Source organism: Lolium perenne, chromosome 5 (genome assembly GCF_019359855.2).
Source record: "Lolium perenne isolate Kyuss_39 chromosome 5, Kyuss_2.0, whole genome shotgun sequence".
NCBI lineage: Eukaryota > Viridiplantae > Streptophyta > Magnoliopsida > Poales > Poaceae > Lolium > Lolium perenne.
In genome coordinates this window covers 29,070,870-29,142,958 of record NC_067248.2, presented here as the reverse complement: position 1 = coordinate 29,142,958, position 72,089 = coordinate 29,070,870, and the positions used below count along the sequence as shown (strand labels likewise).

At 43.6% G+C, this 72,089-nt stretch overlaps 1 protein-coding gene and 1 long non-coding RNA gene across 2 annotated transcripts; both read right to left on the bottom strand.

Annotated features, from left to right (window-relative positions):
- Positions 1-35,419: 35,419 nt before the first annotated feature.
- LOC139831442 (uncharacterized) lies at positions 35,420-36,454 on the bottom strand. Its single transcript, XM_071820721.1, has one exon. It carries the CDS (start codon positions 36,452-36,454, stop codon positions 35,420-35,422), a length of 1,035 nt encoding a protein of 344 aa, XP_071676822.1.
- Positions 36,455-43,991: 7,537 nt separating this feature from the next.
- On the bottom strand, positions 43,992-45,419 carry LOC127304507 (uncharacterized). The gene is made up of 3 exons (XR_007853418.2): positions 45,320-45,419; positions 44,246-44,357; positions 43,992-44,123 (listed from the first exon to the last, which is right to left on the bottom strand). It is a non-coding gene; the product is annotated as an uncharacterized lncRNA (long non-coding RNA).
- Positions 45,420-72,089: the final 26,670 nt, after the last annotated feature.

Sequence of the window (72,089 nt, the reverse complement as noted above, 5' to 3'; positions counted from 1 at the left end):
CACATATGAGAAAGAGTTATTTATTATGCGATCAATGTTGAGAGTGTTCACTAGTGAAAGTGTAATCCCTAGGCCTTGTTCCTAAATACTGCTATCGCTGCTTGTTTACTGTTTTACTGCGTTACTACTGCTGCGTTACTACTGCTCATACTTATTCATACCACCTGTATTTCACTATCTCTTCGCCGAACTAGTGCACCTATTAGGTGTGTTGGGGACACAAGAGACTTCTTGCTTTGTGGTTGCAGGGTTGCATGAGAGGGATATCTTTGACCTCTTCCTCCCTGAGTTCGATAAACCTTGGGTGATCCACTTAAGGGAAAACTTGCTGCTGTTCTACAAACCTCTGCTCTTGGAGGCCCAACACTGTCTATAGGAAAAGGAGGGGGCGTAGACATCAGGGGTTCGGATGATAACCTGAAGGTGGACTTTTTAGGCATAGATGCATGCTGGATAGCGGTCTATGTACTTTGTCGTAATGCCCAATTAAATCTCACAATACTCATCATAACATGTATGTGCATGGTCATGCCCTCTTTATTTGTCAATTTCCCAACTGTAATTTGTTCACCCAACATGCGTATTCTTATCGGAGAGACACCACTAGTGAACTGTGGACCCCGGTCCATTCTTTTACATCAATACATTTAACTGCAATACTCGTTCTACTGTTTTCTGCAAACATCATCATCCACACTATACATCTAATCCTTTGTTACAGCAAGCCGGTGAGATTGACAACCTCACTGTTACGTTGGGACAAATTACTTTGGTTGTGTTGTGCAGGTTCCACGTTGGCGCCGGAATCCCTGGTGTTGCGCCGCACTACACTCCGCCGCCATCAACCTTCAACGTGCTTCTTGGCTCCTACTGGTTCGATAAACCTTGGTTTCTTGCGAGGAAAACTTGCCGCTGTACGCATCACACCTTCCTCTTGGGGTTCCCAACGGACGCGTGCTGTACGCGTATCAAGACCGTTTTCTGGCGCCGTTGCCGGGGAGATCAAGACACGCTGCAAGGGGAGTCTCCACCTCCAACCTCTTTACTTTGTTTTTGTCTTGCTTTACTTTTATTTTGTACTTTGTTTGCTGCACTAAAACAAAACACACAAAAATTAGTTGCTAGCTTTACTTTATTTACTGTCTTGTTTGCAATCTCCATATTAAAAACACAAAAAATATAGTTACTTGCATTTACTTTATCTAGTTTGCTTTATTTACTGTTGCTAAAATGGGTACTCCTGAAAATACTAAGTTGTGTGACTTCACAACCACAAATAATAATGATTTCTTATGCACACCTATTGCTCCACCTGCTACTTGATGACCCACAAGTATAGGGGATCGCAACAGTCTTCGAGGGAAGTAAAACCCAATTTATTGATTCGACACAAGGGGAGACAAAGAACACTTGGAAGCCTTAACAACGGAGTTGTCAATTCAGTTGCACCTGGAAACAGACTTGCTCGCAAGGGTTTATCAGTAGTAACATGTTTATAGCGATAGTGATAGTGAAATAACAGCAGCAGAGTAACAGAGACAGCAGTAGTGATTTTAGTAAACAGCAGGATTAAAATACTGTAGGCACGGGGACGGATGACGGGCGTTGCATGGATGAGAGAAACTCATGTAACAATCATAGCAGGGCATTTGCAGATAATAATAAAACGGTGTCCAAGTACAAAGCAATCAATAGGCATGTGTTCCATATATAGTCGTGCGTGCTCGCAATGAGAAACTTGCACAACATCTTTTGTCCTACCAGCCGGTGGCAGCCGGGCCTCAAGGGAAACTACTGGATATTAAGGTACTCCTTTTAATAGAGTACCGGAGCAAAGCATTAACACTCCGTGAACACATGTGATCCTCACATCGCTACCATTCCCTCCGGTTGTCCCGATTTCTGTCACTTCGGGGCCATCGGTTCCGGACAGCGACATGTGTATACAACTTATAGGTAAGACCATAAACAATGATTATCTTGATGAAACAATAACATGTTTAGATCTGAGATCATGGCACTCGGGCCCTAGTGACAAGCATTAAGCATAACAAGTTGCAACAATATCATCAAAGTACCAACTACGGACACTAGGCACTATGCCCTAACAATCTTATGCTATTACATGACCAATCTCATCCAATCCCTACCATCCCCTTCGGCCTACAGCGGGGGAATTACTCACACATGGATGGGGGAAACATGGCTGGTTGATGTAGAGGCGTTGGCGGTGATGGCGGTGATGATCTCCTCCAATTCCCCGTCCCGGCGGAGTGCCAGAACGGAGACTTCTGGCTCCCGCGACGGAGTTTCGCGATGTGGCGGCGTTCTGGAGGGTTTCTGGTGACTTCGACTTCTCCCCTGGCGTTTTTAGGTCGAGGCCGATAAATAGTCCGAAGGAGGGCGTCGGAGGCCGGCCGAGGGGGCCACACCACAGGGCCACGCGGGCCCCCCCCTGGGCCGCGCCGCCCTATGGTGTGGGGCCCTCGGGCCTCCACCTCAATTGTCCTTCTGGCTCCGTTAGTTTCCTGGGAAAATAGGGCCTTCTGCATAAATTCCGAGGATTTTCCCGAAAGTTGGATTTCTGCACAAAAACGAGACACCAGAGCAGTTCTGCTGAAAACAGCGTTAGTCCGTGTTAGTTGTATCCAAAATACACAAATTAGAGGCAAAACAATAGCAAAAGTGTTCAGGAAAGTAGATACGTTTTGGACGTATCAACTCCCCCCAAGCTTAGCTTATTGCTTGTCCTCAAGCAATTCAGTTAACAACTGAGCGATAAAAGAACTTCCACGAACACATTTGCTCATATGATGTATATATTCTCATGCTATGGCTAATACTCGAGCAGTTCATAATGAGATATATGCAAATAAGATCATCTAACAGCTATGTCAATCATGGAGAGGTACCAACAATTAATAAGAAGCATCATGAATCATGTATATAAGCAGAATTGTAATGTTCATAAGAGAGCATGATAAAGTGGTATCTCGCTTGCCTGTATTTGGTTGGCAAAACATAAATGCCCGGGCACCTCTGGAGTTCATAGAAAGACTAGAAGTAGTGATTGTCAAAAGATAAATGCATCAAAGTTATACCACAATCAATCATATTTTGAGACAAGCATATTGTACTAAGAATGACAGTTGTGCTCTCAAGATAGTGCTCAAAGAAATAATGGAGACACAACATAAAAGTAAAAGATTGACCCTTCGCAGAGGGAAGCAGGGATTAACATGCGCTAGAGCTTTTTATTTTTATAAAGACAGGAGTAAAATTATTTTGACAGGTGTTTGTTGTTGTCAACGAATGGTAATGGGTACACTAACTACCTCGCCAACCGGACTTTCAAGAGCGGCTCCCATGAATTATTGCATATTTATTTGGCACTCCTTCCAACCTTTCTTTCACAAACCATGGCTAACCGAATCCTCGGGTGCCTGCCGACAATCTCATACCATGAAGGAGTGCCTTTTTATTTAGTTTTATTATGATGATGACACTCCCCCCAACCTTTGCTTACACAAGCCATGGCTAACCGAGTCCTTCGGGTGCCGTCCAACAATCACAAACCATGGAGGAGTGTCTATTTAAGTTAATTAATTCGGGACTGGGAATCCCATTGCCAGCTCTTTTTGCAAAATTATTGGATAAGCGGATGTGCCACTAGTCCATATGAGAGTCCGTCAAAAGTAAATGACAAGGTTGAAAGTTAAACACCACATACTTCCTCATGAGCTATGAAACATAAACACAAATTGAGAAGCATTTTGAAGGGTTTAAAGGTAGCGCATGAGAATTTACTTGGAATGGTTTGAAATGCCATGCATAGGTATTTATGGTGGACACTCTGGAATAACTTGGTTTTCATGTGTTTGGAAGTACGAGCAGCGTTCCCGCTCAGTACAAGTGAAGGCTAGCAATAGACTAGGGAGCGACAAATCAAGAGAGCGATGCTTGTCATAATCATGCTTGCGGCAAAATAAATTAACGGAGGCATAAAAGTGATACAAGAACTCTGAAGCAATATAAATCATCGAGGCTTAATTGACTTTTTGTTCAGTCATATGCATGCGTGAGCATGTGCCAAGTCGATATAAATGAATTATTCAGAGGAGGATACCACAATGCCATACTTACTTATGAATAAAACAATGCAAACAAACATACATGACATGCTACTCATATTAATAAATTGGAGCTAAACATGAGAGGTCATGAACTACTAGACTTTCCCAAATAACATATACCTCACATGAACCAACTAAGCATGCTCACATGGATGAGTATATGTACAAAAATGAAAACAAATAGAGTTCATACCAGCCTCTCACCACAATCAGATTGTCGTAGATCGTCATTATTGCCTTTTCACTTGTGCAGCTTGGATAATATGAAATGAAAACCACGCTCCAGCCACCGAAGACCATTGAACTCATAAAGAACTTTACAAACCAGAGAAGAACAGCAAATATTTTTGGTGTTTTCAAATTGCAAATAAGAACAAGAGGAAACAAACAAACAAAGCAAAATCTTTTTGGGTTTTCTTATAGCAAACTAGCAATAGCAAATAAAGTGAAACAAATGCAAGAAACTAAAGCAAACAAATGGTGAAGAGAAATAACAGAAATATTTTTGGTCTTTTTGTGTTTTGGGAAGGAAACAAAGCGAAATCAAGAAATAGCAAACTAAAAGAAACACAGAAAAGCGAAATGGCAGAAATCTGCCAAAACCTGACAGCAGTACAGAAATCGATTTTAACAAAAATCTTACGTTGCTCAGATCGAAAAGTGTTCAACTAATGAAAGTTAGATAACAACCTGGGGAACCTACACAAAAATTTGCAGCTCAAAATGACGCTCTGGCTATTTTTGACGATTTTTACAGTAACGTTCCAGAATCTGTTTTCAGGCAGCATTTCCCCAAATATCATCTTCCTCTCATTAGAAAACCACTCAAACGAACAAAACAAGTATGTGCGAGTATCCAGCAACCATAATATGCAAAGAATGAGTGATGCCGGTATACCTCCCCCCAAGCTTAGGCTTTTGGCCTAAGTGGAGTTCAACCCCAACGAGGGTCGTTGTTCCTCGCCGGTGGGTAGTCCATGGAGTAGTCATAGTAAAGCTCCTGTGCAGAAGAAAAGCGTGGAGGCTCCGCATATCCACCATGTTGATGTGAGGAACTTGCTGCATCGGATGATGAGTCGAGGTGCTCCTCGACCTCTATGTCGTCTCTTGCATGATGGCCTCCTCTCTCTATGTGTGCATCCAGTGCACCTTCTGTGACCGACCAATCTCCCCTGGAATCAAGGTTAGACAGAACAGGCGCATGAGCAATCTTACTAGTTTCTCAGTTTTCTTAGTTATTCTCCAAACTTTCTTATAAAATATTATCTTATAATACAGGTTACCCAAGTTGGAGGAATCTGAAATAAATTCATGTTTAATCATAGAGGCTATGTCAAGTTTTTCTATGGGGAACGGAATATCAAAATGATGAGGTTCTACATTATGAAAAGCTAGTAAACGAGAGGCGATGAGACCTCCACAAATTCCACCTTTCTCACGGTTAGTAGCAAGTCTATAAGCTATTAATGCCCCCAAATTATAAGACCTACTATTTTGCAGTGCTGCAGCTAGAAAAGCCAAATCCGGGATAGAAAGTTTACCACCAATCCTTTTAGCGAGAACGCACTTGGTAATAAAATAGGCAAAGTAGCGGATAGCCGGGAGTTGAATACTAGTGATTTTACCACTTTCACCTGAGAAACTCCTTCCATCGCAAATCATCTTGTAGAGATCCGAGAGTTCTTGCGGCGATCCCTTTATCTTCTCACATGATCCCCATTGCGGTACTCTAATTGCTGCACAGAAAGCACTAAATGGCAAGTTGACAGCTTTATTGTAAATTTTATACTGGACCGTGGGGTTAGATCGCGACCAATTGAACTTGAAGTCCTGCACAAAAGACATAGTTAATTTCACATATTGTCTTGGCTCTCCTTCAACAAAGTCACTCAGCCCTGCACGAGAAATTAGAGTTTGAACATCTTCAAATATCCCCGCGCTTCTCATGAAATCCGCGCACGGGTAGTAAGAGGGGTAAACTCCCTCTTCACGATTGACTATCATAACTTGTTGGACTTCCAATTCTTGCTGGTTCAAGTGATATCTATTCCACTCCATTTTCTGAAATTTCAACAACCAATATAGAAATTTGATTTGGTGACATATAATTGAGGGAAACTACCATAGGAACTTGCTAGAGTACTAATCATGCATCAAAACTAGTTTCTACCACTTAGAACAAGCATGCAAGCTCACTAAACATGTTACCTACAGCAGCAAAATATTCAAGATATACTCAACCAAACGAAATTCTACTTGGATGGGTGGAGGAGTCACATACCGAAGAGCAAATGTGCCAAATTTCAGACAGAAATCTGGGCTGAGCAAAGAGATCGAAAAATGTGGAGTTCTGAAGCAAAAACGCGAGAGAGAGGAACTTGGTACGAGTTTTTTCGGGAGAGAGACTGTTCTGGGCGAAAGAGATGACAAAGTGGGGCAGAGGGGGACCCACACCACATGGTGGCGCGGCCACCTCCTTGGCCGCGCCGGCCTGTGGTCTGGCCCCCTCTGGTGCCCCACAGGTCATCCTCTGGTGCTCCCAGGTGCCTCGTCGAAAAATAGGACCAACGGTATAATTTTTGTGAATTTTTGAAAACTTTGAAAAACGCACATTTCTGGGTATTTAGTTTATTATTACTGGCCAGGAAATTTTTTGAAATCTTCAAATAACTAAAGAACTTTGCAAATTAAAAGTGCTACAGCAACTAGAGCAAGTGGAGGAAGAAAGAGATGTTGTTTACCCTCTCTATGCATACAAAAAGTATTTGTTAACAAGGTTGATCAAGTCTTGCCACCAAATAAATTTTACATAGCATAAGAAGAAATAAACCTCAAATCAATCATGTTACCTTGAATTGTATTGATATGGATCCAATCACGAGAGTTTGATATTCTTCCTTAGGCTCATATATAGGACAATCAATAGTTCCCACTTTGATAGTTCTCACATTAGAAATAGTATTGACTCCACATACTTTATCAATCTTCTTGGGGAAATAAACGGTATGCTCCCTATCATCAACATTGAAAGTAACCTTTCCTTTATTGCAATCAATAACAGCCCCTGCGGTGTTAAGAAAAGGTCTCCCAAGAATAATAGACATATTATCATCTTCAGGCATTTCCAACACAACAAAATCAGTTAATATCAAGCAGTTAGTAGTAACTTGAACAGGAACATTCTCACATATACCAACAGGAATAGCAGTAGATTTATCAGCCATTTGCAAAGATATATCGGTAGGTATCAGCTTATATAAGTAAAGTCTCTTATAAAGAGAAAAAGGCATAACACTAACACCAGCTCCCAAATCACATAGAGCAGTTTTAACATAATTATTCTTAATAGAACAAGGAATAGTAGGTATACCTGGGTCGCCCAACTTCTTAGGAACTTTGCCATTGAAAGAGTAATTAGCAAGCATAGTGGAAATTTCCTCATTGGGGATTTTCCTTTTGTTAGTAACAATATCTTTCATATACTTTGAATAAGGTGGCAATTTAATAGCATCGATCAAAGGGATTTGCAAGAATAAAGGTTTCATCCAATCGCAAAATTTATTATAGTGTTCTTCTTCCTTTGATTTTAATTTCTTAGCAGGAAAAGGCATTTGCTTTTGCACCCAAGGTTCTCTTTCATTACCATGTTTCTCAGCAATAAAATCTTCTTTAGTGTACTTTTTATTTTTAGCATGCTTTTCAGGTTCTTCTTCAACCTCTTCTTTTTCGGGAGTATCATTCTTATCATTATCATTATCATTATCATGTTCATTACCACTTTCGGTTTCAGCATCGAAATAGAAATACTATTAGGATCATTAACAGGTTCGAGAGGATTCTACAACATTTTTATGTTTCTTCTTCTTTTTCTTCCTAGAATGAGCACTAGGTTCAATGCGTTGAGAATCTTGTTCAACTCTTTTGGGATGCCCTTCAGGATATAGAGGATCCTGGGTAGAGACACCACCTCTAGTTGTTAATTCATAAGCATGTTTCTCTTTAGAATTATTCCCTAACAAGTCATTTTGCACTTTAGTGAGTTGATCAATTTGAGTTTGAATCATTTGAAAATGTTTAACAAGCATCTTAACATCATTGGAGGTTCTCTCCACAATATCATGCAATTCACTAATAGCTTGAGAATTTTCCATTAAATGATTCTCTACTCTCATATTAAAATTTTCTTGCTTAACAATATAATTATCAAACTCATCTAAGCATTGTGCAGGAGGTTTCGAATACGGAATATCTTCCCTAGTAAAGCGTTGAAGGGAGTTTACCTCAATCATGGATGAAGGGGGAATTATCTCACATATATCTTCAATAGGAGGTAGATTCTTCACATCTTCAGATTTAATACCTTTCTCCTTGAGAGACTTCTTGGCTTCCCTCATATCTTCATCATTCAATTTAATTAAACCCGCTTCTTCAATATTGGAGTTGGAGTCGGTTCGGGCGTAGTCCAATCATCATGATTCCGGCTTATTTTAGCCAATAATTCTTCGGCGTCGTGCGAGTTCTTTTCTGAAAACACAACCAGCACAACTATCCAAGTATGCCCTAGACTCAATGGTTAGTCCACTATAAAATATATCAAGTAAATCATGCTTTTCCAAATCATGCTCGGGTCGAGCTCTAATAAGAGAGCAGAATCTCGACCAAGCCTCAGGCAATTTCTCTTCATCTCCACGATTAAAATTATAAATTCTCTGCAAAGCAATATGTTGAGCACTAGCAGGAAAGTATTTGCGGAAGAAAACATCAAGCAATTCTTTCGGACTTTTAATAGAATTAGGTGGCAAATTATTATACCAAGTTTTAGCGTCATCCTTTAATGAGAATGGAAATATTTTAGCAACAAAGTAAGTACGCATCTTAACATCATCGAGAAAACAAGCTACTAAGAGTAGATAGCTCAGTCATGTGTTCAACAGCACTTTCTTTTTCAGTACCACAAAAGGGTGTTTTCTCAACAATAGCTATATGAGATAGATCAAGAGAAAAATCATAATCTTTATCCCTAATGTTTATAGGAGATGTGGCAAACTTAGGATCAGGAGACAGTTTATATCTAACGGCATGTTACGCAAGCAACTTTTTAATTTTTCTTGCATCAGTAGTAGCATTGCATTTTTCAATAAAATCATCATTAAGCTCCACATAATCTTCCTCAGGATCATCACTAAAATAACCAAGTTCAGGTGAACTAACAGTGTAGTAGCATTAGGAGTTTCAGTATTTTCAATTTGTCTAGACCTAGCAATTGTAGCATCTAGAAAAGATCCCAATGAACCACTATCATCAAGCACAGCAGAAACATTATCAATATTATGAGAGTGTTCAGATTCAGCAGATGTACCCGCATGCAAAGCATGTGGCGGTGAAACAAGTTTATCAATCACAGATGGTGAATCAAGAGCAAGCAGAGGTATTGAGAATTGTACCTTTTCTTGTAGTGGATGGTAATATGGCGATCTTAGTATCGCGAGGTTTACCCATGATGGAGAATTTGCAGCGAACAATATTAATCCAAGTGAACTTCCAAATAAAGCTATGCTCCCCGGCAACGGCGCCAGAAAATAGTCTTGATGACCCACAAGTATAGGGGATCGCAACAGTCTTCGAGAGAAGTAAAACCCAATTTATTGATTCGACACAAGGGGAGACAAAGAACACTTGGAAGCCTTAACAACGGAGTTGTCAATTCAGTTGCACTGGAAACAGACTTGCTCGCAAGGGTTTATCGATAGTAACAGGTTTATAGCGATAGCGATAGTGAAATAACAAAGCAGAGTAACGAGAGACGGCAGTAGTGATTTTAGTAAACAGCAGGATTAAAATACTGTAGGCACAGGGACGGATGACGGGCGTTGCATGGATGAGAGAAACTCATGTAACAATCATAGCAGGGCATTTGCAGATAATAATAAAACGGTGTCCAAGTACAAAGCAATCAATAGGCATGTGTTCCATATATAGTCGTGCGTGCTCGCAATGAGAAACTTGCACAACATCTTTTGTCCTACCAGCCGGTGGCAGCCGGGCCTCAAGGGAAACTACTGGATATTAAGGTACTCCTTTTAATAGAGTACCGGAGCAAAGCATTAACACTCCGTGAACACATGTGATCCTCACATCGCTACCATTCCCTCCGGTTGTCCCGATTTCTGTCACTTCGGGGCCATCGGTTCCGGACAGCGACATGTGTATACAACTTATAGGTAAGACCATAAACAATGATTATCTTGATGAAACAATAACATGTTCAGATCTGAGATCATGGCACTCGGGCCCTAGTGACAAGCATTAAGCATAACAAGTTGCAACAATATCATCAAAGTACCAACTACGGACACTAGGCACTATGCCCTAACAATCTTATGCTATTACATGACCAATCTCATCCAATCCCTACCATCCCCTTCGGCCTACAGCGGGGGAATTACTCACACATGGATGGGGGAAACATGGCTGGGTGATGTAGAGGCGTTGGCGGTGATGGCGGTGATGATCTCCTCCAATTCCCCGTCCCGGCGGAGTGCCAGAACGGAGACTTCTGGCTCCCGCGACGGAGTTTCGCGATGTGGCGGCGTTCTGGAGGGTTTCTGGCGACTTCGACTTCTCCCCTGGCGTTTTTAGGTCGAGGCCGATAAATAGTCCGAAGGAGGGCGTCGGAGGCCGGCCGAGGGGCCACACCACGGGGCCGCGCGGGCCCCCCACAGGCCGCGCCGCCCTATGGTGTGGGGCCCTCGGGCCTCCACCTCAATTGTCCTTCTGGCTCCGTTAGTTTCCTGGGAAAATAGGGCCTTCTGCATAAATTCCGAGGATTTTCCCGAAAGTTGGATTTCTGCACAAAAACGAGACACCAGAGCAGTTCTGCTGAAAACAGCGTTAGTCCGTGTTAGTTGTATCCAAAATACACAAATTAGAGGCAAAACAATAGCAAAAGTGTTCAGGAAAGTAGATACGTTTTGAACGTATCACTACTACAGCAGAATTCTTTGAAATTAAACCTGCTTTACTGAATCTTGTTATGCGAGAGCAATTTTCTGGTGTTAGTTCTGATGATGCTGCTGCCCATCTCAATAATTTTGTTGAACTATGTGAAATGCAAAAGTATAAGGATGTAGATGGTGACATTATAAAATTAAAATTGTTTCCTTTCTCATTAAGAGGAAGAGCTAAAGATTGGTTGCTATCTCTGCCTAAGAATAGTATTGATTCATGGACTAAATGCAAGGATGCTTTTATTGGTAGATATTATCCTCCTGCTAAAATTATATCTTTGAGAAGTAGCATAATGAATTTTAAACAATTGGATAATGAGCATGTTGCCCAAACTTGGGAAAGAATGAAATCTTTGGTTAAAAATTTCCCAACCCATGGACTGACTACTTGGATGATCATCCAAACCTTTTATGCAGGACTGAATTTTTCTTCGCGGAACTTATTGGATTCAGCTGCTGGAGGTACCTTTATGTCCATCACTCTAGGCGACGCAACAAATCTTCTTGATAATATGATGATTAATTACTCTGAATGGCACACGGAAAGAGCTCCACAAGGTAAGAAGGTAAATTCTGTTGAAGAAACCTCTTCCTTGAGTGATAAGATTGATGCTATTATGTCTATGCTTGTGAATGGTAGGAAAAATGTTGATCCTAATAATGTTCCGTTAGCTTCATTGGTTGCCCAAGAAGAACATGTTGATGTAAACTTCATTAAAAATAATAATTTCAACAACAATGCTTACCGGAACAATTCTAGTAACAACTATAGGCCATATCCTTATAATAATGGTAACGGTTATGGTAATTCTTATGGGAATTCTTACAACAATAATAGGAATTCACCCCCTGGACTTGAAGCCATGCTTAAAGAATTTATTAGTACACAAACTGCTTTTAACAAATCTGTTGAAGAAAAGCTTGGGAAAATTGATATACTTGCTTCTAAAGACGATAGTCTTGCTGCTGATGTTGATCTTTTGAAATCGAAAGTTATGCCTAATGAAAACAATGATATTAATTCATTTGCTACAGCAAACGCCATCCAAGTTAGAATTAATGAGAATATAAGATTGATGGCCGAATTGGGTGCTAGGTGGGAAAAAGAAGAAAATGCTAAAGAAGATAATATAGCTAAAGTTTGGACTATTACCACCACTAGTAATGCTAATGCTCCACATGTTGCTGCACCTCCTACTATCAATGGTAAAATAATTGGTGTTGGCAATGTTTCCACTTCTAATGCAAAGCGTGAAAAACTGCCTGAAACTGCTAAAACTGCGGAAACTACCTGTGATAAAACTGCTGAATTTTTTTCTAATGTTGGGGATAATGATCCCATTGCTTTAGATTATAATGGTTTAGATTTTGATGATTGTCACATCTCTGAAGTTATAAAGTTCTTACAAAAACTTGCTAAGAGTCCTAATGCTAGTGCTATAAATTTGGCTTTCACAAAACATATTACAAATGCTCTCATAAAAGCTAGAGAAGAGAAATTAAATCGTGAAGCTTCTATTCCTAGGAAGTTAGAGGATGGTTGGGAGCCCATCATTAAGATGAAGGTCAATGACTTTGATTGTAATGCTTTATGTGATCTTGGTGCAAGTATTTCCGTTATGCCTAGAAAAATCTATAATATGCTTGACTTGCCACCATTGAAAAATTGTTATTTGGATGTTAATCTTGCTGATAATTCGACAAAGAAACCTTTGGGGAGAGTTGATAATGTTCGCATTACGGTTAACAATAACCTTGTCCCCGTTGATTTTGTTGTCTTGGATATTGAATGCAATGCATCTTGTCCCATTATATTGGGAAGATCTTTTCTTCGAACTGTTGGTGCTATTATTGATATGAAGGAAGGTAATATTAAATATCAATTTCCTCTCAAGAAAGGTATGGAACACTTCCCTAGAAAGAGAATGAAGTTACCTTTTGATTCCATCATTAGAACAAATTATGATGTTGATGCTTCGTCTCTTGATAACACTTGATACACACTTTCTGCGCCTAGCTGAAAGGCGTTAAAGAAAAGCGCTTATGGGAGACAACCCATGATTTTACTACTGTACCTTTGTTTTATACTTGAGTCTTGGAAGTTGTTACTACTGTAGCAACCTCTCCTTATCTTAGTTTTGTTGCATTGTTGTGCCAAGTAAAGTCTTTGATAGTAAGGTTCATACTAGATTTGGATTACTGCGCAGAAACAGATTTCTTGCTGTCACGAATCTGGGCCTAATTCTCTGTAGGTAACTCAGAAAATTCTGCCAATTTACATGAGTGGTCCTCATATATGTACGCAACTTTCATTCAATTTGAGCATTTTCATTTGAGCAAGTATGGTGCCTCTTAGAAATTCGTCTTTACGGACTGTTCTGTTTTGACAGATTCTGCCTTTTATTTCGCATTGCCTGTTTTGCTATGCTTGATGGATTTTTCTATTCCATTAACTTTAAGTAGCTTTGTGCAATGTCCATAAGTGTTAAGAATGATTATGTCACCTCTGAACATGTGAATTTTGATTGTGCACTAACGCTCTAATGAGTTGTTTTAAGTTTGGTGTGGAGGAAGTTTTCAAGGATCAAGAGAGGAGGATGATACAATATGATCAAGGAGAGTGAAAGCTCTAAGCTTGGGGATGCCCCGGTGGTTCACCCCTGCATATTTCAAGAAGACTCAAGCGTCTAAGCTTGGGGATGCCCAAGACATCGCCTTCTTCATCGACAACATTATCAGGTTCCTCTACTGAAACTATATTTTTATTCCATCACATCTTATGTACTTTGCTTGGAGCGTCTGTTTGTTTTTGTTTTGTTTTGTTTGAATAAAATGGATCCTAGCATTCATTGTGTGGGAGAGAGACACGCTCCGCTGTTGCATATGGACAAATATGTCCTTAGGGTTTACTCATAATGTTCATGGCGAAGGTTGAATCTGCTTCGTTAAATTGTTATATGGTTGGAAACGGGAAATGCTACATGTAGTAATTGGTAGAATTTCTTGAATAGTTTGATACTTGGAAACTGTTGTGCTCATGTTTAAGCTCTTGCATCATATACTTTGCACCTACTAATGAAGAAATACATAAAGCTTGCTAAAATTTGGTTTGCATGATTGGTCTCTCTAAAGTCTAGATATTTTCTAGTAAGGGTCGAACAACAAGGAAGACGGTGTAGAGTCTTATAATACTTACAATATGTATTTTATGTGAGTTTTGTTGTACCGCTTCATACTTGTGTTTGTTTCAAATAGCCGTGCTAGCCTAAGCCTTGTATCGAGAGGGAATACTTCTCATGCATCCAAAATCCTTGAGCCAAACACTATGCCACTTGTGTCCACCATACCTACCTACTACATGGTATTTCTCCGCCATTCCAAAGTAAATTGCTTGAGTGCTACCTTTAAAATTTCCATTCTCTATCTTTGCAATATATAGCTCATGGGACAAATAGCCTAAAAACTATTGTGGTATTGAATATGTACTTATGCATTTTATCTCTTATTAAGTTGCTTGTTGAGCGATAACCATGTTCCTGGGGACGCCATCAACTACTCTTTGTTGAATATCATGTGAGTCTCTATGCATGTTCGTCTTGTCTGAAGTAAGGGCGATTTACCATGAGTTGAATGATTTGAGCATGCATATTGTTAGAGAAGAACATTGGGCCGCTAACTAAAGCCATGATCCATGGTGGAAGTTTCAGTTTTGGACAAATATCCTCAATCTCATATGAGAATATTAATTGTTGCTAAATACTTATGCATTAAAGAGGAGTCCATTATCTGTTGTCTATGTTGTCCCGGTATGGATGTCTAAGTTGAGAATAATCAAAAGCGAGAAATCCAATGCGAGCTTTCTCCTTAGACCTTTGTACAGGCGGCATAGAGGTACCCCTTTGTGACACTTGGTTAAAACATATGTATTTCGGTGATAATCCAGGTAATCCGAGCTAATTAGGACAAGGTGCGGGCACTATTAGTATACTATGCATGAGGCTTGCAACTTGTAGGATATAATTTACATAACACATATGCTTTATTACTACCGTTGACAAAATTGTTTCTTGTTTTCAAAATCAAAGCTCTAGCACAAATATAGAAATCAATGCTTCCCTCTGCGAAGGGCCGTTCTTCTACTTTTATGTTGAGTCAGTTCACCTATTTCTCTCCCATCTCAAGAAACAAACACTTGTGTGAACTGTGCATTGATTCCTACATACTTGCATATTGCACTTGTTATATTACTTTACATTGACAATACCCATGAGATATACATGTTACAAGTTGAAAGCAACCGCTGAAACTTAATCTTCCTTTGTGTTGCTTCAATACCTCTACTATGAATTTATTGCTTTATGAGTTAACTCTTATGCAAGACTTATTGATGCTTGTCTTGAAAGTACTATTCATGAAAAGTTTTTGCTATATGATTCAATTGTTTACTCATTGCATTACCATTGCTTCGAATCGCTGCATTCATTACATGTGCTTACAATAGTATGATCAAGATTATGATGGCATGTCACTTCAGAAATTATCTTTGTTATCGTTTACCTACTCGGGACGAGTAGGAACTAAGCTTGGGGATGCTGATACGTCTCCAATGTATCGATAATTTCTTATGTTCCATGCTACTTTATTGATGATATCTACATGTTTTATGCATACTTTATGTCATATTTATGCATTTTCCGGCACTAACCTATTAGCGAGATGCCGAAGAGCCAGTTGCTATTTTCTGCTGTTTTTGGTTTCAGAAATCCTAGTAAGGAAATATTCTCGGAATTGGACGAAATCAACGCCTAGGATCTTATTTTTCCACGAAGCTTCCAGAAGTCCGGAGAGGAAACGAAGTGGGGCGACGAGGCGACGCCACACCAGGGCGGCGCGGCCCAGGCCCTGGCCGCGCCGGCCTGTGGTGTGGGCCCCTCGTGGCGCCCCCTGACCTACCCTTCCGCCTACTTGAGCCTTTGTCGAGAATAACTCCAGTACCGAGAGCCACGATACGGAAAACCTTCCAGAGACGCCGCCGCCGCCAATCCCATCTCGGGGGATTCAGGAGATCGCCTCCGGCACCCTGCCGGAGAGGGGAATCATCTCCCAGAGGACTCTTCACCGCCATGGTCGCCTCCGGAGTGATGAGTGAGTAGTTCACCCCTGGACTATGGGTCCATAGCAGTAGCTAGATGGTCGTCTTCTCCTAATTGTGCTATCATTGTTGGATCTTGTGAGCTGCCTAACATGATCAAGATCATCTATCTGTAATGCTACATGTTGTGTTTGTTGGGATCTGATGAATAAGTGAATGCTATGTTATGTTGATTATCAATATCATCTATGTGTTGTTTATGATCTTGCATGCTCTCCGTTGCTAGTAGAGGCTCTGGCCAAGTTTTTGCTTGTAACTCCAAGAGGAGGTATTTATGTTCGATAGTGGGTTCATGTCTCCATTAAATCTGGGGGAGTGACAGAAACCTCTAAGGTTGTGGATGTGTTGTTGCCACTAGGGATAAAACATCAATGCTATGTCTAAGGATATATTCGTTGATTACATTACGCACCATACTTAATGCAATTGTCTGTTGTTTGCAACTTAATACTGGAGGGGGTTCGGATGATAACCTGAAGGTGGACTTTTTAGGCATAGATGCATTTTGGATAGCGGTCTATGTACTTTGTCGTAATGCCCAATTAAATCTCACAATACTCATCATAACATGTATGTGCATGGTCATGCCCTCTTTATTTGTCAATTGCCCAACTGTAATTTGTTCACCCAACATGCTTATTCTTATCGGAGAGACACCACTAGTGAACTGTGGACCCCGGTCCATTCTTTTACATCAAATACAATCAACTGCAATACTCGTTCTACTGTTTTCTGCAGACATCATCATCCACACTATACATCTAATCCTTTGTTACAGTAAGCCGGTGAGATTGACAACCTCACTGTTACGTTGGGACAAAGTACTTTGGTTGTGTTGTGCAGGTTCCACGTTGGCGCCGGAATCCCTGGTGTTACGCCGCACTACACTCCGCCGCCATCAACCTTCAACGTGCTTCTTGGCTCCTACTGGTTCGATAAACCTTGGTTTCTTACTGAGGGAAAACTTGCCGTTGTACGCATCACACCTTCCTCTTGTGGTTCCCAACGGACGCATGCTGTACGCGTATCAGTAACTTGTGCCAATAACCTGCTGAAGTTGGTAGACGAAGCACAGGCCAAGCCTACTCCTGAAGCTGCCCCTGGCTCATCATCAGCGCCTCCTTAAACTTGTTGCTTCATTACTTGTAAATAAGACCAACGTAACTTGAATTAGTCCTATTTATTTTGGCTCTGTTGCCAATTCGAACAACCTTTTGGATGTAATATATATGCCAGTGCTCCCGATGGGAGTTTTATGTTAATGTCTTTCTGAATCGAAGATTGTACTGCAGATTCCTTCATCTTCTTCTCGTGCCGAGCTTTTCTTGAATCCTTCGACTAACGATGAATCTGACCTTGTTCGACGCTTACGTGACCAAGTGTCTCGTTTAAATAAAGACATTACTTCTCTTCGGGCCATGGCAGCGTTGGTGAAGAAAAAGGGGGAAATAGCAACTGGTATTGAGCAATATGCTCTCGATGGTCTCCATATTGCCACCGAAAGTTTGGGCTGTAAGTGTTTTCCCCGTCTTCTGACTCCTGGCGTAGCTCGGATGTTCTTTTTAACTGATATTCGTTCCATTCCAGTTGTATCTTCAGATAAATCTGAGGAGGACAGGAAGATCCATGAGAAGGTCGAGGCGATGACTGATGCTGCTCACCCAAAGCACGATCTGTGGCTACATCGTCCAAAGGCCGTTATCATGGCGAAGTTTGAGCATCGAGTGGAGAAGGCGCATTACTACTTCGATAAGTTCCACGCCCATCTCACGATGGTTTGGAAGACTTTGTTTCCTCTGGATCAGGCTCCCGAAGCTTTGTCTGCCCTGTTTACCCGATTCAAGTCGCTCGAAAGGATTCGGCAGTTGGTGCGGAAAGAGCTTCTGGCTGGTGCTGAACTTGCCTTTGCTTCGGTATTGGCATGCCATCCATCCTTAGACTTGAGGGCCATAGCAAACACTGAGAGGAGTTTAGGCCAATATTATGATATTGCTAGAGGCCCTGCATATACCATTGTCTCTCGGATGGAGTCGTGCCTTGAGAGGGAAACGAGGGGGCAAGGGAACAGGGGAGTCCAGTCATGAATGTAACAACCTTGTACCTGTATAAGATTGTTTTGTACAAGTTCACCGCGTGCGCTACACGCTATACTAGTTTGATTGATAATTTATTGTCGAGGGCGGCTGAGTGATCAGTTCAACCTGCTCTCTCGACGACTTCGTTGAATTTTGCAATGTTATTGCGAAGTCGATATGTAAGTTTTTGTAAGATCGAGACCCATCGACTTAGTCGAGGGAATTAGACGCTTGGCTTCATCACGCGGTGCACCGGTTTGAGCCTTATTTTGTGATAATGTAACCATCGACTGCAGCACTCGCGTATTTTTTGAGGCTTGGATTGGTTGTTTTGGTGCGTCATTAATCTTAGCTCTCGTTGAGAGTATTTAATCAATGACACTGTGTAAGCGTATTCTTCAGGCCAGCGCTCCCGATGGGAGTAAGAGCCAAAGGTTTGGGGCCCCGAACGATATGTTCGGGTGGTAGGGCCTGAATTAAGAAAAAGGTAGAAAACCTGATTAGAACTTTATTCATAATGCAAAAGCAACCTTAAGGGCTGTCAAGTAAGTAAAAAAACAATTGTATCCTATGTATAGAACCGTCGCAACTGTGCGATGTTCCATGGATTCCTAACGTCTTTTCCTGAAGCTGGGTTTTTGAGCCGATATGCTCCTCCTGGTATCACCTCAGTGACGATGTATGGTCCTTCCCATGGGGATTCGAGTTTCAGGGGTCTTTCTTGCTTCAGCCGAAGTACCATATCCCCAACATTAAAGCTTCGACTGCGTATTCGTTGGCTGTGATAATTCCTCAACGCCTGTTGGTACACCGTCGTTCTTGCCAAGGCAATGTCTCGTGCTTCGTCGAGAAGGTCCACAGCATCCCGCAACGCGATGTTGGAAGAAGATTCTGTGTACGCTTGATGCTAGCACGCAGTCAACGTGCCCGTTGGGAACCCCAAGAGGAAGGTGTGATGCGTACATCGACAAGTTTTCCCTCAGTAAGAAACCAAGGTTTATCGAACCAGTAGGAGCCAAGAAGCACGTTGAAGGTTGATGGCGGCGGAGTGTAGTGCGGCGCAACACCAGGGATTCCGGCGCCAACGTGGAACCTGCACAACACAACCAAGATACTTTGTCCCAACGTAACAGTGAGGTTGTCAATCTCACCGGCTTGCTGTAACAAAGGATTAGATGTATAGTGTGGATGATGATGTTTGCAGAGAACAGTAGAACGAGTATTGCAGTAGATTGTATTCGATGTAAAAGAATGGACCGGGGTCCACAGTTCACTAGAGGTGTCTCTCCCATAAGAATAAGCATGTTGGGTGAACAAATTACAGTTGGGCAATTGACAAATAGAGAGGGCATGACCATGCACATACATGTTATGATGACTAGTGTGAGATTTAATTGGGCATTACGACAAAGTACATAGACCGCTATCCAGCATGCATCTATGCCTAAAAAGTCCACCTTCAGGTTATCATCCGAACCCCTTCCAGTATTAAGTTGCAAACAACAGACAATTGCATTAAGTATGGTGCGTAATGTAATCAATAAATATATATCCTTAGACATAGCATTGATGTTTTATCCCTAGTGGCAACAGCACATCCACAACCTTAGAACTTTCTGTCACTGTCCCAGATTTAATGGAGGCATGAACCCACTATCGAGCATAAATACTCCCTCCTGGAGTTACAAGCAAAAACTTGGCCAGAGCCTCTACTAGCAACGGAGAGTATGCAAGATCATAAACAACACATAGATGATAGATTGATAATCAACATAACATAGCATTCACTATTCATCGGATCCCAACAAACGCAACATGTAGCATTACAGATAGATGATCTTGATCATGTTAGGCAGCTCACAAGATCCAACAATGATAGCACAATTAGGAGAAGACGACCATCTAGCTACTGCTATGGACCCATAGTCCAGGGGTGAACTACTCACACATCACTCCGGAGGCGACCATGGCGGTGTAGAGTCCTCTGAGAGATGATTCCCCTCTCCGGCAGGGTGCCGGAGGCGATCTCCTGAATCCCCCGAGATGGGATTGGCGGCGGTGGTGTCTCCGGAAGGTTTTCCGTATCGTGGCTCTCGGTACTGGAACTATTATCGACGAAGGCTTCTTATAGGCAAAGAGGTAGGTTTAGGGGCGACGCGAGGGGCCCACACAACAGGCCGGCGCGGCCAGGGCTTGGGCCGCACCGCCCTGGCATGTCGCCGCCTCGTCGCCCCACTTCGTATCTCCCCCGGTGTTCTGGAAGCTTCGTGGAAAAATAAGATCCTGGGCGTTGGTTTCGTCCAATTCCGAGAATATTTCCTTACTAGGATTTCTGAAACCAAAAACAGCAGAAAACAGCAACTGGCTCTTCGGCATCTCGTTAATAGGTTAGTGCCGGAAAATGCATAAATATGACATAAAGTATGTATAAAACATGTAGGTATCATCAATAAAGTAGCATGGAACATAAGAAATTATCGATACGTTGGAGACGTATCAACGCTGTCACCCGAGGAGCTTCGAACCAAACATCGGCTGGTAGAACTGCTTCGGCTCCATGCACCAAGAAGAATGGGGTGTACTGAGTCGACCTGTTAGGCGTAGTGCGCAAACTCCATAGCACAGATGGTAGTTCCTCGACCCAGGCTCCAGCCGCACCTGTAAGGCGTTTCTTGAGGCCATCCCCTATTAGACCGTTGATCCTTTCCACCTGCCCGTTGGTCTGTGGGTGGCTTACTGATGCAAACTTCAATTTGATTCCTCCGTCGTCGCAGAACTTTCGGAACTCTTTGGAGTCGAAGTTGGCTCCGTTGTCTGTGACGATACTATGGGGCATACCAAACCGACAAGTTATTCCTCTGAAAAACTGAACTGTTGTTTCAGACTTTTGGTTTCGAACGGGTACTGCCTCGATCCATTTAGTGAACTTGTACAAAACAATCCGTCTGGAATGGGGGAGCACATGGACCCGATATTCGGCAGAGTGTCGGTTTCTTCATTGCTGGCTCTGCCGATATGTTTGAGCTCACATCCTTCAAACTTGGCTTCCATATTTTGATACAACTGTCGATAAGCGATCATGTTGTCGCTGACCGCGTCACATAGGTTCATCGACTGCTGCACCACCAAGTTTGAATCTCCGTAGATTTCTAGGCGAGTTGCCCCGCATGCTTTCGCCATCCTCATTCCGTGCAGCAACGCTTCATACTCTGCTTCATTGTTCATCGGCAGGGAGAAATTCATATGTAGTATGTATTTCATCTTATCTCCCTGTGGCGATATCAATATCACTCCTGCTCCTGCGCCCGTGCTCCGTTTTGACCCGTCGAAGTACATTGTCCATGATCCCGACATGTCGGGTGCCGCTGGTGTCTGCGACTGGATCCAATCTGCCACGAAATCTAGGAGGACTTCGGACTTTATCGTCGTTCGATTAATGTAAGTTATGTCGTGTGGCCCATTGGGACACCAAACCCGTGGCTTCTGGGTTAGTCATTATGTTCTTCAATGGCGCTTCACTTACGACGACAATCGGGTGCTCCGTGAAATAATGACGCAGCTTGCGAGCCGACTTCCATACTGCATATGCCAGCATCTGATGATGAGGGTATCTCTGCTTCGCGGGTGTGAGTACTTCACTGAGGTAGTAAACGGGCCTTTGAACACCGTGGACTTTTCCTGCCTCTTCTCGCTCGACAACCAAAACGCTGCTGAAGACTTGTGATGTTGCGGCTATGTACATAAGTAGCTTTTCTTTTTCGCGCGGGGTGACGAGGACTGGGGACGTCGACAGGATTTTCTTCAGGTTGTCGAAGGACTCATGCGCCTCTTTTGTCCACTCGAACTTTTCTGACTTTTTCATCAGGTTATAGAAAGGCAAAGCTTTTTCTCCCAGCTTGGCGATGAATCTACTAAGCGCTGCTAGTCGTCCTGCCAACTGCTGCACTTGGTGCAGATTCTTTGGCGGCTCCATGTCGAGAATATCTTTGATCTTCAAAGGATTGGCTTCAATCCCCCTGGCCGAAATGAAGTACCCGAGTACTTGTCCCCCTGGCACTCCGAAGAAACATTTTTTGGGATTCAGCTTGATTTTATACTTGTCTAAGTTGTCGAAAGTTTCCCGTAAGTCATCGATGAGAGTGGCAGCGTGCTTCGTCTTCACCATGATGTCGTCGATGTAAACATCGATGTTCCTCCCAATCTGCTCTCCAAGGCAAGCCTGCATGCAACGTTGATAGGTTGCTCCTGCGTTTTTCAACCCGAAGGTCATGACATTGTAACAGAAAACGCCGTGTGGGGTGATGAATGCGGTTAGCTCCTGGTCTTCTTTCTTCAGCTTGATCTGATTGTACCCGGAGTATGCATCAAGGAAGGAGAGGCGATCGCATCCAGCTGTAGAGTCGACTATCTGATCAATACGAGGCAGCGGGAAGTGGTGTTTTGGACAGTGTTTATTAAGGCTGGTGTAGTCGATGCACATGCGTAGAGCGGTGGTGTCCTTCTTAGGTACCATGACGGGGTTGGCCACCCACTCGGCTTCCTTGAGCTCCCGAATGAATCCTGCTTTATGGAGTCGACTGATTTCTTCGCCAATCGCTCTCCTCTTTGGTTCGGAAAACCGGCGCATTGACTGCTACACCGGTTTGGCTGTCGGGTCAACATTAAGGGCATGCTCAGCGAGTTCCCTGGGGATACCTGGCATGTCGGATGGTTCCCATGCAAATATCTCCCAGCGCTCATGGAGGAACTCGATGAGCGCGCCTTCCTATGCACTAGTAAGGTCAGCCGACGTATTGACCATTTTCTTCGGGTCAGTGGGATGCACCTGCAGCTTCTTGGTTTCCTTTGCAGTGTCAAACTCGTCGGACCTCACGTTTCGGTTGTCGGCTGGTGGTTGCGTGTGATCTGTAACGGTGTCAATTGCGTTGAGCTCTTCCTTCACTCCGAACTTTGAGGCGATCTTCTGGAACTCCCGGTCGCAGTTGTCCGATCGAGCAAAGCTTCCATGGACAGTTATTGGGGTCCCGTTGTTGCCTGGCATCTTCAGTTTCAAGTATGCATAGTGAGGTACGGCCATGAATTTGGCAAACGCGGGCCTGCCGAGGATGGCGTGATACTGAGACTCCTAGTCAACTACTTCGAACTCGATCTTCTCTTTCCTGAAATTGCTAGGCGTGCCGAAGACCACATCCAATGATGTTTTTCCAAGAGAATAAGCGGGTCGAGTCGGTATAATGCCGTGGAATCCTGTGTCGGATTATCTTAACATATCGACTGTTAAACCCATTGCTCTTATGGTGCTGGCGAACAATAGGTTCAGGCCACTTCCTCCATCCATGAATACTTTGCTCATATTGTATCCTCCGATCTGTGCTTCAAGAACAAGAGCTACGTGGCTAGGCCTCGAAACAGCTTTCGGGTGATCCGCCCTGCTGAAGGAAATACTCTGATCTGACCAGTCGATGAAGTCGGGTGTATCAACCATGGCAACATCCGCATATTTTACTTCCCGGGAGAACTTCTTGATCTCTCTCTTCGAAAAGATGGTCTTATGGATCATGTTGACTTGCCCGCATGGTTCCGGAAACACCTCAGTCGATATACGCTCGTCCCCTCCTGCTGGTACGTATGGTTCTGGTACGTATGGCTCTGGTGCATAACTATGGGATCCTGCCCTTCTCTCCATTGCCTGAACTCTCGACATGGCCTCGGCTCTGAGATCGTCGCAGAACTGCCGAATTTCCAAAAAGTGTCGACAGTTCCTTAACAGGTGACTGGACTTCTCTCGACCATCCTTCGGGTCGATGTAAGAGTGGAGGTAACATGGTGCCTCGAACTGCTCCGTAGCCGATAGATACGGCGAGCGGGTGCGACCCTTGATTGATAACGTGTCGTGGTATCCTTGCTCGAACTGCCGAAGGTGAGGTGATGATCGTCCTTCCTCCTCGCGGTGCGAGTCCCTTCGTCTTTTCCTTCGCCCTGCTGTAGCGTCGAAACTTCCTTGGTCACTCTCTTGTATGCTCCTGGGTGGAATTTTTAAGGTTGCCATTGGAGGAACGCTTGCCGGGACCGCGGCCTTTAGACCGGATGTGCTGGTCCTAGGAAGGCGAAGGAAACCTCCGGAGTCGATGATGAAGTGAACACCACCGAAGGTGGCATCCATGTTGCCAGACGATCCTGCAGGGATCAAGTGAGGCGCTTCGCGGTGCGGCACGTACTGGAAGGACCCGCAGCGGATTGAATCTCTTGGTTCTGCTGGCGTCGGCGACTCAAGTAAGAACGCCGCGGACGTGACTGGTGCTGCCGATGACTTGCCTGGTGCCGACAGGCTTCCCACATACGGCGCCAATTGTCGAGGGACTCCTCGGCAATGCCCTCCGATTGGGGCTTAGGGTTGACGGAATCCTGCAAGCTGACACGAGACATCGGTTCACAGACAAGCGGGGAGAGCGATTTACCCAGGTTCGGGGCCCTCGATGAGGTAAAACCCTTACGTCCTGCCTGTCTGTTCTTGATTATGAAGATAATGGGTTACAATGGGGTGCCGAATAGTTCGGCTGAGATCTCGTCGAGAGGCTAAGCGCTGCGGCGACCTAGCTCTAGACTTTTTGGTGGCTAAGGCTGCTAAGATTGATTGTGTCCCTCGGCAGCCCCTCTCCTGGCCTTTATATAGGAAGCCAGGTCTCGAGAGGTCTAACCGAGTACGACTAGGTTTACAGTAGGTTTGAATCTAATCTTTCCTTGTTCGGCTGCGTCCTTGTCTTGCCCGTCAAGGATTCTTCTGATGCGCCGTCCAGGTGGCCCATCTCGCCTCCAAGTGTCTTCATGGGCCTCCGATTAGTCAGTACAGGATAGGGCAATATCGGTTACCCGAAGGGTAATGCCCACGTCACCGGCTGGGAGATATTCACCTATCGCCTGAACCGGATGAATTTAGATGGAATCTTCATGTAGATGGCACTTTCTCGGTCAAATCTTTATACAATGAAATCCTTCATTCTGATATACCAGTTGATAATAATAAGCATTAAAAATTAAATTTTTTGGGTGGTATCTTCGTCGAGGAGTTATTCTTAGCAAAGACAATCTTGTTAAACGGAATTGGCACAGAAATACAGTGTGTTTTTTGTCATCATGATGAAACCATTAAGCACCTTTTTTTCCAGTGCCAATTTGCGATATCTATATGGTCAGTCATCCAAGTAGCGTCTACCTTGTATCCCCCCACCAGTGTGGCCAATGTCCTTGGCAATTGGCTTCATGACATCAGTTCAAGGTTTAAGTTGCTTCTTAGGGTGGGGGCGCTAGCAGTTATCTGTGCGCCTTGGCTAAGTAGAAATGACAAGATTTTTAATGATAAAAATTGTTCTTTGTTGTAGGTCATCTAAAGATGTACAGGTATTCTCCGTTCGTGGTTACCTCTTCAGCGAGTGGAGAACCGAGACCTATTTACGGAGGTCTGTACACGGTTGGAGGCTACGGCGAGGGATACTTTTTCCCTACATGGGTGGCAGCATAGCCTTCGGATTGCATCCCACCCTCACCTTATGCATTATATGATTCATCGCTTCGATATGTATTGCGCCTAGTTTCTTCTCTTTTGTTAATCTTTTGACTTGAGATCCTTAAAACGGCTGTATGCATCCTGGTTATGCAGAGGCTGGATATAATTGCCTCTAAAGTAATAAAGCATCCTTTATCAAAAAAAATCAAAGAAATTATATCCCTGTAGTCATGAGAGATTCAGACAAATGATAAGATAGGAGTTTGATCCATAGGCTGTTAGTGACCATTTACCTGCCCCATTTAGCTGATGTAGTTAAGGCCTCCAGGTCCAATAAGAGAACCAGCAAGTAGATAGCCAACAATAAATTGGAAAACAAACTCAAAAATCGGGCCTACTTTGGAGAGAAAAAGAACACAAGTGTGTGTGCTGAAAACCTCTGCATGTTTCTTGTCCAAGTGTATTCGTGTAAGTCTTCTTCCACCTTGTATTTGTGTGAAAGATCAAAGGAGAGAGGACAAAGCTATTATACTTTGCCTGCTGTGAATCATTCTTCTTGTCATGTGTAATAACAACAATGGTTCCAACAGCCTGAACAAACACAAGAGATAACTTTTACCATCTTGCAAACTACTTTGACAGGAAAGAGATAAATCAGATATAAAAAAATATGTGTGGGAGTGCTGGCGGCGCACGGCGGTGGCAAGGAAGAAACAACCTCCTAGAGCTCCTGCTCGCCGGCCAAGTTCATGACATGAAGATGTTGCTGCTCCCTGTGCTCGTCGGCCGAGTCCGTGGAGGTATAACTCCTCTTCTCCTAGGCCTGTTTCTAGTGCATCTCCTAGTATAGAATTGTTGTTTCATGTTCTTTTGGAAAAACTTCTTTATCAAGTGGAGGTGATTAGCACTAAGCAGATAAGTTTTAAATTGTGTCATATTATGAATTTTGCAAGCCAAGGGTGCTCCTGTGTGTTCTTTGTATCTATTTTAGGATTAGCGTTTCTTATAGTACTGTTAATGCAATTTTCACGAACCTGCTTAGTCATGTTTAGTCATTTTCCTATTTTTCATATTTAGTCATATTTATAACTGTTCAACTTGATCTATTATATTAGCATGATGTTGCAAGACTAGCATTTTTTCAAGGATTCTTCTGCTGTTATGTTCTTCTCTCACATGAAGTTTACAATGTGTTTCATAGCAGATTGTGATCAATCATGTTGAAACTATATGGAGCGGGAGTGCGATCTGTAGCAGGTGACCATCGCTAGGCCCTGACCCGTTGGCACCGGAGAAAATGTGGTTAGTTTGTGTAGTAAATCTTGGAGGAATTTTTGTTGCCTTAGAAGAATTTTTTATTTATCAATCTTGCTGTTCATGAAATTTCTGCTGTCTTAGTGCATTTTAGAATGAAAGTATCGGGAAATATAAAAAGTATTCTGTAACCTCTGTTTGTAAATGTATGGTTGTTGTAAATCATGTGTACTAGGAAGCCAAGGCGCAGCGGCACGCCGCGTCCGTGGTGTTGTTACTCTTAGGCATACAGAGTAGCGTTAATTTTTTAAGTGTGATGGTAAGAAAAATGTAGAGAAATCTTGTAATCAACCTTGCTATATAGTAGAAGTAAGGTAAGGTAGATGATATAACTGATCACATTAAGAAAGTTGCTCCATATTAGGACTGACGTAGTTGACAGCGGTAACAGATATTTAATTTGGATTACACGGTGAATAATGTTGAGTGAGACCACGTGGATACATTTGACTGAGCGACCGAGTTGGTACACATTTCTACTGGAATGAGCCAGACGTCGCATGAACACATTCCTGCTGGATATTGAGCGAGATAATGTTGTTGCACATTCCCATTACATCGTGCATAATTATCAGTAGTTCTGAATTTCTGATCTACACTATTGGTAACATTATTATCTAGATACTCTTCTTTGGAAATGTATCAGCTCTTGTAGGTAGCTTCAACACCGAGTGTTTGCAAGTATCGTTTGCAGACACCTGAATTTAGCTATCTGAACATCATCTTGGTACTGCAGTTAGTTTTGAACAATCAGTACTCATTTTGTGTAAACCAGTAGGAATCAAAATTCTATATAACGTATAAAATCTCACCACATCAGTACCTAAGCAAAATACTCCTCGTTTAATATTACTGTTATATGGTCTTGCCCCTGCAATTGATTTGATTGTTCAGTTCTTTGTATGTACATACCAATGAAAATTGTTGCATCAAACAGTACATGGAATATAGGAAACATACCGTAAGTATAAATATACAAAGCAATGTACAATTGCACTTGCCATCTCCATCTGGGAGATCTGTGTCAAATCTGTAAGATAGGAAAGTGACAGTTTGATCCGCACCATGGCTGCTGTAGCTTCAATAGCAACACACCATGCAGTACACTTATAAGCGGTGATTGTATTGCCAAGATCTAGTTAGAATTTCATTTTCTCGATTTCTTATGATTTTAATTTTGTTTGCAGTACCGAATATTCAATAGATCGCAGTTCATGAACAAAATATTTACATGGTAAAAACTAGCTATGTATGGTTGAAAGCAAATATCAATGGGTTGTTGTATAGATGAAGTTGCAGATATTTATAAAAGATTAAATATAAATATAAAGAAGGAGCACCCAAGATGGACAGATAATTGAAATATAATCAGAGTAGGCACGCCACCAACATGCAACAGGCCTAATGGTTTGTTCTTGTTTTGTTTTCCGTGCTCATTATGGTCTGCCTTTTCAGGTAAGTAGATCCTTCTCGAAGGATGCCCAAGAAAGGGAAATCTGCTACCCAAATAAACTTGGCATTCAATTGATTTTACATGAGCATGTTATAAAAGTGGTGGGCAGAAGAGGCGTTTAAGAAACTACAATCGAATGTTAAGAAGTATATGTCAATTGAAGTCTAGTTATATATGTATACCAACACCAGCATGACATTTTATCAAGCAAACATAAAAGGTGTTTCTGAACAAAGTAGAAGGAAGAGGTAAGCCCAATTCAACTTCTTGCTTAGCCCCTCCTCCTGAAGAGATTAAGTACTGCAATTAAGATGGCAGGCAAGACTACGATATCAAAGGTGCAAATGGTTTTAACATATTTTTTTACACTAAAAAACTTCTGTGCACATTATAATATTAGGTTGCCAACTGAAATTGCAGCTTGTAAACTACGTCAAATAGCAAAGAAGATGATTCACCATAATCACTCTATAATAGCATAATATAAAGACAAATATGCGACACCTCAGCATACCTCGCGAGTGGAAAAGGAAGGGCACGCCGACTCCGCGCGGGCTTTGCCCGGCAGCTAAGGTTCGTTTCCAGGTCGCCCCCGGAGGATGACATGGGACACTCTCGGTTTTGTCCTTTGCACATCTAATCTTCATTGGAATTTTATCATGATAATATTGAAGGACTTTTTTTCATGATATTTAAATATTGAAACAAATAAGAGTAGCTTGGTTCAGCAAGTTTGGGACATGGGGACACAATTAGATACTTGTAAATAAAGGTACATTATGATGAGCACACCGAAGACAGGATATCGAAGAAGCTGGACTATAACGAACCTGGAAAAACGGAGACCGCATTTTTTTGCCAGAACTTGAAATCTCGTGAATAAAACAACCATTAAATTGGGATAACTCCACATTCACTTTGCATGTAAGGGTGTAATGATAAGTAAATCAAGTGTTAAGTACTGAGTTGTGTGTCAAGTAGGATACCTCATGGTCAACAACAATGAAAACCAGTTAATACAAATTATTCCATGTTTCGTGATTTCTGTACTCGTAGACACGTGCAAATGATTCTCCACAAATGATTCTCCAGTAATGACTTCGACGCGATACATATTTCATTAATGTCTGCATTTTTCTACGACCTGTCTGCAAGTTCATGTATATTTAGTATATAGATTCCGTGAGGTAAAACAGAGAAGCACCGAGATTGACTCACAGGGTGTCATGGTTGGTGCGGTATTACCTGACATAGAGCGACAACAATTGCATGAAGAGTAGGAGAAAAAAAAAGTAAACAGATCCCAAGACCTGTAGGGTGGATTCCTACAGTGCCTCCAACGGGCAGGCCGGGCGAAGTCATTAAAGTCCTCAAGAGTGCACCCGGCAGCTCGCCGGCGGCCATCAGGCACCAGCACGTCGATTACTCATAGGAATTTGGGAGAAAGTTCAACAGCGTACATCCTGATGGGTAATCTTCAGTAAGACAAAATAAAGGAAAGAAAACAACACAAAGCAGCAAAGATCGCAGAGAAGAACAACGACCAAGCCAAGCCGCCACCAATAGCGACACATGAACACCCTTAAAACGGCTAGAGGTCCTGAATCAACAGAAAAACTACACGGAAGAATACCATAGTGGACGGAAAAGAAAAACGGTTGTCGCTCCCGGCTTGCCGTCCCGCCTCGATGTTGACAGAGGAAGGGAAAGAAAGAAACGCCCTCGTTGCTACCTGCTCCCCGTCCTGTATCAATGTCGACGGTGTCGCTGCTACCCCAACTCCCTCCCGAGGTCACGAGGCGGCCAGATGAGCACGCGCTGCCACCATGCCATGGCCGGCTCCAGGAACTTCGCGTGATGCCTCTCCTCCCCGCGTGCTGCTTGTGCCGGTCGCCGACATGGCAATCCGGCGTCCTCCTCCGCCGAATAGCCACCAGCGCGGCGGCGGCGGCCGTCGCCACCATCCCGGCCAGCCCTAAACTACTCGCAGGCTGCTGGTCGTGTGAGAGAGAAGACCGAGCTCACCTTAGAGAGCCCGCGAGAAATCCGCGGAGAGGCCCACGCGGAGGAGGGACAAAAATGAGAGAGAGGAGACGTGTATGAGGACGTGATTCGCCGGTTCTAGTAACTTCCCTTTGTTGTTGCAACCTCCACGCAGCCTTAAGCGGTGCTGATTCCAGGACACGTAATACAGAGATTACTATGACACGTAAGTAAAACGGAGACACACGTTGAAAATCTAACAAAAAAATCTATAACCGGCATAAACTGGAGAGAAACCGGAAAGATTGCACGAGGCAACCGGTGAATGCAAAAGATAATGCAAAGCAAAAAAAAATGAAAAACCCAAAACAAAAGGTAAGGGCCCACAGACCAGAATACAGCACATTGCGTCAATTTGTCTAACTTTTATATAGTGTATAATGTTCATCTAGCATTGTCTCATGCGTGAAATGATTGACCAACCTTGCCGTGGGGAAGGTATATATTTTTTATTCACCTAAAAATTATTGGACACAGTTCCTTTTAGGGATTTTTTTGCTAAAAGGGACCACATCTACGAGTGAATTGTCAAAAAGACCACCTCTGAGTGAAATTGTCAAAAAATACCACCTCCGTCGTGGCAGCAAGCTCCACAAAACGACACATGGCACCTGCCACCACAGCCTGTGGTGGCATGTACTGTTCACACACCGACAAATGACATGTGGCACTTGTCGCCACCACTCGTGGCGGCAGGCACTATTCAAAGGCTGTGGGTGAACAGTACGTGCCGGTGCCACGTGTCGCTTGGCGAGCTTGCCGCCATGGTGCAGTTGATCTTTTTTATCAATTTTACTCAGAGGTGATATTTTTTTGACAATTCACTCGTGGATGTGGTCTTTCTTGCCAAAAAAAAACCCGTCTAAGGATGCAATGATATTAGAGGCGGTTGCTACCTCAAAAGGTCTAAGTCGTCAGATGTGGGGGCCCAGACTTACCAGTCCGAAACTCCTATTATGCATACAATTTCACGATCCCAAGATCATTCCATCGTGAATACATAACCCAACTGATACCTTATTATTACTTCATCCATTACAGTACCGAATTAACATTATTACGGAAGTGTTACATCATAGGACATCAAGGCCGTAGTTCAACAAACAACAGTGGAACCCAAGTCAAGCCTTTACCCTACAGGCGACTGACTGGGAGAGCGTCCTAGTTCGCGTCTTCTGCATCGTACTCCTCTTCTTCGTAGTACTCCTCTTCAAAGTCTGTTCAAGTAAATAGCCAGGACAACAATGCCAATGAGTACGTTTGAATTTACTCGCACACCACCTTAGAGAGAAATAAAGGATATGCAGTAGGGCAGTAGCAAGGAACATGCACTAAACTAGGGCGACAAGGAGCGAGAGGTAGTTCCTCTCGAGAGTATGACATCTTTATGTCTTTGTCTTTGTTGAAAAATCTTTTTAAAAACAAGTTTTGTTTTGAAGACTAATAGGTAAGGAATACCCATTTTCATTTCCAGCCATCAGAGTGACCAAGACACTTTCAACTTTCCTCCGTACCTCGCAGGTACATCTCCACCAGTCCCACTAGTTATATATGTTTTATGCTTGACAAATTAAACACTAGTTTTATTCCGCATTTGTTAAGCCATATTCATAAAAGTTTAAACCGCCTATTCACCCCCCCTCCTCCCCCTCTAGACGGCATCCGTGTCCTTTCAAAGGTACCTCTAAACTGAGAATATTTGTGTGGAGGCTTGCACGTTTGTTGTTTCCTACTGGGAAGGAGAAACTTCGCCGCCATATGTCCACTTCGGCGACATGCCCAATATGCGGTGCATCGGATGATGATTGGAGGCACTCACTCATTAATTGCAATATGGTGAGTGATGTCTGGGCTCTAATGGAGGATGAAGTGGTCGACCCACTAATCATGGATGAGACAACTGACCCGAGGCTCCGACTCATGACGTTGTGCCACACGCTTAGTCAGCAGACATTTGTGCAGGTTCTAGTTACCTTATGGGCGATCTGGTGGGCACGAAGAAAGGCAATACACGAGGAAGAATTTCAGAGTCCCTTGTCGACACATCAGTTCATCAAGAGATATATTTCAGAACTTGTTTGGGAACAAGGAGTGCAGCCGGGTCCTCATGCTGAAGGTCGGCCAAATCCAGGAGCGTGGATTGCTCCTTCTTCTGGAGTTATGAAGCTGAATGTAGATGGTGTTGTTGCATAGACCAGGGCGAGAGGGGCAGTGGGTGTTGTTTGTCGTGATGACAAGGCCATGTTTCTAGGCGCTTCGGCTGTGGTCTTCGATGGCATTACAGAACCATCAATATTGGAAGCGCATGCATGTAGAGAAGCCCATGTGCTACTGCTAGCTGGTGATTTGCAACTACAAAGACTGAAGATAGCATCAGATTTCCTTTCGGTTGTAAATGATATTAATTCAGGAATGAGCTATGGGCAACACGCCAACACGACATGATCTTGCGAGATATTGCACATCTCAGGGCAGGTTTTTTGGAGACCAGTTATGGTCATGAACGGAAAGAAGCGAACGGGGAGGCGCATCGTCTAGCTAGATCAGCTACATCTTTAGAGCTAGGACGCCATGTTTGGTTTCTGGATCCTCTGGATCACTTATGTATTCCCCGGAACATCTTTTTTTTTTCTCTGAACCCCTCCCGAACCCTCTCCTCTCCCGAACCCCCTCCTCTCCCGAATCCCTCCCCAACCCTAACCGCCATCGTCGCCGCCAGTAGCATCGCCGGGGCAAAGACCCACGGGGCGTGGCGGCGGCGGGGGCCTTTCCTCGCCGACGTGGGGGACGGCGGACGAGCTCTCCCCTCCTCGACACACGCAGCGGCGGCCGGCGCGGATGGTAATGGGCGGCGGCGGCTCTTGCGCTGAGGTCCCCCCTCCCCTCCCGTAGGCTTCCATCCGCAGCACACCGGCAGGGGCTGGTGGTGGGCGGCGGCCAGGCCCTCGGTATGCGCCATGCCCCCCCCCCCCCCCCCCCGCCTCTCGTCGTTGCGTGGAGGCGATCTTGGGCTTCTTCCGCGTCACGAGGGCGCCCGGGGCAGCAACCTTGGGTTCGATGGAGGAGGTGGCTCTCTTCTACGCCGGAGAGGGTCGGCATGCGGTTGGTGGTGGTGGATCTTTTTATCTATCACCGCGATCCGGCGGCGAGATGGAGGAGCATGGAAGCAGGCGATGGTGTCGCCGGTGGAGGGTTGGATTGGCCAGCCTAGGATGGTCGCCGACGTGGGGGTCTGACCTGTATAAAGGCGGCGGTCCTAGGGCCTCTCTTGCGTGAAGAGGAGGACCTACCGGAGGCTTGGACTCGTGATCTGTCCGGTGGGTTGAGTTCCGGAAGGCTCCGCCGGCGAATGTAACAGTGATTTGTCTGGAGTTTGCTGGATCGGAGGTATTCGGTCGTGCGCACCCATGTTTTTATTCCGACCGATTGGTTCTGGAGGGAGCGGCGTGAAACTCTTTTTCTGTGTTGACATCAAGTGACTATGGATCCATGATTAATGTCGGAAGAAGAGAATTTCATGAAGGCCGGAGGGGAGGACTAGCTAAGGGAGGTTCAAGTATCCGCGCTGTTGAGAGGTTTGCTTGGTGTTCCGGGCTTCACAGGAGCGGTATGAAAGTGGGGGCGACAACACAGGTGAAGTGCAGAGTCCTACCTTTCAGGGTGAAAACCCAAGGTCTGGCCTTAACTGGTTGTGCCTGGCAATGGCCTTGGTGGAGGCATTGTTTTGAGAGTGGGGACTATCTTCAGGGTGAAAACCTAAGATCTTTGATCGGGCGACGACGGTGTTTCAGCACCGTTCCCTTCTTGGAGGCGTCGTTTTTTGGAGAGTCTGTAATTCAGGTGTTGTCTTGGTGGTGGATGTATTGCTGTTGTTAGGCCCGAGATATTGTAGCGGAACTTTTGTTTCTTAGTTTTCTTTTCCTTTGTTTGGCTGTGTGCATCCTTAGTGCCATTAGGGTGGTGCGTTGTTGCAGAGGCTGGGTGTAATTGGTATCTTCTTGATATTAATATATTCCCTTTATCGAAAAAAGATCGGTTGTCCCCCGAGACGGCAGTGGTACATGCGAGCATGGCTGACTGGGCGTTTCACCGGCGTCCAAGGGCGCGTTTGGTTGCCTGGGCCTAATTCGTGGTTCACTGGCGCAGCCGTGCAAGCACACCTGCGCGTTCAGAACGAGCCACATGCCGAACTTGGCCTGTTGTTTCGTAGGTCGGGCTGCATCGGCTGGGCCAAAAAGGACTTTCTATTTGTTTGCCTGCAGCCAAGCCCAAACCTCGATGGAGATGATATTATACCTATTTGGTACCATCCAGGGATGTCTACGGTTACCTCTTCTCTACTTTGGGTAGCCTTACCAATGCTATCACCTTCCATCACACAGAAATCACAGTTCATGATAGTTGCAATCAGTTGACAAAATCATCCCTAGCTACTACGAATGGTAGTTCATAACACGAGGCTCCCTAGCTACTACGAATTGCAGTTTATCATAACGGGGTTGTTCAATAAGCGGGGATCGAAAAGGGTTCTAGAAACACAGGACCATAGGGGTTCTTCTTCTTCTTCTTCACTTCCACTTCTTCACTTCTTCTCAGATGGTGGTGTTGCCTTTGGCTTCCCACATTGCGTCTGCCCACTCTTGCCTCTTCACCTTCCAGGCATCATTGTCGCCTGCTTCCACGCCATGGCCGGTCTCTACTTCATCAAAAGTGAACAACCTCTTCGAAGAACTCATCCTCACCCCAGCCTAGCTAGGATCCAGTTGTGAAGAATGCAGCAAGCAAGGACCAGCTTTACCTGAGTGTCAAACGTGTGGAACGGTTTCTGATCAAGGACCTTGAACCTGTTCTTCAATGCATCAAAGGCACTCTCAATGGTGACTCGAAGCTTGAGTGTCTGAGATTGAACAACTCTCTCGCATTCAGAGGTCGGTGCAGAGAACTCGTTGAGGTGGTACCTTGTTTTTCTGAAGGGAGGTAGAATTCCATGTTGGCATGCATATCCACCATCTCCAAGGTAGAACTTACCGTCAGGGATTTGCAACCCATCAGGCCTTGACAAGCTGCCGGCCAGGATGCTGGCATCATGAGCTAAACCCTCCCACCCAGCAAGCACGTAGGTGAACCTCATATCGAAATCCACATCTGCTAGCATGTTCTGGCTGGTGTAGTGCTTCCTCCCGCTGAATGCTGCAGACATTGATCTTGGTACATTTGCAGTGACATGAGTACCATCAATAGCCCCAATGCAATCTTGTAAAAAGATTAGCACACAATCATGTTTCTGACAGTAGCACACATCTGATAGGTAGAAGGAACATGATTTTGTACTCACCCTGAAATAGGGGGACCACATGTAGTTGTTCTTGATCTTGGTTGGTGTGTTCATTGATGCTGGCTTGATCATTTCACCTCTGAGCTCCCCAATTGCGTACAACACCTGCTGGAAGTACCGAGAGATAGTCTCTGTGGATCGCCTGAATGTGTTATGGATGACTCTGAATCTCTGGTTATGACCGACGACATGAAAAAACATTGCGACTTGTTCTTCGACAGATGTGTGGATGCTATTAGTCAGCAGTCCTCTTTCCCTGAATGTTTTCACAAGTGCATAGAAAGGGGCTCTTCTCATCCGTAGCATCTGGATGGCCTCTACGTCGTTGCAGTTGTACATGTTGTTTAGGTTGGCAATCCTCTCCTGATGTCTTTGTAACATAGGTCCGTAAGTCCCATGAGGATAAGCAGCATGCCTAACTGCTCTTTTGTGCACCATCAGGATCCAGGCTTGTACGCAAATGATGAGTGCTATGGCGTGATGCACAAGCCGGAACTGGACGGTCTACTCAAACAAGATCTATGCATTACGAACGGTCTTATCGAACCCAACTAGTTCTACGAACATGAATCGAACACTACAGTAGAGCAGAGGAGTTTCCCCTTACCTCCATCATGGCGAACGATGGACACGGCCGAAAGCCACCGCAGATGTGCGCAGGCTCCGCCACGGCTGGAGAAGAGGACCCTGGTCCGGCGCCGGAGACCGAAGTTAGATGCGCACTGCCATATCTGGGTCGCCGCAGCCGCTGGAGGTGGTGTCAGACGCATTTTCGGTCATGGCGGACGAAAACGATCGCTGAACGACCGTTTGCGTCGCGCCGCTGGAGATGCCCTTACACCTCACCTCAGGCACGCGAAGGACCGCATCAGCCCATGAAAGAGACGTGCAAAGCAACCAGGGGCACCCACAACCCTGGGAGCTTAGTGCTCTTTACGGATACTAGATGACCCGTTGCGTCCCGGCGCAAAGGCAAAAGCGAAACAATATTGCAACCATAAGTTTATCCATGGTAATATATGATTGAGATTTATATCTAAGCCATAAGCAGACACACATTGACCATAATATGTACACCATCATTTAATAATATATAAAAAAAATTGCCCAACTTACATGTCAATAACACTACAACCTGTGTACCTTACGAATAAAGCAGAAGTTGATCAAAAGACTGAAATAAACAAAATGTTCACACGTGATAAGACAAACAAACAAAAAAATTCAGGAAGAGGCAACCGAAAGGTTCTTTTCATTTCATCATAGCTGGAAGAGAGTAATCACAAGATTCATTACAAGATACCTCGACTGAATTAAAAGCATGTCTACTCAAAAGTCAAAACCCTGCTTATTGTTGTTTTTGGCACCTCCCACAAGGGTCTACCTGTAAATCTTGTTGTAAAGTTGCACTTGTACGATCAAAAGTCCCTGCATTCTTCCACATTACCAGAATCATCGTCATTGCCACCTCTTTGTGATTTGTTCTTGGGAATTTGGTCCACGAGTACAACCATTCTCGGACTGTACCCTGGTTTGTACTTTGTAGGCTCAAAACCTGTCTGCAAGTAGGAGAGCAAGTCGGTGCAAGATGGGCCTTATGCACGCTATCAGGCAAACAAAGCAGAGCATCATCAGTCCCCTCTCCTGCAACAAAAGCCGAGGGCCGAGGTAGGCGTAGTGACGGACATCTCAAAGCGGTTGCACATGGGGATGATGCCTTTCTCATTGGCTTCCCTTCCGCGGCGGATCTTCAGCGTGTTGATGGTTTCCAGATGGGAGTACCGGCTCACAAGGCTACAGCTACGGTCTCAGTTTGGAAGCCTCAGGACATACAACATAAATCTGAGCTCAAGCCTGTCTGGGTACATGTGGAGGGGGTTCCATACACAGTGAGGCACTTCCATGGTTTATGGGCGGTTGGGACTCTTCTTGGTGTTCCGCTTGATATTGACCTTGTCACTATGCGGAGCCGCGGGGTGGTGCGTATTCTTGTTGCTATGGTAAACTCCAAGGCGTTGGAGGCACAGGTGGATGATATTGGTCCGTTCCTTGCCGTGGCTTGTGCTGTTAAACTGAAGATTTTCAGTTTTGTGTTCCGTAGAGAGCCGTCTGAGTTTGTGGCGGATCCGTCCTTCTCTCAGTTTTTTTGGAGGCGGAAGGGTGATGATATGGATGGAGAGGACCTAGGTAATGATAAGGATGATGATACCACTGGACCATCTGGGGCACCGTCGACCGAGACTTCTAATATGGAGGTGGACTCTTCTGCGCCCTCTTCCTCTTATGGTCAAGGAAAGTCGGTACCGGTTTCTCATGTTTTATGGCCAGCCATTACTCCATATAATGCTAGTCCGAAGACTCCGAGAGGAAAGGAGATTGTTGACAGGATTCGTAGGGTGTCTCCGCAGCTAGTGGGGCGATCGGCGGGGTCTCCACTGGAGTTGGTTGTCCCCGTGGCCTCGCAGGTTGTGCAGGGGTCGCCGGGGGTGTGCTCTTCCTCACCTTGGCACGCGGCGGCTCAGCTGGTGGAGCCGGAGGAGAGGGGGCCTGTTTCGACGCCGCTGGTCTCTCCTCTATCTACTTCGACTCTGTTGGAGGGGGAGACCGCTGCGCCTTCGCCTCCCCTTACTGGTGCTGCGACGGTGGTTGAGGGGGCTGCTACATCGCCTGTGCCCCCTCCCACGGTCTCGGTTGCTGCGGCGGGGGTGTCGGTGGAGAAGGGGTGTGTAGAAGACGAGTTGGTGGTGGTGTGTGGGGTTTCTACATCGACCTTGCCCCACACCACCGCGGTGGAGACGTTGACCCTGGGTGGGGTGGGTTTGAGGCCGGATGCTGCGGCTCCCCATCCTACCTCACCAGAGGTGTCACCTACCTCACCGTCGGCGTCGGCTCCCGCGATGACGGAGTCACCTTCCACACCATCGGCTGCATGTTCCTCACCGACACCGATGACGCCCTGTGTGTCGCTTTCACAGCGACATAGGGGGGCGGTTGTTCAGCTGCCACCCACTCCTGTACCGTCGAGTGAATGCCATGCTGGGTATGTCACTCCGGTTAGGAGGAGTGGGAGGTTTGGTGTGGATGCGGATGGTGGGACTGTGACGGACGAGGATACCATGCAGAAGGCGATGCGCCGTAAGGCGGCGAAAAACCTCGACTTCGATGGTATGAGTTCTACTCATAAGTCTAAATCGTTTTTATCTTTTTCATCACCTGTTATTTCTTCTAGACTTAACGGTTTAGGAGTTAGTCTTGGTAGTTCCGAAAAGGAGATTTCTGTTTCAACTAGAGTCTTGAAGCATATGGAATTTGATCGTGTCACGGTTATTCCAAAAGCTTCGACTAGATTGGACTCCACTTACTTGGGTGAGGATGAAGCGATTGCCACATCAGATGGTCAGCTTCTTTCTCATCTAGTTGGTGAGGTGTCAGAGGTGAGTTTGGATGAGGACGACATGTACTCTTTATATGACTTAAAGGCATCTCGTCGGAAATCCAAATCTCCCTCTAGCAAAAAACCGCGGAAACGGTCAAAAATTCCCAAATATCCAATTGTTTCCCAATGAATGGCATGTTCGCGAATAGCAGAGGTCTTGGTGACTTGGCTAAACACTTACATTTTGCCGACTGCATTAGGGATCATAATTTGGATTTTTTGGCTATTTCTGAGACGGGGCGACGGGATTTCTCGCAAAGTCTTCTGAACCGTATATCCGGTGGTATAGACTTTACTTGGATATCCTGTCCGCCCCGTGGGCGCTCCGGGGGGATCCTACTCGGTGTCAAAACAGACTCCATGGAAGTGTTAGCACATTCGGTTGGGGAATACCATATCAAATTCCACATCCGTAATAGAGCTGACAATTTCATATGGAGTCTTGTAGCCGTGTATGGTGCTGCCCAGGAAGCTCATAAGGCCGCCTTCCTACGCGAGTTGGTGAATCTAGCAAAGGAAAACCCTCACCCTATTCTCATAGGGGGGGATTTTAATTTGCTGAGATTTCCATGCGAGAAGAGCAGAGGTAGTTTTGACAATCATTGGCCTTTCTTGTTCAATGCGGTCATAGACAGCTTGGATTTGAGGGAGGTGTCAATGACTGGCAGACAATTTACTTGGGCTAACAATCTTCCAGAGCCAACATATGAAAAGCTAGATCGCGTACTAATGGATACCGACTGGGAATTGAAATTTCCAATGGTGACGGTACGCGCGCTAGAACGTATTGTTGGGTTCTCGGATCATGCTCCCATATTATTATCCACTGGTTTACCTAGACCTCCGAATAACCGCCGTTTCAAATTTGAACTCGGTTGGCTGAATCGAGAAGGTTTTCAAACCATGGTTAAAAAGGTATGGGATAGGCCGGTTGTGGGTGCGTCTCCGATACAGAGGTGGAATAACAAAATGCGTGCGGTACGCAAACACCTATGTGGTTGGGCACGACATACAACTGGCATTCTTAGAAAAGAAAAACAGCGACTCTCATCTATTATAGATGACCTCGAAGCTAAAGCAGAAGTTAGACCGCTTTCCGCACAAGAGATTGAGCAAAAAAGCCAATCAAACGCGGAAATCGCAAAACTTCTGCGCGAAGAGGAGCTGAAATGGTACCAACGATCTAAGGCCCAATTTATTCTCGAAGGAGATTCGAATACAAGGTACTTTCATTGTGTGGCTAATGGCAGACACAGGAAGAAGCTTATTCGTACTCTCGTTCAGGATGAGGGGACGATTGAGGGTCATGAGCAACTAAAGTCATTTATTACAAGTTATTACAAAGGGCTTTTTGGTGCTCCAGAGGAAAGCAATTTCTCGTTGGATGAGACAAGAACGGAGGATATCCCCCAAGTCTCTCAAGCGGAGAATAATTTTCTCACTTCGCCTTACTCTAAGGAGGAAGTAAGAAAAGCTGTCTTCCAAATGGAGCATAATAAAGCCCCTGGCCCTGATGGTTTCCCAGCTGAATTTTATCAATCTTTCTGGGATGTCATCAAGGCTGATTTGCTAGCTCTTTTTACGGATCTGCATGCTGGGCAGCTAGAGCTTTTTAGGCTCAACTTTGGTGAAATTATCTTATTGCCCAAGGTTAATGAGGCAGAAAGGATTCAACAATACCGCCCTATTTGTCTTCTTAATGTGAGCTTTAAAATATTCACTAAAGTTGCCACGATCCGATTAAATTCGGTGGCAGATCATGTGATTAGGCCTTCTCAAACAGCTTTTATGCAAGGACGGAATATTCTGGATGGGGTTGTAGTCCTCCATGAAACTGTTCATGAATTGCATAGAAAGAAGTTGAATGGCGTCATTTTAAAGATCGACTTCGAAAAAGCATATGATAAGGTCAAGTGGCCCTTTTTGCAACAAACTCTCAGAATGAAAGGTTTCTCTGGTGAGTGGTGTGCGTTAATCAATAGTTTTATCTCAGGAGGAAGTGTTGCCATTAAAGTCAATGATGACGTGGGCAAATACTTCCAGACTAAGAAAGAACTAAGACAGGGAGATCCATTATCGCCAGTGCTATTTAATATAGTGGCTGATATGCTTGCTGTCTTGATTGAACGTGCAAAGTCTGAGGGCCAGATTGAAGGGGTTATTCCTCACCTGGTTGATGGAGGTTTATCCATTCTTCAATATGCCGATGATACAATTCTTTTTATGGATCATGACATAGACAAGGCTCGGAACCTGAAGTTAATTCTTTCTGCGTTCGAGCTTTTGTCTGGTCTGAAAATAAATTTCCATAAGAGTGAATTGTTTTGTTTTGGTGAGGCCCAAGATCATGTTACAGAGTATTCTGAGCTTTTCGGCTGCGGCCAAGGTCAATTTCCAATTAGGTACTTGGGAATTCCGATTCACTATCGGAGACTTACCAATGCTGAGTGGAAATTGGTTGAGGAAAGACTTCAGATTAGATTAACTAGTTGGAAAGGCAAATTGCTGTCCTTGGGAGGAAGATTAGTTCTCATAAATGCGGTACTGAGTAATATGGTACTATATATGATTTCTTTCTTCCAACTTCCCAGAGGAGTCTTAAAACGGTTGGATTATTTCCGATCAAGATTCTTCTGGCAAGGGGACTGCGAGAAGCGTAAATATCGGCTGGCTAAATGGAGTGTGCTGTGTCGGCCCAAAGATCATGGAGGACTTGGTATTCAAGACCTCCAGATCAAAAATAGGGCACTTCTCGGTAAATGGTTGTATAAACTACTTACCGAAGAGGGCATATGGCAAACACTCCTCAAGAGGAAGTATATTGGCTCAAAAGCTTTATCTCAGGTTATTTGGAAACCAGGAGATTCACATTTTTGGGCTGGTCTTATGGAAACAAAGAAGTTTTTCTTTCCATATGGATCTTTCTCTATTAAGGATGGATCGGAAATTCGTTTCTGGGAGGATATATGGTTGGGTAACACCACGCTCCGAGAACAGTATCCGGCATTGTACAATATAGTGCGCCACAAAAGCGATACTATCGCTAAGGTGTTGGAAGACTTCCCACCAAATGTGGATTTCAGAAGAAGTCTCATCGGTCTCAGACAAACCTCGTGGCAGGAATTGTTACAGCGTCTTGAGTTAGTTCAACTGACGCAGGGACCGGATGAATTTCGGTGGAACCTTACCGGGAATGGTACATTCTCAGTGGCTTCCATGTACAATGCTTTAATTCAGCCAGAACTCCCGATCGATAATAATTCAAAGATTTGGAAGATGAAAATACCGTTGAGAACAAAAATCTTTGCATGGTATCTTCGTCGGGGGGTAATCCTTACTAAAGATAATCTTGCCAAACGCAACTGGCATGGAAGTAAAAAGTGTGTCTTCTGTCATCAAGACGAGACAATTAACCACTTATTCTTCCAATGTAAGTTAGCTAGGTCTATATGGTCAGCTGTCCAAATAGGGTCTACCTTATACCCACCACGTAGTGTTGTCAATTTATTTGGCAACTGGCTCAATGGTGTGGATGTTAGGTTTAAACGTCTTATTAGGATGGGAGCGATTGCAATTATCTGGTCGCTATGGCTATGTAGAAATGACAAGATTTTCAATAATGTTTCTTCTTCTTTTTTGCAGGTCATCTACCGATGCACGGCTTTGCTCCGCTCATGGATACCGTTGCAGCGTGTCGAGCACCGGGACCTCTTTACGGAGGTGTCTTCACGGTTGGAGGATACGGCGAGGGATATTTTTTCCCAACATGGGTGGCAGCGTGACCTTCGGCTAGATCCTCCTACCTAGAATTTGCTTCTGTTTTTTGAACTTTTTTTATCCATTTGAACACCTTTCTGGTTTTGTAACGAATTTGTGTGCGGCTGTGTGCATCTTAGTTATGCAGAGGCCGGGTCTATTGCGCAAGTAATAAAGTGCCCATTTTCGAAAAAGGCTCAAAACCGCTGCACCCTTTCGCTTGACATGGTCTGAAGCAAACCTATGTATTGCATGAGTAGGTGGTTCACATCTTCCGGAGCTTGGTCGCATAAAGGGCATCGTTGAATGAAGGGCAGTCCTCTTCTGTAATATGTTTAATCGCATAAATTGCAAAAGTATATGCAGGTAATCAAAGCACAGTGCAAGTTTTCTTACTGAAAGAGGGCAATATATGTGCATAGGCATCCTTAATCCCCTAATTACCACCGACGCAAATCATTGCTCCTTAGCAATAGCCTGATGTGCATTAGCTATCATTGCTCCATAGCAAGAAATTGAAAAAGGCATACGTATATAACATGTTGCATCTTTGCAAAAAAGACAATGGATGATGTTTTCAGAGATTCTAGAGGAGCGCACATTGCTGTTCCTTTAGCACTTGATGTGCCATCAACCGAGGCTACTGCCTTGTGGATGAATTTGCGGAGCAGTTATGAATCCATTTATTGATAACTAAAAGTGGTTATATGGAGGTGGTTTAGGCAGTGCTCAATCCGTCAGAATGCAGAGCAGTAGGACAAGGCAAAATATGCTGACCTTAACTTATTAGAAGGACCAAAAGGTCTTTTGAAGTAAGCGATACTGCATTGGAAGGCAAGGAGAGGCTGGGAATTAAAGTTAATTTGTTATCATGCCACGGAAAATGGAAGAATAGAATCAGATAAAGCAGAAGGTCTGCAAATAGGAAAAATACAAAATTAGCGACAAATCACCTTATAACAATATCTCAGGTTCAGATCATTCTCGTTGTACTGGGCAGTAAGAATTCCATCTAAAAAATCAGCCAACAAATTTACCTTTGACCATCTTAGGCAATCGTCCAACAAAGGCAATGAGTGTTCCATATCTCCCATAGCACAAAGCCCTCAACTTCGATCATCCCAAAGAACCAGTTTGATCTTATGCTCTCTACATAATAATTGGCTGCAGAAAGCATATAGATACAAACAGAAAACTTGGAAAAACATAAATTTTAGTCCCGTTTCTAATTCTAAAAGGCATTAGCTTCAGTCACATGGAAATACCGTTACCATGAATGAAAAATGCAGTGTTTCATCAAGATTGCTATTTGTCTACTTTCGCAAACGGAACCAAATATAATTTCAGAAAACATAGGTTGTTCTCCCCTATGATACCTTAATGAGCTTACTGCATGTATTTATTTTGAATTCTACATCAGAGGAGCTTCATTTTAATTCTGACCATGTTGAACAGTACAGACTTGTTAATTACCTATATAGATCAAATAACCCAATTCTCATATTCAGAAAAATAGTTATTCCATACTGCAAAACCGAGTCAAGACCTGGATTCCAGATGAAAATCATTCACATATATATTCTGGTTTAATATCAACGGACCATAACATATGTGACCCCACAAAGACGGATCCTGAGGCAAAATTCGACCATTTGACAATCAGGTAACTAATATCAAATCTGAAGTTTCATTAAAATGAAGAATCCTGATGCCAAACAAAGCATGATGCCCCACCACCTTGTGACTTATAATGGCACTTGATACTACTACCGTAATTATTGTTTGTTGAATTAGGTTATTTATTAGCCGCAGACAGTACTATGTAGTTTGAATCATTTAGTTAGATGGAATTTGTAGGGGTAGGCCAAGAAACAAGCAAATACATCAACTATATACTCACAGTCCGATGGCCATTTAACTAATTTATATTTTCACATCCAGAAATAACAACAGGAAGTGTAAATTGCAATCAATTAGTTCGATGAATTTTTCAGGGGTAAGGTAAAAATACAATCAGTGCAAACTTCAACTTCTGGATAGTGGTTGAGTGGGTAATTATTATCAGAGGACTCAAATATGAACAAGCACAAGAACTTTGCTCGAGAACCAACCTCCCATTGTGTTGTTGCAGGTTCACCGAACGCCTTGTTGTGCATAGTGATGAGCAGGCCGGGCAAATTCTCCATGTAATTTGATTTATCTTCTTATAAGCTAGGGAATAAGATGAGCATATAAGATGTTGGCTGAAATGCTATCATGAACAGAATGCCAACATCATAAAATAAAAATGAAACACAAATATCCAAAATTAAATTCTTCCTAGCTTTATAAGGCATGTAAGCCACGAGGGACTCATAATTCTGTCCAAACAGTACAAGAACCTCTCCCTTTTACCAAAAGAGTAACAATAAGAATCTCTGCGGCATATGAAGCACACATTTGTTAATATCTATAATGATGAAGCCAACATATTTCCCTGTAAAAAATTGCAGCCTAGCTAAACGGAAGACGTAGAGAATACAAGTTTCGCAGAAATGAGCAGTGCACGAAAACATCTACAGTATACCCAAAATATGACCAAAGCTAGTCAGCAGCAAGGAATAACATTACACGTGGAGAGAAGCTTTGAACAGTACTTTAGACTTCTAACCTATATTTAGGTCCAGATCATAACAGCTGAGAAAATACATGAACTGCACTAACCATTCTTTGAGTCCACAATTTCAGATTTATCCCTTGTGTTTCTTTCTAGAAAGAATACATCATGAAAATCACTCTACCTGCTCAGCTCAGTACAATTCCAGTGGCTTGATTCCGATCTGGGCCACTTTCCTTACCACCTCGACCCCTATATATTGTTCTGGTTTCACCGTGAATTCAAGAACCAAACCAACAAAAGGAGATATAATTCAGTTAATGAGCAGTTGAGCACCAAATTTATCCATGATAACTAAATGGTCAACGAGTAGCAAGACCTCTGTTAGCTAACCATTTTCTTTTCATGGCTGGAAGGGAGGCAATGATCTTATCCTTGGCTTGTTTTGGGAGGCAAGATGCTGATGCAGAGAGGATGACGAGGCCAAGCGGCAAAGAGGCCCACAGGGCTCTGAAACCGAGCAAGATGAGCATCTCATCCTGGAGCTGCAGCAACACGAGGTGTGATCAGAATCTGCAAATCATATTTTCGTTCTTGAGCAGATTTGACGATTTGGCTTACAAAAATAAGAGGCTGTGCTGCTACCAACCAGCAGATTAAACGCGTCGTTATCATCGCTGACCTCCTCCCATCCGGCTGCGCACCGAATCCACCTCTCCTCTCGCTTTCTCTGCTCCAAGCAAACCATGTACAGAGGTTGGACGAGAACAAGGACGAGGAGCAAGCAAGCACGAGATGACTTAGGGCAGGGGAGGGCTGGTGACGATGAGGGTGCTGAAGGCCGTGGTGTTGCCGCCCCATCATCGCGTGGTATTCTTCCTCGGCTGGCCGCCCTCGCGCACAGCCACCTGCGGCTCAGTGGCGGCGGCATTGCCCAGCCGCCGGTCACCTGCGTGTGAGAATGCACCACCTGAGACCGCCGCCGTCCGCTGCACCAACACGCCTCCTCCTGCTGTGCGCTTGTCGCGGTCGCCTCGATTTGGAGAGCTGGAGGAGGAGCGCAGTGGGGAGAGAAAATGAGAGAGGTGGCTGATTGGCGGCGGGGGAGAGGATGCTGGGATTGGGGGAGGAGGGGAGGCGGCCGATTGGGGCTGGGAGGAGGTCAGGAACCACTCGCGACTCGCGATTGCTCTAGGGTTTTCACCATGGTTGGGAGAGGTGTGACACGGGCGAGAGCGCGTGCCTGCCACCGACTGGCGCCCCCCGCACGTAGCTGGTCCCATGTGTCATTGACTTGTTTCCATGATCAAAAGTGAGAAAAAAATTACCGTATCGAACGGTTGAGGTGAAAACTGAGGGAATAATTTTACTGTCGCATGGGCAAGGAACGATCACGATGGATTTGCCCCTTGAAGGCCCTCCAACAGCCGAGTAGCTTCGCAACCTTTATAAGAGAAATCCAGCTCCACGTGTTTTGACACTTGAGACCCAAAACTCGCACACGAATATTCAAGGACGTGGTTCATAATTGATATCTAGAGATCGCACATGATATCAGAGCTCGCACAGGGATACTAAATGCCTCGTGCATCAATAAGTACTACGTAGTATGCACACCGTACTAGTGCACTGATCTCTACTATTCACAATGACAAACACCAGCAGTTCAGTGAGTAACCAGTTAGGTACGACATGCATACGTATTTTGTGTAAGCATGTTATATTTTTTCGATAAAAGAAAAAATATTAATATTAAAAAGATACCATTTACACCTAGCCTGTGCAACTGCGCACTTCCCTAATGATAATACAGATGCACCTCCCAAAAAAAGAAAACTAAGAAAAAAAGTCCCTCTATGGTGGTTCAGCCCTAGCAGCAACAATACATCCATCACCAAGACAACACCTGAACTCCAGGCTCTCCAAAAATGATACCTCCAAGAAGGGAAACAGTGCATAAGCGCCGTTGTCTCAAGATCAAAGATCTTAGGTTTTCACCCTAAAAATAGTCCTGGATATGAAAATAATGCCTTCAACAAGGTCATTGTCAGTCACAACCAATTAAGACCATGCCTTGAATTTTCACTCTGAAAGGTAAAATTTTGAACTTCACATGTGCTGCCACCCCACTTGCATACTACTACTTAGAGAACCAGAACACCAAGCAAATCCCTAAACATTACAAAGACTCGAACCTCCATTGGTAGTCCTCCAATTCGGCTTCATGATATTCTCCGCCTCTGATTTTCACCATGATCAGAATGTCATCTGATGGCAACACAGAACAGAGTTTCGTGCCGCTCCCTCCAGAACCAAACGGTCGGAATAAAAGCATAGGTGCGCGCGACCGAATATCACCCGATCCAGCAAACTCCAAGCGAAAGATGCACCGTTCCATTCTCCGGCGGCGACTTCCGGAACTCATCACTCCGGCTAGATGAAGAAGGATCGGTATCCGAAAGGTCTTCATCTTCACAAAAGAAGAACCCTAGAACCACCACCTTTATTCAAGCCTTGCGAGCAGCCCCATGCCAACCGCCCGAAACCTGCAAGCAGCCACACCAAACCCTACCAATAACCCTGAGGCTAGACCAACACTGGGAAAGGAGACGGTCGAGCAGGGTCGGTCCCCCACCGGATCCGGCCCACCACGCGGCGAAGAGGATCCGGGCAGTGGTAGGGTACCCAGATCGAGATCTGAGGTTACGGCAACCACCCGCCGGCCCTGCTTCTTCACCGCCAGCCATGATGCCGTCGTGTGAGGATCTCCACCACCACCCCAACCAAGGGCGCCGCCCTGGTTGCTGCACGGAGATGAGCCGGCCACACCCGCCCTAGCAGCCATGGCAGCCTTCCCCGACAACCTCCGCCCCAAACCACCTTCGACGGCAGGGCCCACCACCGCAGCAAGGGCCGGCGGCAGCGGCGGCGTGGGGAGCAGCAACGGCGAGGGGCTCTGGAGGCAGCGGGTGGAGTCGCCCCCGGTGTCGCCCTAGTTCAGTATATCATTGAACAGCAGTACACCTAATGTTTGATTAGCGCAGTTCTGCTTTTTATCAACAGTTCGAGTGAAACCCCGCCATATCATGGCCACTAAAAGTTGGTAAAGGTCTCCCCATTTTTCCCTTTCAAAAAGCAAAAGTAGGTACTACGGCTAAAAAGCACATCTAATTTATTTGTCGGTGCTGCGATTAAACCTAACACTCCCTGATCATTCATATGCATGCAGCTGATGGAAGCCCAGTTGTCACTACTGAATTTAGGCCTAGCTACGTGCCCAAACTGCTAACTTGCAATATATTTCTCTTTGCTTCTTCAGTTCTTCATCTCTTCGATGTTTTTGAATTGCTGGCATGCAAAGTTCTGTGGTCCATGCATCTACGATAGACTTTTGACAGCATCGCTTTTCCCTGTAATTCAAAGCTAGGCATCATGCTAAAAATGGGCAAGCAAAAAAGGTGGCCTCTATATTTGAAATGCCATTCGGATTGATGGGCCCACCCTTGTTTTTTGACAAAAAGGATTGCCAATTGAAAATTTCAAAATGTAGGAATCTTAGCTCTATCTATGCTTTAACAAACAAACGATCCAAAAGCTGTAGTGGCATAGCTTAGTTGGAGCTACCGTGCATATCGATCGAGCTTAGAATGCCATCGAGTGGTACTATGTATTTACCCTCTCCGTTTCATATATCTCTGCATGTAAGTTTGGTCAAAGTAAAGATTATACTCCGTATTTATAATCATTGACCAATTATTTATGATAAAATATCAATATATAAAAAATAAATTTAAATAATGATAGTATATTAAAACATTATGTTACTAATGTTATCATTTTAGTTTATTTTTTGAGAAATACAGTACAAATGCAGACGCTCACATACACACGCATACACTCACTTCTATGAACGCACACACGCACACCCTACCCATGTGAGCACATCCAGAAGACTGAGCCGGCGGATTGGATTTTGAAATTGACGAAGTCACCATAGGCGCCTAGCTATCGATGGGAACATCGCCTCCCACTGAATGAATATTCCGCCTTTATGAGACATACAGATGTCAAACCTGGGGTTTGAACTTTGTTGGGCTAGGGGTACAACCACCCTCCTAACCACCTAACCTCAGGTTAGTTTATAAATAATATTAATATATTTTTACATATAATTGATAAAACTTGGCAATAAATTTAGTCCTAGTCCTAGAGGTAGGATTATTCATCGGCATTCACACTTTCGAAGGGTCCAGAGAGTGTACAAATCTCTTGTACACATATACTTAAACCAAAATAATAATAAAAATACACAATAAAGTCCTGCTTTTTTCTCGCCAATAAAAAATACTACATAATTAAAGTTAGCCAATTGCAACATGATGATTAAAGTGCACCGTTGCTAAATTGCGTCCTGGATGCCTCGCTGAACGCCGATGATGATGTGATATCGTAGTTGTGTGTCTTGCTTTCAGGAGATAATTTTTTTTATCTGAGGACGACACTTATAGGCTGTATAAAGTAGCTTCGAAATTTGATCTGGCAAATATGAGCACTGTACTCTACCCCGTCCACAGATAGATACATTGTTCCGACGACACGTATGTTTTTGCTTGCAATGCTAGCTAGCTACTCCGTATATAGTAGACTCGTTCATACTCTGTGTACAGGCTAACAGAAGGAACAAAGGAGACGTGGAAGACAGTTGTTTGTTTTTGAACTGCGTCAGAATGTCAGATACGTGCACGGTCACGGGCGCCAGTGATTAGTTTTATTAAGAGAGAAAATGGTCGAAGGGAAGCCAACGCAGCACCACTTCTACAGGAATAGGTTCGCCCTTGTGCTCAGGCGGTCGATGTCGGCGAGGTAAGCGAAGATCTTCAGCTTGGAGGGGAGACGGAGAGACCAAGCCACACAGGAGGAGGCATCAGTGGGGCGCGGAGGCGACATCATACGGTAAGCCTCCCGAGAGCTGAAACTGGCCTTCCGCACGGTGTCGATGAACCGTCTGTCAGCGCCAGGTCCGAGGGAGATGCCGGCTACCAGTCGCTGCACCTCAAGGAGCTCGCAGGCTGCAGCGGTAGAAAGGCGGGGCTGGAGGTCGATCCCGCCCTCGACCACCGTGGCCACCGTGGCGTGAAGGCGAGTACAGTGGGAGAAGATGGCGGGGAAGCGGGTAGCCAGGATGGGACCCAGCGTCCACTTGTCCAGCCAAAAGGACGTGGCGCGACCGTCCACCACCTCAACCCTGGTGATGGCGCGGTAGAGGGGGAGGCAGTGGTCGACGATCTTCTCGAGGAAGGAGGGGGACTTGGAGGATTCCCCCAAATCACGGCATGTAGATGAGAAAAACCAACTTTTCCAGGGGAGGGGGTTAGGTAAGTGGAGGCTATGAACAAAATTTAAAAGCAAACACCTGTTTTGCCGGTGGAGATCCTTAATACCGAAGCCGTCCTCCTGCGTAGGCAACATTACCTTGTCCCACGCAACTAGACAGCGGCCACCCGAGCAAGAGTCCTTCCCGGTCCAGAAGAAGGCGCGGCGCCTCTTGTCGATCCTGTCAATAACCCCACGGGGAAGCAAGTATGAGCACATATAATACGTAGCAAGATTATTCAGAACAGCGTTACACAAGACGAGCCTACCGCCAGCGGATAACAGGTTTGCGCGCCAACCAGAGAGACGACAGTCGAAGGAGAGGACAAGAGGTGCGAAAGCAGAGGCGGGGAGTTTCGTGGGGGACAAGGGGTGCCCGAGATACGGTTGGGGGAATGTCGAAATGGGGCACCCAAGGGTGGCCTCCATGGTAGCCGCATCTTCCGAAGAGAGATCCATGGGAACGAAGCACGAATTGTCGAAGTTGATAGCAAGCCCCGTGGCAGCGGCAAAGTCCTCCAGATCGGAGTCATTGGCGACGTTGTCGGTTATGTCCCGGGCAATGACGGGGAAGAAGAACCGGCGATGCAGACCGTGCAGGCCAAGGCGGCCGGCTGCGACGCAAACGGTGTCCCATGTGCATCGCGTGCAGCCGTGCCCCACGGTAGATGGAGGCGGGCCGGCCGAGGCGGAGACGATGTGGGCGAGCCGGTTGCGGCAGCCTACCAAGGCAGGCGCTGCAGCCAGCCAGCGAGTCGACCGCGGTGGCTGGTGTAGGGCGAATGATGGAGGAGAGCCGGTGCTAAGTCGACGCCGAGGTTGGAGTAGAGATGCGTGATGACGGCGGCGGTGGACGACTCAATCCGATCTATGATCGGCAAAACCAAAAAAGAAAACGCCGGTCGAGCGACCGGCGGATAAAAAGAAAACCGATCTAAAGATCGAAAAAAAGACTGGAGGGCATCGGATCAACATATCGGCAGACCAGTAGATCATGAAGATCGACCTCCCCGGGGGCGGCGCGGCGTGGAAGCTTGGGCGGCGGCTAGGTTAGGATCGGTGCCGCTCTGATACCATGTAGAATGATAGAGAGATGTTTGGCGTAATGTGTTGGATGTTGTATTGAGCCTCTCGAGTGAGTATATATAGTGATACAAACTTGGAGGCTAAGATAGCTCTCCTAGAGATATGATAGCCAGATATTACAAATCCTAGACTACCTAATATACATATACCAAATATATTTTTAACAGTTTGCATCATATTCCTTAAAATTTAAGTAATGAGGGCTTTGGTAGTTCCACTAGTAGAAAAATGGTCTTTAGTCCCGGTTGTGCAACCGGGACTAAAGGCCCCTCCCCCCTTTAGTCCTGGTTGCTTACGAACTGGGACTAAAGGTCCATCCACGTGGGTTCCGTCCGTCGGGACGAAAAATGTCCCTAGGTGAATTTTTTCTAATTTTACTATTTCTAATTTTTTTTCACTCCACTTTTTCCTATTTTTTCTTCAGAATTTCTATTATTTCAGTTATTTGCATAGTTTAGTCTCTATCTCTAACTACACGTATCTCTAGTCAAATTACATACTCGTGGTCAAACTTCTCGCTCGGTCACTCATCCTCCCACTACTCTAGCACTACCACGCTTAACTTCCGAGTTCCATCCCGTTCCGCATCCAAGTGCTTCGCGCGCATATATGTGATAGTAGTATCATATCAATCCTATTAACATGTTGGTCGATGTCACATTTCTTTATTGTTTGAATTTCAAATAATTATTTTAATAAACAAAAGTAATGATTTTTGTAATAATAATCTTGAATAAATAAATAAACATTAACTTTTTAATTTGTATTATTTTTAATTAATTAATTAATTTTTTTTGCCAAACCTAAAACCTAAAAATTTGAAAATATAACAATTGGGTAAAAATGATAGTAATCTTTATGCAGGATGCAATTAAAAAATTATTTGTTAAAAAAATAAAAAATATAGAATCCGAAATATATAGTAAAAACTAAAATCTTCCTGCTTTCGTATTTTCATTTGGAATTTTGAGAATCTAAAATTTGGCTAACCGGGTAAACCCGGGTGAATTCGGATGTAACTTTTTCCCACGATGATTTTGATATATTATACGTTTTTTTCCGATGTCGTATGCAAAAGTTAATGCTGTTTTACCATTTTTCAAACTTTTTTTGCACAAAAAGTGAAAATTCAAATTTGTTAATTTTCGCTAATAGTAGGTTGCATAACATACAAGACTCTGAAAAAAAATCTTTTTTAAATTTTCTATCATTTTCTTTTCTATTTTACAGTGTTAAAAAAGGCGATCCACGGGAGGTGGTGGAGGTGCGTGGGGAGGCAAAAAAATCTGAAAATCCTTTAGTCCCGGTTGGTAATACAAACCGGGACTAAAGGGTCCTGCGCCGGCCGCAGCCCACCATAGCTGTTTAGTCCCGGTTGGTGGAGCACTAGTCTCGGTTCACCTTCCGAACCGCGACTAATAGGGATACTATTAGTCGCGGTTCGAATATTTTGGGAACTAAAGAGGGTGTATGGAAGCCATTTTTTCTACTAGTGTTCGGTGTATCCGTTAAAAAGCATGTACCATTATCCAATAAACTCAGTAGAAGCACAATACTTACTTCAAGTAAAAGGACATGGGCTGCTAGCTCTCACCATCCACTGGCCGCTGGCGTTGACATGCACGTTGAGTGCGCCTGGTGCGGAGGGATGGGGGAACAGGTCGATCACCGGCATAGCGTCTGCGCCCCAAGTTTTGTGATCAGCTGACCCAAATATTAAACTACTTGTACCATGTCAACAAGTATATGTATCACTAGTTCTATTATATCGTAAACCTATTCTACTAGGGAACCTATGACATGGAAAATTGAATCTGGTAAAATAACATGAGATATCACGGTTGATGCATTGTAAAAAGTGAGGTTGACACTCCCAATCGAGTTACCGAGTATTAATCTGCTAAGTGGCACTTCCACCATTCCATTATGTAAGACGTTCCGGTGAAAAACTAAGTGTGGTAAAATAACATGAGATCACACGATTGAGGCATTGTAAAAAGTGAGGTTGATTCCCAATCGAAATACCGAGTAGCACTCTGCTAAGTATAGTACTTCCTCCGTTCCATTATATAGGCCATCTTGACAAACTAAGTTAGCTTGCCAAAACACGTCTCGTATAATGGAAGTTCATCTTATGAAAATGAGTAAAGATAAGGTACCAGGGACATTATTATGTGCCACAGCTAGGTAGATGCGTGCACGATCGAGAACACGCGATTGGAGCAATCAACAGACGCCCATGTAGCCCACGCAGCAGTCGGCGACGCACTGCCTGTGCTCACTGTATTGCCTCTGGCAGTCCGCGCATCTCCTGTCATTGCAAATGTCGGAGCACGCCATCTTCTCCTCGTTATCACAGACGTCGCAGGGGCTGCCATTGCATTTGTCCCAGATGCAACTATTCATCTTTCCGGACAAGCAGGCGGGGCACCTGGCACTGCCGCAGAGAAAGCTGCACTCCGGAGCCGTCGCACTTTGGGACGCAGTACGTAGCTGCGGTTGCATTGCACGGCGGGCGCCGGCGCAGGCGCTGAAGCTCTCACTGGTTTTGGGCCCAGCGACGGGCAACGCGCCGAGGAAGGCGCAGGACCAGCACGGCGAGGACGGCAGCTACGGCGGCCGCCTTGAGAACGATGGTGGCTGACCCTGAAGCCAGAGGAATGTGGAGATCGACGAAGTGGTACGTGTGCATAAGAAGAAGCACTTGCGCACCCAGCAACCCTAGCTAGCACTAGCATTCATCTAAGGCTGGTAGCTAAGTGGTACTTCCTCCGTTCCATACTTCCATTATATACTAGTACTACATGGAAAATTAAATATGGTGGAGATCACACGCTTGATGCATTGTAAACTGTGAGGTTGATTCCAAACTAAAATATCGGGTGCTAAGTGGTACTTCCTCCGTTCCATACTTCCATTATATATAAGACGTTTTGGTGGAAAACTAAATCTGCTAAAATAACAATGAGATCACACGATTGATGCATTGTAAAATGTGAGGTTCATTCCGAATCAAAATACAGAGTAATACTCCGCTAAGTGGCACTTCTTCCCTCGCACTATATAAGACACGCTTTGCCCAAGTAAATTAATTTGCCAAAACTTATATAATGAAAATACATCTTATGAAAATGAGTAAAGAAAAGGTACTCGGGACATTATTATGTGCCACAGCATACGTAGATGCGTGCACGAGAAGACGCCACTGGAGCAATCAACGGAAGCCCATGTAGTCTGATGCCGGCGGCCGGCCTAGTTTCATGCTTCTTGATTTTCTTCATGGGCAGGTCGCCCCGCAGCAGTCGGACACGCACTGGCTATGCCTACTGATTTGACTCTGGCAGCCGGCGCATTGCCTGTTATCGCAACTGGGGAAGCACGCCAAATTCGCCTCGAGATCGCAGGCGTCGCAGGGGCTGCCGTTGCATTTGGACCATATGCAACTATTCGTCTTCTCGGCCAAGCAGGCGGGGCACCTGGCACCGGCGCAGGAAAGGTCGCAATTCGGAGCAGGGCCGCACTTCGGGACGCAGTGGCTGCAGTTGCATTGCATAGCGGGCGCCGGTGCCGGCGACGCTGAAGCTGGCACTGGTTCTGGGCCCAGCGACGGGCAGCGCGCCGAGGAAGGCAGGATCAGCACGGCGAGGAGTGCAGCTATGGCGGCTGCCTTGAGAGCGATGGTGGCTGAACCTGAACCCATATTTCAGAGGAATATATGTGGAGATCGACGAAGTGGTGTGCATACGAAGTAGCACAACGATGCTATTTATAGGCACCAGCAACCCTAGCCAGTACTAGCATTCATCTAAGGTTGGTAGATCCTTCGATCTGGATCACTTGGCTATGCTACCCATATGTTGGTTGTTTCTTCATGTGCACCAAGTGTCCAAGTTGCACGTTAAGATCTGCGCTCTTCATAACTACGTACTGGTCTCAATTGACCGGCACCATTCCTTTTTTTTTTTGTGACTTGACCGGCACCATATTCCTTTTATTTTTGACCTGACCGGCACCATCCCTCATGTGCACATCAAAAAAGAAATAGAGACATGGGTGCTCACCATGGCCTCCAATGCATTTGGCAGTTTTGGCCGTCTGATCTTCACCGTGAGGCGATCACGGCTGTCCGTTTGCATTGTAAGTTTTGTCTACTTGTTTTCGGTCCCACCTGTCATTAGCTGTGTGCGTGAGAATTTGTGTGTAACATGTGGTCTCATAGAGACTTGCCATTCCTAACCGTACGATACATGGACTAACCATGTAGATCCGAACCGTTGGTTTGGTATTGTGTGAGGCGTGGTTGTTTAAGAGCATCTCCACCGGCAGCCCCCAAATAGGTGCCGGCAGGGGCGCCAGCACCTCCGTTTGGGGGACGCCGGCACTGTATCCTCTATTTGGGGGAGCTGTTTCCACACCGGCGTCCCCAAAACGGTGGCCCCAATTTTTTATTTTTCTTTTTACAATATTTTGTAGCAACATATTAATCACATTTTATTCATACAATCACACAAATAAAATTAAATTATTTGTACTATCAATCAAACAAATAGTACTTAAATTAGTCATACAACCCAACAAACAAATAGTACTTAAATTATTCATATAGGCAAACAAATAGAAATAAAATCATGCATTGTTGGCTGCTCCTCTCCTCGCCCATAAATGCGTAGCTAGATCCGCCTTCAACTGTGCATGGACATCTGCATCTCGAATTTCATTATGCATATGAAGAAAAGCAGCAAATTCTTGGGGTACATGCTCTACCTCAGCTAGTGGCCCTTGATAATGAATGATCATCATGCACAGGTGCGTCGCGCTCACTTTCAATGATCATGTTGAGGATGATCACACAGGCTCATCACCTCCCACATCTGTGCCTCAGACCAAGTGAGAGCAGGGTACCTGACAATGGTGAAACACTGTTGAAGCACCCCAAAAGCATGCTCAACATCCTTGCGTGCTGCTTCCTGGCATGTTGCAAAATAGGCTTCCATCTCGTTTGATGGAGAGGGAATTGTCTTCACAAATGTAGTATACGTCGGGTAGATACCATCAGCTAGATAGTACCCCTTGTTGTATGTGTGGCCATTTACCTCAAAGTTCACGGCAGGAGCTTGTCCCTCAGCTAGTCTGGCAAACACCGGAGAGCGCTGCAGCACGTTGATATCATTGTTTGTTCCTGCCATACCAAAAATATGTATGCCAAATCAAAAGTTCATGGTCTACCACCGCCTCAAGAATGACACTGCACTCACTAGTATGCCCCTTGTAGATCCCCTGCCAAGCAAAAGGGCAATTCTTCCAGCCCCAATGCATACAGTCAATGCTTCCGAGCATCCTAGGAAACTCTCTTGCTGCATTCTTTTACACGATCCGAGCTATGTTGGGATTCGTAGCATAGAAAACAAAAAATTTCCTACCGCGAGAACGCAATCCAAGCCAAGATGCAATCTAGAAGATGGGAGCAACGAGGGGATGAACGAGACTAACCCTTGAAGATTTCCAAAGCCTACAAGAGGAGGCTCTCGTTGCTGCGGTAGACGATCACTTGCCGCTTTCAAAAGCGCGTAGAAGATCTTGACGGTGCCACAATCGGGCAACACCTCCGTACTCGGTCACACGTTCGGTGTTGATGAAGACGTCCTTCTCCCCGTTCCAGCGGGCAGCGGAAGTAGTAGATCCTCCTCGGAATCCCGGCAGCACGACGGCGTGGTGGCGGTGGTGGTGGAGATCTCCGACAGAGCTTCGCCTAAGCTATGTGGGAGAAAGAGAGGGAGGAGGGAACCGCTAGGGTTTCTGGGAGAGGGGGCTCTTGGGGGGTGCGGCCAATGTGGTCTTGGTGTGGCCGGCCAGCCCCTCCCCTCCCCTCTTTATATAGGTGGAAGCCCCAAGGATTAGGTCAAAAGTCTCCGAATAAGACCCCAACATAAAACCTTCCATATGACCAAACCTAGGGGGAGTGGGACTCCCCCCTTTCCTTTGGTGGGGTGGCCGGCCACCATGGGGAGGAGTCCACTTGGGACTCCTCCTCCCTTAGGCTGGCCGGCCAAGGTGGGTGGAGTCCCTCTGGGACTCCACCTTCCATGCTTATTTCTTCCGGACTCTTCTAGAACCTTCCAGAGAAAATACCGAATCATTTTCAAACCTAGAAAATGACTTCCTATATATGAATCTTATTCTCCGGACCATTCCGGACCTCCTCGTGATGTCCTGGATCCCATCCGAGACTCCGAACAAAACTTCGAACTCTATTCCATATTTCCATATCTACTTAAACGACATCAAACCTTAAGTGTGTCACCCTACGGTTCGCGAACTATGTAGACATGGTTGAGACTTCTCTCCGACCAATAACCAATAGCGGGATCTGGAGATCCATAATGGCTCCCACATATTTAACGATGACTTAGTGATCGAATGAACCATTCACATACGATACCAATTCCCTTTGTCACGCGATATTTTACTTGTCCGAGGTTTGATCATCGGTATCTATCTATACCTTGTTCAACCTCGTCTCCTGACAAGTACTCTTTACTCGTACCGTGGTATGTGGTCTCTTATGAACCATTCATATGCTTGCAAGCTATTTAGACGACATTCCACCGAGAGGGCCCAGAGTATATCTATCCGTCATCGGGATGGACAAATCCCACTGTTGATCCATATGCCTCAACTCATACTTTCCGGATACTTAATCCCACCTTTATAACCACCCATTTACGCAGTGGCGTTTGATGTAATCAAAGTACCTTTCCCGTATAAGTGATTTACATGATCTCATGGTCAAAAGGACTAGGTAACTATGTATCGAAAGCTTATAGCAAATAACTTAATGACGTGATCTTATGCTATGCTTAAATGGGTGTGTCCATTACATCATTCATATAATGATATAACCTTGTTATTAATAACATCCAATGTTCATGATTATGAAACTAATCATCTATTAATCAACAAGCTAGTTAAGAGGCTTACTAGGGACTCATTGTTGTTTACATAACACACATGTATCAATGTTTCGGTTAATACAATTATAGCATGGTATATAAACTTTTATCATAAACATAAAGATATATAATAACCACTTTTATTATTGCCTCTTGGGCATATCTCCAACAGTCTCCCACTTGCACTAGAGTCAATAATCTAGATTACATTGTAAGGTACCTAACACCCCTGGCATTCTGGTGTTGGTCATACTTTGCCCTAGGGAGAGCTTTAGTCAACGGTTCTGACACACTCAGAAACGTATGTATTTTGCAATTCATTTACGTCTTCACGCATCACTCATTTTCCAAATGAGTCGGCATTAAATATGTTTGGTCTTCTGGTGGAACCTTAATTCCGCGGTCTGAAATATGTCACTAATATTGTCATACACAATACAGCTTCAAAGTTCTGACACTATCGGAACTACACCAAGTTCTCAAAGAACCTCTTGACTTAACATCCTCAGTCATTGTCAAAACAATGACATATTCTGCCTTCGTTTGTAGAATCCATCACAACATTTAGAACTCATCTAAATCTAGCATAGACAAATTCTAGCTCATTGTGCTACCTTTTAAACAACACTTAGCCTAATTTGAGATTGAAATTTTATTTTTATATGTGACCAAACTAATATCAGTGCAACACCTTACAGCGATTTGTTTGTCATTACTCATACAAAACTATATATCCTTGGTTCTTCTAAAGTACTCAGGGATATTCTTACTGTTTATCCAATGATCATCACATGAATCATTCTGGTATATGCTCCTAACCAGTTAGAGCATAGGACATCTGATATTGTACATATTATTCGTGATCTAAAATCACTCATGTGTTTTTACTCATTGAGTGTCAAATACACTCAAGTCTTGTAAAACCTTCACATGAAAAGAACACCTTCTTTATATTGAACTACTTCAATATTCATTCTATGTACTTTTTAACTTAATCTTTTATGTGTTTCAATCCATCTTCATAGATCTTGACACTAAATATGTTTCAGTTCATATCCTTTCATTGAAGTTTAATTCTCAATGAAACCTTTTTAATCAATTATATAATTACATTATTTATAATCAAAGATATGTCACCTACATAAAGTATTACAAATATGTCTCAGCGCTCCCACTTAATTTCTTGCAAATGCAAGCCTCTTCATCGTCTCTGATGAAATTATAACTCTTTGATCATTTCATCCGGTGAAGATTCCAACTCCGCAATACTCACTTCATCCAATTGAAGTTTGTATTCCTATCTAGTATTCTACGGACTAGCAAAACTCTTGGTTGTATCTTGTGTACACCTTTAATACACACTTCTGTTAAGTAATATATTTTTCCATCCTACTAACATATCTCATGAAAGAAATATGTAGTGGTTACTAGAATAATCCACATAGACTATAAGCATTGCTACGGAAGATCTAATCTTATCGTAGTCAACTCTTTGAACTTTGTCGTAAACAACTTTTCGACAAGCCTAGCTTCTTTAAGGACATTTCATCCAAGTCTATCAATTTCATAGATTTATTTACTTCCAAAAAGTATTTATCTATCTTGGATTTCATGACGTATAGCCATTTTAACGGAGTCAGGGCCCATCATAACTTCTTTGTTTGTAGTTGATTTATCATTGTTCAAAATCAATCCTTTGTTCACAAATCATTTATTTGATCACAAAGTAAATCATACCTACAAGGTTCAATATGTACTTCGATCTCCATGACTAAAACACTTTGTAGTCATGAGAGCTATGATCATCGTGACCGCTTCCGGAACCAATTCCAATGCTGCGCTACTCTGATCATTATGCTCAGGTTCATAAACCTTATCAAGTTCTATTGTCCTCCCACTCAAAAACTTCGCTAGAAAACAATTTCTTGGAAGTAAGCAAGTAACATTAACAAACACTTTTGTCTTTTACTTTATAGTGAAAAGAATTCCCAATCAATTCTTTGGGATAACCAACAAAGACATTCATCCGATTTTGGCTGTAAACTAATTTACTTTATGCTATGCATTCCAAAATTTAAGAAAGGACTATTAGGGTTCATACCCATGCCATAACTCGTATGGTGTCATTTCAACGGATCATGATGATGCTCTATTCAGTGTAAAAGCGGTAGTCTCTAAAGCATAATCCACAAAAATATAATGGCATCAATATTTTATCTCATCATTGATCCAACAAGGTTTGGATACATCTCTCGGATACTCCATCATCATTATGATACTCCAAGAAATGTGAGTTGTAGAACAATTTCATAACTCTCTTAGATGTTCGCTAAAACTCGTAATTCAAATATTTCCCCCATGATCCAATCATAGATATTTGACTTTTCTATTACGATGATTTCCACTTCATGCTGAAATTTATTTGAATCCATTCAAATGTTTCAAACTTCTTCCTTATCGAATATATCCACATTTATATACTCAATTTATTGTTGGAAGTTTTCATGAAGTAGAAGAATCTCTCGCACACAACTATGCCCAGTGAACCACATACATCATCATGTATATTTCCACTAAGTTAGTTGCCCATTCAACTCTTGGCCTATGAACGGTAATTCAGTCATTCTCTTTAGAAAAGATTTGCAAGCACCAAACGATTCAAAAATCGAATGACTCCAAAAATCCATTTGCATGGAGTTCCTTCATGCGTTCCTTTCTAACATGACCTAAATGGCGGTTCCACAAATAAGTGGAATTCAAATCATTTGCCTTATGGCATTTTAGCGTCAGTGTTATGTATGTGTGTTTCACCATTAAGATTTATAATAACTTATCCATCGTACATGGAGTAATGTCATAATTTGAACAACTCATTGTTTTTATTTGACCAGAGCAAAATAACAATTATTAAGTTCTTTATTATAAATTATAAGGGCTAGGTAGAATGACAATGACAAGCATAATAACACTTTATTATGTTCCAGATGTGCATTATTACCATATTTCTTATTAGTCACTTAGGCCATTGTATTCTTGTATTGCGTTGTTTTGTATGACACTTCATACCAACCAATGTGGTACTAATACCCAAGAATTTCATTGTGTGACCAAACTAGGAATACAACCATAATATGTATATCATGTATATACACCTGAGCTAGACTTTCTAGTCTTTTCTTTTCTTTCTGCCAAAATATCTTTTGTAGTTTCTCTTTTAACTTTCCTCATTATTCATAAAACACTTCACCTTCAATAACTTCTAGGTTTGTTGGTCAAATACCAATAACCTTGAGGTTCTTACTTTGAAGTTGATCATCATATGATAAGTGTTTCAGATTTCACTATTAGTAACTTTTTTAATATGATGAACAATTTCACTCATAATTTTATCCATCATATCATGACGACTTTTCCGAGACCATGTCAGTACATGCTAGGCTCGTAAAGTTTAACCTCAGTGCATGTGCAAATCTGGCTTGCACCCGTTGTAGGCACACGTAGAATCTATAACACCCGATCATCACGTGATGCTTCGAAACGACGAGTCTTAGCAACGGTGCATACTAAGGATGATAACTTCATGGATATGCGAATATCGTTAGTGCCCCAATAGTTGGAGGATTAGGACGCCTTGCGTCTTCAACCTTCGTACATTCCCATAAAACTTATGAGTTTATGTAGTCTCACCAAATTATATTCTATCATCTTGCAATAAGGTCTTAGATATCACATATATCTCATACCTTGATTATTTCTGAAAACTAAATTTCCAGCTCCTTACTTTTTCAAACAGATTTGAACTTCAAGTTTCATGGAGACAAGATAACTTTAGGTACTAATTGAAATCATAGCTCTTTGAATCAACAATGTGAGGTTTACTAAAAGTTTGCAATAGGACTTAAATAATTCTTGATTCTTGAACAATACGGTACCAGTCCGTAAAGTTTCTTGTCAGATTTTAACAGTATTTCTATCTCAATTACAAGACTAGCGAATGGTAGAAAAACGGATGCCAATACTACAAAATTAATTCAAAATACTACTCAGACTATGTTTATGATAATTAGTTCATGTTTTAATCTAATTACTAATGAACTCCCACTTAATACAACATCCCTCATAATTGTTAAGTGGTACACGATCCACATCCACTACACCAAAACCGATCATCACGTGAGATGATGTAGCTTCAATGGTGAACATCAACATGTTGATCATATCATCCATATGACTCGTGTTCAACCTTTCGGTTTCCGTTGTCCCGAGGCCATGTCTGTACATGCTAGGCTCGTCAAGCAAACCCAAGTATTCCGAGTGTGCAACATGGCTTACACCCGTTGTTTGTGAACGTAGAATCTATCACATCCGATCATCACGAGATGCTTCGAAACGACGAACTTTGGCAACGGTGCATACGAGGGGAGAACACTTTATTATCTTGATATTAATGTGAGGGACATCTTATAATGCTACCGTCGCGATCTAAGCAAAATAAGATGCATAAAGGATTAACATCACATGCAATTCATATGTGATATGATATGGCCCTTTAGTCTTTGCGCCTTCGATCTTCATCTCCAAAGCAAGGACATGATCTCCATCATCAACGGGCATGATCTCCATCATCGTCAGCGTAGCGTCAAGGTCCATGGCGCCGTCTTCATGGTTGTTCACCTCATGTAGCAACTATTACAACTACTTTGAAATACTACTCAACATGAAATTTAAAGACAACCATAAGGCTCCTGCCGGTTGCCACAATACAATAATGATCATCTCATACATATTCATCATCACATTATGGCCATATCACATCACCAAACCCTGCAAAAACAAGTTAGATGTCTCTAATTTGGTTTGCATATTTTACGTGGTTTAGGGTTTTCGAGTAAGATCTAATCTACCTACGAACATGAACCACAACGGTGATACTAGTGTTGTCAATAGAAAGAGTAAATTGAATCTTCACTATGGTGGGAGAGACAGACACCCGCAAAGCCACTTATGCAATACAAGTTGCATGTCGAACGTGGAGCAAGTCTCATGAACGCGGTGATGTAAAGTTAGCCCGAGCCGCTTCATCCCACCATGCCACAAAGATGCAAAGTACTCGAACTAAAGACAACAAAGCATCAACGCCCACAAAACAATTGTGTTCTACTCGTGCAACCATCTATGCATAGACATGGCTCTGATACCACTGTTGGGATTCGTAGCATAGAAAACAAAAATTTTCCTACCGCGAGAACGCAATCCAAGCCAAGATGCAATCTAGAAGATGGGAGCAACGAGGGGATGAACGAGACTAACCCTTGAAGATTTCCAAAGCCTACAAGAGGAGGCTCTCGTTGCTGTGGTAGACGATCACTTGCCGCTTTCAAAAGCGCGTAGAAGATCTTGACGGTGCCACAATCGGGCAGCACCTCCGTACTCGGTCACACGTTCGGTGTTGATGAAGACGTCCTTCTCCCCGTTCCAGCGGGCAGCAGAAGTAGTAGATCCTCCTCGGAATCCCGGCAGCACGACAGCGTGGTGGCGGTGGTGGTGGAGATCTCCGACAGAGCTTCGCCTAAGCTATGTGGGAGAAAGAGAGGGAGGAGGGAACCGCTAGGGTTTCTGGGAGAGGGGGCTCTTGGGGGGTGCGGCCATGGTGGTCTTGGTGTGGCCGGCCAGCCCCTCCCCTCCCCTCTTTATATAGGTGGAAGCCCCAAGGATTAGGTCAAAAGTCTCCGAATAAGACCCCAACATAAAACCTTCCATATGACCAAACCTAGGGGGAGTGGGACTCCCCCCTTTCCTTTGGTGGGGTGGCCGGCCACCATGGGGAGGAGTCCACTTGGGACTCCTCCTCCCTTAGGCTGGCCGGCCAAGGTGGGTGGAGTCCCACCTTCCATGCTTATTTCTTCCGGACTCTTCTAGAACCTTCTAGAACCTTCCAGAGAAAATACCGAATCATTTTCAAACCTAGAAAATGACTTCCTATATATGAATCTTATTCTCCGGACCATTCCGGACCTCCTCGTGATGTCCTGGATCCCATCCGAGACTCCGAACAAAACTTCGAACTCCATTCCATATTTCCATATCTACTTAAACGACATCAATCCTTAAGTGTGTCATGATACGTCCAATTTGCATCACTATTTTATATCATAATTTGCTGTTATTCATTGATATATTTCATATTTGGAAATGATACTTATGTTATTTCATCTATTTTGCATGTTTCATGATTATTTGGGGATCGCGCACCGGAGCCAGGATTCTGCTGGAAAAAGCACCGTCAGAATGCAATATTTCGGAAGATCAACAGTTGACGAAAATTATACGAAAAATCCTATTTTTCCAGATGATGAAGGGAGCCAGAAGGGGGACCCGAGGGGACCCGAGGTGGGCCCACCTCATAGGCCGGCGCGGCCCAAGGCCTGGCCGCGCCGCCCTGTGAGAAGGGGGCCCACAGCCCTCTCTCGCCTCCTTTTCTTCGCGTACGTCTTCATCCTGAAAACCTAAGCTCCAAAGGGTACATCGCGAAGAGCCACAGCCGCCTCTGCGGGGCGGAGAACACCAGAGAGAAAAGAGCTCTCCGGCGGGCAGGAATCCGCCGGGGAAATTCCCTCCCGGAGGGGGAAATCGATGCCATCGTCACCGTCGTCGAGCTGGACATCATCTCCATCACCATCGTCATCATCTCCATCATCATCACCGCCATCTCCACCGCTGCACCGCGTCACCGCTTTAACAATTCGGGTTGGATCTTGATTGTTTGATAGGGGAAACTCTCCCGGTGTTGATTTCTACTTGTTATTGATGCTATTAAGTGAAACCATTGAACCAAGGTTTATGTTCAGATTGTTATTCATCATCATATCACCTCTGATCATGTTCCATATGATGTCTCGTGAGTAGTTCGTTTAGTTCTTGAGGACATGGGTGAAGTCTAAATGTTAGTAGTGAACTATGGTTGAGTAATATTCAATGTTATGATATTTAAGTAGTGGTGTTATTCTTTTAGTGGTGTCGTGTGAACGTCGACTACACAACACTTCACCTTTATGGGCCTAGGGGAATGCATCTTGTACTCGTTTGCCAATTGCGGGGTTGCCGGAGTGACAGAAACCTGAGCCCCCGTTGGTATATCGATGCAGGAGGGATAACAGGATCTCAGAGTTTAAGGCTGTGGTTCGATTTATCTTAATTACTTTCTTGTAGTTGCGGATGCTTGCAAGGGGTATAATCACAAGTATGTATTAGTCCTAGGAAGGGCGGTACATTAGCATAGGTTCACCCACACAACACTTATCAAAACAATGAAGATTAATTAGCCGTATGTAGCGAAAGCACTAGACTAAAATCCCGTGTGTCCTCGAGAACGTTTGGTCATTATAAGTAAACAAACCGGCTTGTCCTTTGTGCTAAAAAGGATTGGGCCACTCGCTGCAATTATTACTCTCGCACTTTACTTACTCGTACTTTATTCATCTGTTACATCAAAACCCCCTGAATACTTGTCTGTGAGCATTTACAGTGAATCCTTCATCGAAACTGCTTGTCAACACCTTCTGCTCCTCGTTGGGATTGACATTCTTACTTATCGAAGATACTACGATACACCCCCTATACTTGTGGGTCATCAAGACTATTTTCTGGCGCCGTTGCCGGGGAGTGAAGCGCTATTGGTAAGTGGAATTGGTAAGGGAAATTTCTACTGTTTGTGCTGATTTTATTTCTGCCTGCTGCTATAATTCATTATGGAGAGATCTTCTCTTGAGTGTTTATTTGGGAAATCTACTACTACTGCAAAGGTAGTGGATGAGGCGCCAGGTAAGGAAGAAATACCATACAAAATACCTATGAAAATTATTGAACGTGTAGTGGGTAACCGTTATACAGGGGATGGAACTGTCCACCCTGGAGATCATTTACTGTTCTTACATGAATTATGCGGTTTATTCAAGTGTGCAGGTATTTCTATGGATGAAGTGAGGAAGAAACTATTCTCTATATCGCTGTCTGGTAAAGCGGTGCATTGGTATAAATTACTGGATAATGGGGATTCTCTTGAATGGAATGATATTGTGCCCCGGTTTTATTCTAAGTTCTATCCTCCAAGTGAGATTCACAAAGATCAGAATCGCATATATAATTTTTGGCCTCATGAAGGAGAGAGTATTGCCCAAGCATGGGGGAGATTGAAGTCTTTAATGCTCAAATGCCCCATTCATGAGCTTCCTGGTAATATTATTATTGATAATTTCTATGCAAGACTTTCTTTTCAAGACAAGACCTTGCTGGATACTTCTTGTTCTGGATCATTTACACGCAACAAGGAAGAGTTTAAAAGGGACCTTCTTAATCGGATCCAAGAAAATACTGAAGGATGGGAGAACGACAAGGATAGAGAATCAGGTATAAATTATGATTATAAATGCATTGAAGCTTTTATGGATATTGATAAATTTCGTAATATGAGTGCTACTTATGGTCTTGATTCTCAAGTTGCTGCAAATCTTTATAAAGCTTTTGCTTCTCATTATGAATAGCCTAAGAAGAACTTTGATAAGTATCATGAACCGTATAAAGATAAAATTGATTCATCTATAAATAAATGTGTTGTAGTGGAAACTGTTGATCATGTTATTCCTGAAGCTTATATTGAAAAAACTCCTTTCCCTGCTAAAATGAAGGAGTACTCTGTTATAAATAGTGCGGTTCATAAAAGTGAAAAGAAACCTATAGAACCTGAAGAACAAATAAAAGTTGAACCTACTGTTGCAATTATTAAAGATCTTGTGACTGAAAATGTGGAGGATGGTCATATTATTTTCTGTGAAGATGCCTCTAATATTGTTTCGCATCCTAATAAGTCTGGGAAAGCTAGTGTTCCTATGCTATCTGTTAGAATTGGTGATCATTGTTATTATGGTTTATGTGATATTGGTGCAAGTATTAGTGCTATTCCTTATGAGCTTTACACGGAGATTATTCACGAAATTGGTTCTTGTGAACTTGAAGATATTGATGTGGTTATCCTGCTGGCTAATAGAGAAACTATCTCTCCAATTGGTATTGTTCGAGATGTGGAAGTTCTATGTGGTAAGATTAAATATCCTGCTGACTTTTTGGTACTTGGTTCTGCTGCTAGTAAATATTGTCCTATCATTTTTGGTAGACCTTTTTTAAATACTTGTGGAGCTATTATAGATTGCAAGAAAGAGAAAATTTTGACTAAATTTGCTGGTGAATCTTATGAGTTTAACTTCTCTAAATTTACCAAAACTCCTTATAAAGCTGATTTGCCTAATAATGATTTTAAAGTTGAACAGTGTGCATCTATTGCTCTTGCTCCTAGTAATCCTTTGCAGCAACATTTGGAGAATAGTGAGAGTGAAGCTTTTAGGGAAGAAAGAGATGAGCTTGATGAAATTTTCCTTCGTCAACCTATTCTTAAGCATGATTTACCAGTGGAAGATCTGGGTAGAACACCACCACCAAAGGAAGATCCTGTCTTTGATTTAAAACCATTGCCTGATAATCTTAAATATGCTCATATTGATGATAAGAAAATATATCCTGTTATTATTAGTTCTAAGCTTTCAGAGTTTGAAGAAGAAAGGTTATTGGAAATACTGAAGAAACACCGAGGTGCTATTGGCTACACTCTTGATGACTTGAAGGGGATTTCTCCCTCTATTTGCCAACACGCCATTAATATGGAACATGATGCGAAGCCTGTTGTTGAACCTCAGCGTCGTCTAATTCCTAAGATGAAGGATGTGGTAAGAAATGAGGTATTAAGACTCCTTGAACCTGGTATTATATATCCTATTGCTGATAGTAGATGGGTTAGTCCTGTGCATTGTGTTCCTAAGAAAGGAGGAGTGACTGTTGTGCCTAATGATAATGATGAGCTCATACCTCAAAGAGTAGTTGTAGGGTATAGAATGTGCATTGATTATCGAAAAGTTAATAAGGTTACTAAGAAAGATCATTACCCTTTGCCTTTTATTGATCAAATGTTAGAAAGGTTATCTAAAAATACTCATTTTTGCTTTCTTGATGGTTATTCTGGGTTTTCACAAATTGTTGTTAAAACTAAAGATCAAGAGAAACCCACTTTCACTTGTCCCTATGGAACTTATGCTTATAGGCGTATGCCTTTTGGTTTATGTAATGCTCCTGCTACTTTTCAAAGATGCATGTCTGCTATTTTTCATGGCTTTTGTGAGAGTATTGTAGAGGTATTCATGGACGATTTTTCCGTCTATGGAAATTCTTTTGATAATTGCTTGCGGAACCTTGATAAAGTTTTGCAGAGGTGTGAAGAAACTAACCTTGTTCTTAATTGGGAGAAATGCCACTTTATGGTTAATGAAGGAATTGTATTGGGACATAAAATTTCCGAGAGAGGTATTGAAGTTGATAGAGCTAAAGTTGAAGCCATTGAGAAGATGCCCTATCCTAGGGATGTTAAAGGTATTCGTAGTGTTCTTGGTCATGCTGGGTTTTATAGGAGGTTTATTAAAGACTTCTCTAAGATTTCGAAGCCTCTTACTAATCTTCTTCAAAAAGATGTGCCTTTTGTTTTTGATGATGATTGTAAGGAAGCTTTTGAAACTCTAAAGAAAGCCTTAACAACTGCCCCTATAGTTGAACCTCCTGATTGGAACTTACCATTTGAAATTATGTGTGATGCTAGTGATTTTGCTGTAGGCGCTGTTCTTGGACAGCGAGTAGATAAAAAACTGAATGTTATTCATTATGCTAGTAAAACTCTTGATGCTGCTCAAAGAAATTATGCTACTACTGAAAAGGAATTGTTAGCTGTAGTCTTTGCTTCTGATAAGTTTAGATCTTATATTGTTGATTCAAAAGTTACTATTCATACTGATCATGCTACAATTAGATACCTTATGACAAAGAAAGATGCTAAGCCAAGGCTTATTAGATGGGTACTTCTTTTGCAAGAATTTGATCTGCATATTGTAGATAGGAAAGGTGCTGATAATCCTGTTGCTGATAATTTGTCTAGATTGGAAAATATTGCTTATGATCCTGTTCCTGTTAATGATAGTTTTCCAAATGAACAATTGGCTGTAATAAAGGTGAGTTCGCGAGACAGTTCTTGGTATGCTGATTATGCTAACTTTATTATTTCCAAGTACTTGCCTCCAACCTTTTCAGCTCAGCAAAGGAGGAAATTCTTTTCTGACTTGAGGCATTATTTTTGGGATGACCCACACTTATATAAAGAAGGACTGGATGGTATTCTGCGAAGATGTGTTCCCGAATATGAGCAACAAGAGATATTGAGTAAATGTCATGGGAGTGCTTATGGAGGACATCACGCCGGAGATAGAACCGCGCAAAAGGTTCTACAATCAGGTTTTTATTGGCCAACTCTCTTCAAAGATGCAAGGAAGTTTATTTTATCTTGTGATGAATGTCAAAGGGTTGGTAATATCTCCAGACGCAATGAAATGCCTATGAATTATACTCTTGTTATTGAACCATTTGATTGTTGGGGATTTGACTTCATGGGACCTTTTCCCTCTTCAGAAGGTAACACTCATATACTTGTTGTTGTTGATTATGTTACTAAATGGGTGGAAGCTATACCTACAAAAAGTGTTGATGGTGAGACCTCTTTAAGAATGCTTTTAGACATTATTTTTCCTAGATTTGGAGTTCCTAGATATATTATGACAGATGGAGGTTCTCATTTTATTCATGGTGGTTTTAGAAAAACTCTTGCTAAATATGGTATTAATCATAGAATTGCTTCCGCTTATCATCCTCAAACTAGTGGGCAAGTAGAACTATCAAATAGAGAAATTAAATCTATCTTGCAAAAGACTGTTAATAAAACTAGAAAGAATTGGGCTAGTAAATTGAAGGAAGCACTATGGGCTTATAGAACTGCTTATAAAAACCCCATGGGAATGTCACCTTATAAAATGGTTTATGGAAAAGCTTGTCATTTACCTTTAGAACTAGAGCACAAAGCTTATTGGGCTGTTAGAGAACTAAACAAAGATCCTAAACTAGCCGGTGATAAGAGGTTGTTGCAATTAAGTTCTCTAGATGAATGGAGAAGTGAAGCTTATGAAAATGCTAAACTCTTTAAAGAGAAAGTTAAGAAATGGCATGATAGAAGGATTATCAAAAGAGAATTTAATACTGGGGATAAAGTCCTATTGTATCGGTCTCGTCTCAGATTCTTTGCAGGGAAATTACTCTCGAAATGGGAAGGACCATATGTTGTTGAGGAGGTGTATCGTTCAGGAGCAATTAAAATTAGTTTCCTCCAAGGCAATGCCACGCAAGTGGTGAATGGACAAAGACTCAAGCATTATATCTCAGGTGATTCTTATAATGTAGATGTTGATGTTATTCGAGTGGAAACACCAGAGGCTTTCATCAAAGGTCAAATTGACAGTCCGCCAGAACTCGACTTTGAATAGGTAACAGTACAGGTAATAAAAAGTTCGCGATTTGCTTTCCGAACAATGATTTTGCTATTTTTGGAAAATATGAAAAATTACGAGATCGAAACGGAGTGGAGGAGACGCACGAGGGCGTGCCCCCATAGGCCGGCGCGGCCAGGCCTTGGCCCGCGCCGCCCTATGAGCTGGCCGCCTCGTCGCCCCTTTCCGACTCTGGTTCGACCTGGTACTTTCTGTTTGTCATAAAAATTCCTGCTATATAATCCCCCGGACCCCTGGAGGTCCGTATATCGTTTTCTCGACGTGTTTTGTTTCGAGCTGTTTCTGCCAGGTTCTATTTTCAATTTAGGAGCACCATGGCCTCCAACAATAAGGGCAAGGGGCTTTCGGATGAAGATATTCAAGATCCCGAGTGGAAAGAGGTGGACGAAAG

Excerpts from the sequence above, each read along its gene's own strand:
- LOC139831442 (XM_071820721.1), bottom strand. The coding sequence starts at position 36,454 with ATGGTGCACAAAAGAGCAGTTAGGCATGCTGCTTATCCTCATGGGACT.